Source organism: Nicotiana sylvestris, chromosome 2, assembly GCF_000393655.2.
Source record: "Nicotiana sylvestris chromosome 2, ASM39365v2, whole genome shotgun sequence".
Classification (NCBI taxonomy): domain Eukaryota; kingdom Viridiplantae; phylum Streptophyta; class Magnoliopsida; order Solanales; family Solanaceae; genus Nicotiana; species Nicotiana sylvestris.
The window spans coordinates 210,156,694-210,228,782 of NC_091058.1; the positions used below are offsets into that span (position 1 = coordinate 210,156,694).

The 72,089-nt window shown below is 37.0% G+C and overlaps 2 protein-coding genes across 2 annotated transcripts; one reads left to right on the forward strand and one right to left on the reverse strand.

Annotated features, from left to right (window-relative positions):
• The first annotated feature begins 16,126 nt into the window (after nt 1-16,126).
• LOC104243538 (sterol 3-beta-glucosyltransferase UGT80A2-like) lies at nt 16,127-35,777 on the forward strand. Its single transcript, XM_009798736.2, has 14 exons — nt 16,127-16,513; nt 19,237-19,424; nt 23,498-23,737; nt 25,020-25,131; nt 25,874-26,044; nt 27,368-27,431; nt 27,566-27,623; nt 27,777-27,954; nt 28,197-28,327; nt 29,988-30,090; nt 30,231-30,307; nt 34,415-34,462; nt 34,542-34,691; nt 35,271-35,777. The coding sequence occupies exons 1-14, from the start codon at nt 16,318-16,320 to the stop codon at nt 35,436-35,438; spliced, it is 1,884 nt and encodes a 627-aa protein (XP_009797038.1). The 5' UTR covers nt 16,127-16,317; the 3' UTR covers nt 35,439-35,777.
• A 646-nt stretch (nt 35,778-36,423) lies between these two features.
• LOC104243537 (uncharacterized) lies at nt 36,424-39,694 on the reverse strand. Its single transcript, XM_009798735.2, has 4 exons — nt 39,254-39,694; nt 37,550-37,611; nt 37,338-37,442; nt 36,424-36,812 (listed from the first exon to the last, which is right to left on the reverse strand). Exons 1-4 carry the CDS (start codon nt 39,495-39,497, stop codon nt 36,675-36,677), a joined length of 549 nt encoding a protein of 182 aa, XP_009797037.1. The 5' UTR covers nt 39,498-39,694; the 3' UTR covers nt 36,424-36,674.
• Nucleotides 39,695-72,089: the final 32,395 nt, after the last annotated feature.

Below are 72,089 nucleotides of genomic sequence, written 5' to 3' on the forward strand. Positions count from 1 at the left end.
TTTTTGTGTGTGATTATCTATTATGGGTTGTGTTGATTATTCTGGAAACTTGATGTATCTTTTTAATATTGGTGATGTTGAGTTAGAATAATCTGAAAATTGAATTTTATCATGTAAAACGGAAAAACACGTTCTGCTGAATTAGGGCAGAAAATCGGAGGTCAAAAAGTTGACAGACTCCGATTGACCTGAAACTTGGCAGGTCCATGCGAAACGGCCCAGTGAGCAATACACATGAATGACTGAAGTCGTTTTTTGGGCGTTCGGGGTCGTTTAGATGGTGTTTTTGCTGTTTTTCTAAAATTCTGAAATTTTTTTTAGTTGTTTTTAATTCCAAAAATTGTGGGGATCAATTCCCTTGGTCCTCGGGCTTAAAAAATCAGTGATATAATGTTTTTACACGTTGACGTAGGTCTTCTTCCATATCGGATAAAAATATTATGAATAATCACTATGTTATACTAGTCATTGATTATTTGTATTTACTCTCCATCTGAGTATGCATGTTGGTTCAATGGGACTAATATATGTTGAATGTTGATATTCACTTGGCTTAAATTAACAGTTTACTCTCCATCTGAGTATGACATGTTTAAGTTTATGGAGTGAAAATCTGTCATTATATATGTATATTGCAAGAATAGCTTCTTTCCCATCGAAATTTGTTGTTCAAGGTGCATAGATTGTATATATATAATGTGTTTTGAATTTTAATGTTCATAATACAAACTGATTTGATCTATTTAAATATTTAATGTCTCCCAGATTAACAATGACTGCTTTTAATCCCCTTACTGCCATTCTTACCCAAAACAAACTTGAGGGTCCAAATTATGTTGATTGGAAACGAAATTTGGATATTGTTCTAATTGCTGAAGAGTACAAATTTGTGCTCGATGAGGTGTGTCCAGAAAAACCTGGAGATGATGCCACAGATGATGAACAGAAGGCTTACCAGAAATGGATTAAGGCTGATGAGATGGCGCGGTGTTACATTTTGGCATCCATGTCGAATGTTCTGCAACATCAGCATCAGTCGATGGAGTCTGCTTATGACATTCTGGAAAATCTCAAAGAAATGTTCGGAGATCAGAATCGTGCGGCTAAGCAGACTGCCATGAAAGCCCTTCTGAATACCAAAATGGTTGAAGGTTCATCGGTCAGGGACCATGTTCTGAAGATGATGAGTCTTCTGAATGAACTGGAGGTCCTTGGAGCTAACATTGATAAGGACACGCAGGTTGAAATGATCCTGCAGACTTTGCCTGACAGTTTTCAGCAATTTCGCCTGAATTATAACATGAACAAAATGGATTTGTCCCTTGCGAAATTGTTGAATGAGCTGCAGTCGGCAGAGACTATTATCAAGTCCCAAGCTCCTCCCGTGGCATTGAATTTTGAGGCAGGTTCTTCTTCTAAGCCGAGAGGCGGGCAGAAAAAGAAAAAGGCTCAAAAACCCTCTGTTGGTGGCGCGACTGCTGGTGTGAAAAAGGCTAAGGGCAAGTGTTATCACTGCAAGCAGCCCGGGCATCATAAGAAGCAGTGTCCAACTTATCTGGCCAAGCTGAAAAATAAACCAGGTGATTTACATCTACTTGTCGTTGAAACATTTTTAGCGGCTGTTTCTACCATGTCATGGTGTGTAGATTCGGGAGCCACTAATCATATCTGCACTTATTTGCAGGGGTTTCAGGTAACGCGGCGGCTAAGTAAAGGAGAAATCAATGTTTATCAAGCAGACGGTTCAGCAGCCCCAGCTTTAGCATTAGGAAATATTAGTATTTCGTTTGGTAGTGGTAGAGTTTTAGCTTTAAAAGACACATTATATGTACCTTCCGTTAGAAGGAATTTAATTTCGGTTTCTAGCGCTATGAGAGATGGTTATGATTTTAATTGTCATGACGTTGATAAATGTGTTATTACTCATAATAAGCGTTATCTCTCTTCGGCTACATTGATTAATGGTCTTTTTGTTGTTGACTCTATTCCTAAACCGTTACCACCTAAAGAACTGAATAATGTTGATTTACCAAGCAAGAGAAAACGTTCTTCTGAATTGAGTGAAACATATTTATGGCACTTGCGTTTGGGTCATATAAATCTGAACAGAATTTCCAGGTTGGTCAAGGATGGACCTTTAAGTTCATTGAAAGTGGAGGCACTACCAACTTGTGAATCTTGTTTAGAAGGGAAAATGACAAAACGAAATTTCCCCTCAAAAGGAAATCGGGCAAGTGATAAATTAGAATTAATTCATTCTGATTTGTGTGGTCCAATGAATGTCCAAGCAAGAGGTGGTTTTGAGTATTTTGTGACTTTCACAGATGATTACTCAAAATATGGATATATTTATTTGTTGCGTCGAAAGTCTGAATGTTTTGAAAAGTTCAAAGAATTCAAGACTGAGACTGAAAAGCGACATAATAAACATATCAAGACACTACGATCTGATCGTGGTGGGGAGTACCTCTCTACAGACTTTATTGGTTATTTATCAGAATGTGGAATTACATCTCAATTATCTGCACCTGGAACTCCACAACAAAATGGTGTAGCTGAAAGAAGAAATAGGACTCTTATGGAAATGGTTAGATCAATGATGAGTTATTCCGATTTGCCTTCGTCTTTTTGGGGACATGCCTTAGAAACGGCGAATTATGTTCTGAACTTAGTTCCTTCAAAGTCAGTACCCTTGACCCCTACAGAATTGTGGACTGGGCGCAAGCCTAGTCTGCGGCATATTCGAGTTTGGGGTTGTCCGGCACATGTGCTAAAGGGGAAAACGGATAAATTGGAGGCAAGAACGGATGTATGCGTGTTTATAGGTTATCCAAAAGGGACGAAAGGTGGTTTATTCTATTGTCCTAAAGAGAAAAAGGTAATTGTTAGCACAAATGCCAAGTTTCTAGAAGAGGACTATTTGATGAACCATGTTCCTAGAAGTAAACTCGTTTTACAGGAACTCAACAAAGGAATGGAAACTCAGTCATCTGAAAATCAAAACGACCATATCCAAACCCCGGAAGTCGATTTTGACATACCATTGCACTTTAGTAGTGGGAGAAATGTCAATAGACTTAATGTACCACAAGAACAAGTGCCCGCAGTCATACTACCACAAAGTAGTGGGAGTCATGTTGAGCAGACTGCACAACAGGAAGAAGTCGTTGATATCCCTGTGGATAGCATGGAGACTCAGGTTCCTGATGATGTTGTGGTTCAACCACAAAATCAACGTGATGTAGTTGCAACTGATGTAGTGCGTAGTCGTAGTGGGAGAGAAATAAGACAGCCAGTTCGTTACACGCTCTTGGGAGAATCATATGATAGGATCCCTGAGGAGCCTACCTCCGAACCTGTCAATTACGACCAAGCACTACATGATAAGGATGCCGATAAGTGGGTTGCTGCTATGAAATCAGAGATGGAGTCTATGTACTCTAATCAGGTTTGGGATCTTGTAGAACCAACTGATGGGGTTAAACCCATTGGATGCAAATGGATCTATAAGAAAAAGAGAGGTGTAGACGGAAAAGTACAAACTTTTAAAGCAAGGCTTGTAGCGAAAGGGTTTACTCAGAAAGAAGGGATTGACTATGAGGAAACCTTCTCGCCGGTAGCCATGCTTAAGTCTATAAGGATTCTCTTATCCATTGCTGCTCATTATGATTATGAGATTTGGCAAATGGATGTCAAGACAGCTTTCCTTAATGGAAGTCTTGATGAGTGCATCTATATGATGCAACCAGACGGTTTTATGGAAAGTGGCAAAGAGCACATGTTGTGTAAGCTTAAAAGGTCCATTTATGGACTAAAACAGGCATCTAGGGCATGGAACACTTGTTTTGATAAGGCGATTAAAACTTTTGGTTTTGATCAGTGTCTTAACGAATCTTGTGTATACAAAAAGTGGGATGGGGACAAAGTGGCATTTTTGATCTTATATGTAGATGACATACTGCTCATAGGAAATAATGTGGGCATGTTGAATTCAGTTAAGCAGTGGTTGTCCACACATTTTGATATGAAAGATTTGGGAGAAGCGGCTCATATCCTTGGGATCAAACTCTTGCGAGATCGCAAGAAAAGGATATTAGGCTTGTCCCAAGGTCTTTATATTGATACAATACTCTCCAGGTTTAGCATGCATGATTCCAAGAAAGGATTCCTTCCTTTCAGACATGGAATTTCTCTATCTAAAGATCAGTCTCCTAAGACTGATGAAGAGATAGAAAAGATGAAGGCGGTCCCTTATGCATCAGCTGTGGGGAGCCTCATGTATGCTATGTTATGCACTAGGCCTGATATCTGCTTTGCCGTTGGCGTTGTTAGCAGATTTCAGTCTAATCCTGGGAAAGAGCATTGGACGGCGGTTAAACATATAATCAAGTACCTGAAAAGGACTAGGGATTACATGTTGATCTACCAATCGGATGACCTGGTACCTATTGGGTATACTGATTCGGATTTCCAATCAGACAGAGATTCTAGAAAGTCTACCTCAGGTAATGTGTTTACTCTTGGAGGTGGAGCCATAAGTTGGAGGAGTATCAAGCAAACTTGTGTTGCTGATTCCACCATGGAAGCCGAATATGTGGCAGCCTCTGAGGCAGCCAAAGAGGCAGTTTGGCTCGGTAACTTCCTGAGAGAGTTGGGTGTGGTTCCTTCGATTCAAGCACCAATTACGCTTTACTGTGATAATAGTGGTGCGGTTGCAAATTCAAAGGAGCCACGAAGCCATAAGAGGGCAAAGCACATTGAGCGTAAATATCATTTAATTCGTGATATAGTGCAGAGAGGGGATGTAGTGGTCACCAAGATTGCGTCAGAGAACAACTTGGCAGATCCGTTTACTAAGAGCTTACCACAGAAGACTTTTGATAAGCATGTAGAAGGAATGGGTGTCAAAATTGTAGACGCATGGTTATTAGTCTAAGTGGGAGATTGTTAGAATATACTATAAGCCATGCGTATTGTTATAGTATTCTTTATGAACAATTATTTATTTACTTGTTTAAATTCAATAAAGTTTCATTTTAAATAGATCATGTGTTGGTTTGTGCGTCCATTGCTTACATAGTAGATGATTTAGTGTATAGAGTTTAGCTTATACACGGAAGATTAAATCATCGGTTCTTGTAAGACATAAAAGTTAATGTTCACAATCTAATGATGGAATTGGACAAATCATCGGAATGATTGTAGCACAAGATTAAGTATAATTTATCTTGATTATGGGAATGGTTTAATTCCAACTTCTTGTGCTAGTACATTTTGTATGTATTGAACGGATCAAGTAGAGATGAGTATTTTATACTGACTTTATAAAATAATTTCTCTAGTCCATTTAATGTACTTATACTCTTAATCCTGATATAATTATTATTAGCTGTGTATGTCACTTGTTGTTTTGATTTATTAAAAGGCGAGATTCTTTCGCGAGTCAATAAGCCTGGTAAATTGGATGACAATGATATACATTGGCGAAGTAATAATTAGTTGATGGAATCCATGTCTCAATTTTGAGATTGATGATACTCCTTTATGAAAGCTTATAAGTTTTCATGTGTAAACCCGGCCGGTGGATTTTGTATCCGACACATGAAATAAGTTAAGTGTAAGTCTAAAGGAAGTAATCAATAAATTAAATAGTCAGTAATTTAATTTGATTGATTAGTATCTGAATCTTAACATGGGGAGTTAAATAAGGTTTTATGGAAGAATTTCGAAATTGAACTAAGGAGTGCAATTACGAATTTTTAGTGGAATAATTCGTAATTTATTATGATGGAAATTAGTTTCAGAATTTCGAAATTAATATCATAATAGGAAGCCTTGTTAATTAAATTCTGTGGTCCCTACTGTGCCTAAATAATAGAAAATAGTGGAAACTGTTACTTAGTGGGAAAGAAAATGTGGAAACCGTCCCTTAGTGGGAGAAGGAAACCTAACAGGTTTTGAAAACGGTTTTGACCTAAAAAACGCAGCTATATATATGGATATAAGGGCTGGACGTTTATGACATGATTCTGACTGCGGTTTCTACTAGAATTTTGCCCACCCAAAATTCTTTTTTTTGGTTATTGTTTGGGTAACACAGTAGAAGACTGTGGAAATCTGCTAGTGTGTTTTCAACTGAGGAACTGGAGAACGACCTAGATTTGTTGTGTTTACGCTTCAAGAGGTAATCCTAAAATCTCCATACATGCTAGTTGTTTAGATTACACGTGAATAAGATTCTGTTATTGCTTCCGCTGTGGTATATATTCCATCAACTTCTAGGGTGTGAATGTTTTTCATGAAAAATATTTTTAATTTTTTAATTTATTTTTTGGTTTTTGTAAGTAAGTAGAAAATATTATTTCAACATCATTTATGTATAATTTAGACAAACAATATGAAGCCTTGAGCCGAGAGTCTATCGGAAACAGGCTCATCTACCTTCACAGGATAGAGGTAAGGTCTGCATACATAATACTCACCTCAAACCCCACTTATAATATTATACTAAATTTTTTATTGTTATTGTTGTTGTTGTTAGACGAACAATATAAAGGTGGGATAGGAGCGGGGTGGGTGGGGGTTGGATGAGTGGAGGTCAGGTGGAGCTGGGGCGTGTTTGGGGTGAATAGAAAATTATCAACATGAAATATCACTAATAAAACTTACTTTTTCTTTTTTATTTCCACTAGAGAAGTTATTTTTCTTATTTTTAAGTAACTTATTTAATTAAATTTGGCCAACTAAACATGATAAAATTTCTCCCTGCTCAAGATTTGTTTCAAAATCATTATTAATTTAAGTAAATAGATGTATTAACTTTAGATCCAGACATTTCTTTTTGATGAAGGGCGTATTCTCTTTTCGTGAAAATTGAACTTTGGACAGTACCAAACAACCAAAAGGGAATATAAAACAAGGTAGGAAATGAAGAAAAATAAAAAGAAAATTTACACATGTAAAGCTGATTTTTAGAATATTTTTTTCTTCATTTTCTTGTGCATTTGGCACATGTGTTAAGACAAAGATCTAGTAGCAATCTCGAATGTCGTGGTAGAAATTTTCAACTTTTAATTTACCAAAAGTGGTACTTCTAGTCCTTTTCTATTATTTTCTCCGTCTCAAATTATTTGTCCTAATTTCTAAAAATAATTATTTTAACTTATTTATTATTTTAAAAGTTCAAAAGTAAATTAATTATTTTTTTCTATTCTACCCTTAATATTAATTATTCTTGAAAACTACAAATATCTTAATTATGAGTAATTATTAAATGAAGAGAGATTAAATTTTAAGGCATAAATAAGGGTAAAATAGTCAAAAATCTTTCACATCTAATATTTTCTTAAGGAGCGTAAAGAGAAACATGACAGATAATTTGAGACGGATGGAGTAGATATATATTACATAAAATACAAATAAAAAAGGAAAAAATCCTTTAAAAAGTTTCCAACGATGTTTTCCGCTTTACGTTTCAAGTATAAAAATTTCATTAACATAAATCAAGAATGTAATAAAAAGGCCATTACTCTTGGAGTTTAACTAATATAATTTTCATTAATCTCAAATTGAAATAAAAATTCTCGTTTAATCCTAAAACTATCCGTTTGATTATTGTTTAATTGGTCCTTTTGGATTGTCCAATTAGAAAACGAGCAAGAAAATGTCACCTAAGAGAAATTCAAGGTCAATTATGCAAACATGTAAATCAAGATTGGCTAAATTTAAAAGTTTGCCTGGACCATGAATGCAAAAGCTTTTATTTAATTACTTTATCTTTAATTAAAAAGGAGACAACGAGAACAAGAATAAATACCACCAGAATAAAAAGGAAAAAGTCTGAAAAATTAAAGAACAAAAAGGGAAAAAGACCACACGAATATTGCAAAGTCGTTTTTATAATACAAAGGAAAAGAAAAAGGAGTGTTCAAGAATCAACACAACTTGAAAAGTAATAGTACTATCAAAATTTAAAATGAATTTTATAATCATTTTTCTTCAATTAATATGGTTTGTAAGAAAGTTTGATAGTTCATACACGTTTAACAGTAACAGAAAAAAATTAATTAATTTATTTTAATTTATATGACACTTTTTTTAATTTTAAAATATCATAAATTTTTAGCGCCATTTTCTATACACGCTTTCACAAATTTTGATTATTCAAATCATTAGCCATTTACTTTAACTCTGGTATAAACTTTTTTCCATATTAAACTGTTTTTTGATATTTCATTCTACTATGATAGATAATTTTGAACTTAAATTTAACATTTTGAACTCTATGTATAGTACAACATCGTATAATAAAATATAATAGAAGGATTAATAAGCGATGAATTCATAGTACTGGTATTTTTTCCCCCCAGATCATTATAAAATATTTGAAATGATTTAATTTCACATTTCCCTTTTGTCAAGTGACAATTACAAGAATTTAATGAATTACCAATTATTTGATGGAATTAAAAAATTAAATAAAATCATAAAAAGTAAAACCAAATAAAATTTGTTGTATGTTTTGTTCGATTTTGATTAATATATTTAAAATACCAAGTTAAACGATTTAATTTCTTTTAAACAAACGAGTGAAAGTAAATGGAATTACAAATGCCAAAAAAAAAAACTAGCTTAAATGTGATTACTGTGTCAAATCTATATTACACAATTTAGCTCGACACAAAGTTCGTAGAGAAATAAATACTTTTGAAATTTATGATTTTAAATATGTCATAATGTTTTTATAGTCAAAAAATTCTTATTAAGGACAAAATAGTAAATGTAAGTTAAACTATTTTTAAACGAACTAATAAGAAAATTGTATTACATATTGAAACATGAAGAGTAATTAGCAATAATTAAAAGTTATAAACCATAAATACAACTATCCTTTTATTTTATTTTTTCCATACCCGATACGTGATACCCGTTTTGAGCTCCAATTAATTTGAGGTCTAGGATTTAATTTCACTTAACCATAATTTTTTTAACAATATAGGCTCCCTCAGACCGGGAAGCAATTATTTGTCGAGTAATGTCATTTCTTTACTTTCTATATTTTCCCATTATATATATATATTAACATTTCATTGAATTAATATGCCTACATTTCCTTTACTATCTAAATATTAATATATGCATTTTTTTGGTGGTCAAAACATGTAATTTTTATGTACGGGTTAGTTGTTCATTATAATGGGTTGATGTGGTACATCGCCCGTATCCACAAACAAGGAGTAGTCTAATGCTACATTAATAATATTACAGACTTTGGTCTTTCTTTCAAAAATAATTCCTAGGGTGTTTGCCCATAGCATTTCATTGGCAAACACCGAAGAAACTACCAAAAAATTAATATTTGCTTCCCACTACTTCCTTTGCCAGTTTGTCCGCCACCCTATTTGCCTCTTTGTAGATATGGCTTATTGGTGGATGCCCAGTGCTGCTAGGAGTAACCTGCATTCACAGACCTTAATATCACAAATCAAATGACCTTTATTTATGCATTGAATTACCTCTGTTGAGTCGAAATTAGCCTTCAAGTGTAAGAAATTGTTTGATGCTGCCATCTTTAGGCCCTACATGAAAGTTGTTAGCTCAGAATGGAGTGTATTATTGCAATGTGTCTTTCACATGAACCTCATTACCCAATCGTCATTGTTGTTTCTAATTACTCCTCCTATACCTCCTATTCTTTCTTTTGGTAGATTGCACCATCAGTGTTTAACTTGTAAGACCCCCTCCTTGGCGGCTACCATTTCACTATTATTACAGGACTTGGTTCTTTTCCTTGGCTTCCCACAGCCAAATACATGAACTCTACTGCTCTAATTATAGCATTTTTTTATTGGAGACGGATTCTCTCTTATTGTTGAAAAAATTGTTATTCCCGGTGAGCCAAATTTACCATAGACAGAAGGGAAGCAAATATCCCCATTGCAGGAGGTTTAAAACTTTGGTGTTTCACTATGCTAAGAGAAGAATTCCACTGATTTTGACCAATCAAAAGAGTAGTGATGCTAAAGGTGGTTTGGCTCTGTTGTGAGAGCTCATCCCAACATTGTTTAGCATTATCACTGTTGATGAGGATGAGCTATATAATTTTCTCCTCTTTATTGCAAAATAAGCACACGGGACTTAAATTTATCCCCCTGGAGTGAAGGTACTAGCTAGTAGAGAGCCTACCATAAGTCATAAGCCATAGAAAGTATATAATTTTATTGGGAAGCTTTTGTAACAATACTCAACTGAAGTTGTCCCCTGGGTTGTGCCACTGCTACTGATTTTGGCCTACAATTAAGGTATAGGCAGATTTGATTGAGAACAACCCATTTCCAGTTTGGTTCCAGACCACATTGTCCAATCTCCCAGAATTTGTCATAGATTATGGCAGAGTTAATGATGGTCACTACACTTTCAGGGAGGCTGAATTAAAGATTATTGATGTTCCATTGGCCATTAGAGTAGTAGGAGGATACTCTGACTCTCATCACCCCTATTCAGGGGTCCACTAATTATGGTTCTGGGGGGTTTTATGTTAGGGATCCATCTATCCCGATAGAGCTTAACTCTAATCCCTTTATGAACTATTCACCTAGTAGCTTTACTACACACAAATCACCCATTCCTAACACTCTACCAATTCCTAGAGGCTATATACCTAGTGGAGTTCCTACTACTGCAGTGTTTATGAAACAACACTCTAGCCCACAGTGCATTAGGGTTGTTATAAATTCTCCATGCAAGGCTTGCACGAGTGGCAGTATTCCTAAGCTCAGTTGTGTGCATACCCGGGCCTCCTTCCTCTCTAGGTTTAGTTATAGTTCTTCACCCCACTAGGTGCATTTTTCTCTTAACAATAGTGGTACCCCAGATGGAATTTCTCTGGATCCCATCAATTTGGTTGCACACCTGGGCCAGTAGTTTTATGTATTGCATGACATGGCTGGGTATGCACCCTAGTGAGGACTTAGCTAGAGTGGTTCTCTATGCCATGTTTAGGAAATGAGTTTTCCAGCCTGTTAGCTTTGCCTGCATACTATCAATGATGAACTGGAAGTCTCTATTGGTAGGCCTTTTGTGAAATATAGGGAAGCATATGTACTTACCAAATGATTTGATAGCTTTGATGGACATGCTCCTGGCCAGTCTATCTACTTTTCCCAGGTGACAGTTTGAGGAGAAGACAACTTTGGACATGAGGGTGTTGACCATTTGGCCAAATTTACAACTAAAATCATGAAGAGTTTCCATTATGGTGATACAGTTATTAGAATTTGCTCTAGCAAAGAGGGTGAGATCATCAACAAAGAAAATATATGAGATTTTGGGTCTCGTGTGACTAATTTTAATGGGAAAGCAGCTACCAGTCTGCACTTGGGATTCAATGCTTCTAGAGAGGCTCTCCATACACATGATGAAGATGTAGGGAGACATAGGGTCTCCCTATCTAATACCTCTACTAGGGTAGAAGAAATCATCCTGCCCCCATTAACCAAGACAGAAATAGAGCTAGAGGTTATGCAGGAGAGGATCAATTTGATAATGTTATCAGGGAAACCAAAGGACACCAATGTGTCCCTGATGAAAGATCACTCCAATCTATCAAAAGCTTTTTTTCAGATCAATTTTGAGGATCATGTTGGCATTTTTTCCTTTTATTTTATTAAAATGGTTAATGTATTCCTGCACAATAATGGCATTATCACTGGAGCTTCTGTCGGATAGGAAGCTAGCTTGGCTAGGACCTATAATAGAAGGAAGAACGTGCTTGATTTTGTTGACAATGATTTTGGTAATCAACTTGTACATTGTATTACAGAGGCCTATTGGACTGAAGTTCTTTAGGATTGTAGCCTTTGCACATTTAGGTATCAGGCATATGCAGGTTGTGCTGATAGTAAGCTTTATTTCAAGAGTATGAAAGACCTAGTTACAAAAGTTGATTACCTTACCCTATAGGACATTCCAGTATTTTTAGTAGAAAAATGGATGTAAGCCACCAAGGCCAGGAGCTTTGGTAGGTTTGAAGAAAAATATGGCATTCTTTATCTCACTATTCCTTAGGGGGGATTTTCAGATTATTCTGCTCCCTAGGAGAAAGAGTGTGTGTATGTTTTAGGGTGTGCTCTGCCAGCTTATGGGTGATGAATGATGGTCACTGGTGTAGAGGGATGAATAGAACTGGTATCTGGCATCATTAATTTCCTTTTGATCCTCGATCCAATTCTCTGTCTCACTCTGAAGGGCTAGGATCCTATTACCTCTTTCCCTATTGAAAGTGGAGATATAAAAGAATCTAGTATTTGCATCATCTTCCATAAGCCAATTAATCCTGGATTTGGTCTTCCAAAATTCCTCTTCGCTTCTCAGAATGGATGAGTATTCTTCTGAGAGTTGGGCCTCTAGGTTTTGGAGAAAGGAGCTAAAGAGGTAGGCTCTATATGTTTGGATGCCTCCTAGCCTAGCCAGAATGTGTATTTTTTTTATGGAAGATGTTGCCAAAAACTACTCTGTTCTAAGTAGTGACTTGAGATTGGAATTTGGAGGTTCCCTCTTGGAGGCCACAACTACCTTCATAAGTCTGTTGAACAATATTAGTGAGAGCGGGGTGGCTGCACCACATGGGCTCAAACCTAAAGAGTTTTCTTAAGGTATTGTTTGGGTTGTGCCAAAGGTTTACCAACATGGGATAATGATCAGAATGAGTTCTAGGGAGGTAACTAATTATACTAGAGGGGTATTTTTGGATCCAATTATCATTAGCAAGACATCTATCTTGTATATCTAGGATAAATTTACTTTATTTCGATAAGTCATGTTAGTCCAAGTATACTTGTTGCCTTTGAAACCCATATCAATTAATATATGATTAATACACTGCTAGAATAGGTTAGCTCTTGGAGAAGAGATGCAATTTCCCCATTTCTTATCTCTAGATCTCAAGACTTCATTGAAGTCCTCATCTACTAGCCAGCTCCTATTATAGTTCTAAGGTATAGCTCTAAGTTGCTGCCAAAGGTTTCTTCTATTTGCATAGGTATTACTAGCATAAATAGTAGTAAAAAGCCAAAAGTTAGAAGATGGTGTTACCTTGACCATAAGATTGATGCCCCGAGGGGTGGTAGAGACCTCATTAGTTTTCAGGATGTCATCCTTCTACATTATGACAGTGCCTCATGACAAACCCACAGCTGGGTTTTGGATTTGGCCTGAGAAGCCCATTTCCTAAATGAGGTGTTTGTGCTTAGTCATCCTAGTTTCCAGAAGGAAAAGGACAAGCATTGCAGGTTTATGTAGCTTGACCATCTCAGCACAGTGCCTTCTAAACTCTCCACTATTCCCCCTAATATTCCAGATGATAAAATTTATTAACAGTTTGGTATGAGTGGGTAACTTACTCTTCAGGCATTTGGCCTTCTCTTTCAATAGTGGACCTTCCTGGTTCTCCTGCACATGGTTGTCCTGATTGATTGCCTGGGCCATTGCTGAGCTTTGCTTTATAGCTGAGTCCCTTGAGCCTTTTGTTAAGGCTGGCCTTTGACTTACACCGCACATTACCATGCTCCTTGGGCATAATGCGATAAGAATTTCTCCCCCAGGCCCTCTGAACTCCATTAGTTCCTCCGGTTGCAGGAGCATTGCCTTTGTTTTGGGGACCCCCAACTTTACTATCAGTTCCCCCAGCTCTGTATTGGAAGCTTGTAGGTAATCATGGACTTTTTTTGACCCTGCCATATGTGTTGCCATTGATGGTGGGGTCATAGTCCATGCTGATGTCCATTGGGAGAAAGGTGGGCTGGGAATCTTCTCCCCTAGTAAGACTAGTGGGAAGAAGGGGATATGGCTTATCTGGTCCATGAGTACACCGAGTTGATTGGTCGACATTGTTTGTTGGCTCAGTGCTAGTTGGGCTTCTATCAGGGTTGCTAGCCATAATTGGTGCTCGAAGTTCATCATTGCATGGTTGAGGCATGCCGTGACAACTTTGGCCAAGTTGTGGAGGTTCTGGATGACCACTGTGATAGGAATTGACCCTATTGTGAAGGTTAGTTGAAAGGATATTCCCTGAATAACCATTTCCAGCCATGAGGTTGGGAAATGATCTGGTGGTAGAGGTGCAAACATCACAAGGAGAGGCAATGGTTCCCCTTCTTGGTTCGGCATTTAGGCATTGACATGCAGGTTATTTGGGTTGTTTACCATTTTTGGTGATAGGTCGGAAAGGTGGTTAGCTCTAGTAGACAAGCCATAAATACCTTTTAAGTCCTCCTTTTCTTCAGTTGGTTTTTGTGCACTAAAATCTGCCATCATTTGAGATATTTGGGAGGCGACGACGACTGTCAAGTCATCAGAGAGATGATGATTATGAGGGGGAGATGAGGGCGTAGAAGTTTGAATGAGAAACAACTCACTCAGAGAGGTTAATTCTCTCTCTCCTTTGTCGATATTGGTAGTATCCCTTGAGGATTTTGCCTCAGTCATGGACCCCACCAATTGACTTTTAATGGGGATGGTTGGTACCATTTTTGGAATACAATCGGGTATGTTATACTTACCCGTTGTAGGTGGGGTTATTTTCCCTTGGGAGGCATATTGGGCAGAGGGTGCGTGTGTGTTCAAAGGGCATGCGTGAATGTGAGTTGCTTATTAGTGGCCCATTTTAATGGTTATTGTGTCGGATTAGCCTTTGCTGACAAGTCCAATGTGTGCTAAACTAGGGTGGCCTATCAGAATTGTATTGGCCTCGTTGGGCTAGTCAAATTTGCAGCCATACGTTCCCCTTCCCCATAGTTCCCCATGACGGCAAACTTACCTGAATCCGGTGTGAAAGATCTGCTTTACGTTCAACTGCCCGTTGCTCCTATTTGCCTCTACTTTTGTGGTTCTGTTGCCTTTCCCATTCGCCTTGTCCTCCTTGGGAATTCCATCATTTTCTAGTCTTTGCCTTCCTGTGTAGGGACTCGCCGTTGACATTTTCGGTTTTTCCTCAATCCCTAATGATGCATGTAGTGGGCATTTCTTGGATATGTGACCGATTCCCTCACACCCCTTGCACAATATTCCCTCACCTTCATACTCGATTGGTTGTCTATGGTCTCTAATTACCACAGATATTTGCAATGGTACCTCAATAGGCATTTGGATGCAGATTTGTGCATATCTGCCTTTAAGGGTAGCAGATGTGCACGTATCTATCTTCAACAATTTACCTATCTTCATCCCCACATGTTCTAAGATTTCCTTGTCGTAGAACTTAGTAGGTAGTTGTGGTAGCCTAATCTATATAGTTGTTGCTTGGATTTTTGAGTTTGCCGAAACAAAATTTGGCTCCCAGTTCTGAACGGACAGGAAGTGACCCATAATGAACCATGGTCCTCCGTGTAATACTTTTATCATGTTCTCCTCCTTCACGAACCTGTCGATGAAAAAAATTCCATCCTAGGTCTATGAGGGTTAGCCGCTCTCTTGGGATCCAAAGTTGTTGTAATTTGTTCTTTAGGATGTGGTATGAGGTTTATTAACCAAATACTTTAATGATCACTCAGAACCTCCATAGATGGTAGATTTTTAACTTTTGGTCCTAACTTAGGATAATTGGGAAAGTAGAATAATTATACGGAGATGCCAGAGTCTCTCTCACAAAGTTTTTAAGATATGCATCTTAATTTCCCTCAACATGTATTCAACATGTATCCGTTACCAAAGATTACTTTATTTTTTTGGTTTTCTTAGACTCGCCTTGGGGTTTGCTCAGGGCGGGACACTATTAAGATGCCCTGAGGTTTAGTTCTAAGAGACTTACGCCTCAAGTGTCGAAACACATCTAACCCTTAGCGTTAGGAGCTCATCTAACGGTTACTAATGCAAATTATGCATCAAGTTCTCTAAATAAGTACAATATTTCGCCTCACGCCCCTATCTTTTAAAATATTACTTGTGACTCAACTTGAAAACTCTGGGTTAAATATTTTTTTTATCACTCTACAACTGTAAATAGCATACATTTATTATTATTTCAAATTATTTCAATCCATGACACGTTTTTCAGTCTGTTGAGCTTCGTTGTCCTCCAGCACAATTTCTTTGTCCTTTTTTCTTTTAATTTTTGTTGTTGCTAAATTCCAGCACAATCAATTTCAGACCCTTTCTCCACTCATCTGAACGTGGTACCCTTTCTCTCTCCTCTTCTTCTCATTCTCTCTCTCTAAAACCCTCTCATTTCAGCAAATTCATCACTTCCTCTATATACTCTCTGTGTTTCAACAGACTTATACAAAAATTCTACAGCTTTTGAGAAGTTTCGAGAATCTACCAATGGCGGAATCGTCGTCGAAATTTGATCGGCCGAGCTCTCCTTCTTCTTCGTCTTCTTCTAGTTCCGGCGAAGTTTCCGTCGCCGTTGAGAAGGACGTTAGTGATGAAAATGGCAGTAACACTGGTGGTGGTGAAGGTGCTGACGTGGACAATAGAGAGTCGGTTGGTGGTTCAGTTGGCATTACTGACTCTGCAGGTTTGTAATTTGTATCTATAACGCAATTCTGCTATTTCTCAGGGATTCTGTCAATAGTAGAATTAACATACATAATTGGAAATTTATACTACTCCCTTCATTTCTTTTTACTCATCCATTATACTACAAATTAAATCTCTTTTAATTATAGCGTATCAAGAGAAAATTAATTAATTTTTCCACTTGTACCCTTAATTATAACCTTAATAAAGGTAATTTAGTAAAATAAACACTTAATTAATACTTTAGTAGCCGAATCAGTATACAAACAAACAACTATATGAATGAAATCTTACTAACCAATTCTGCTATTCGCCAGGGATTCTGTCAATAGTAGAATTAATATAATTGGAAATAAGAGTAAAATCTACTTTACCCCTTTTGGATATTTTTTTTGGTGAGAGTTTCTTTTTTAAAATAAAGATTTTTTCTCTCTCTGTCCTTTCAAAGGTGAAGTATAATATTTTTCATCCAAACTAATACTTGAAGTTCGTCTTTCTTGCTGGTAAAATTTAAGATATTTTTCTATTATATTGAGGCCATTGTTAAAAAATTTACAATAAAGAAAAAAAATTTGCATACAAAATTCAAGAAATACATTAAATGCACATTCATCATGGATGATTTAGCATTTCATGAATTGAAAAAAATACACTGAAAGTCAATTCTCTGACATATATTAGATGAAAGAATTATTGCTATGAGTATTAATTTATTTATGTATTTTCATTGTATTTTAAAATTATTATACTAAAGCAATTATTAAACTTTACTTATTTTGAAAATATCTTTGTTGAACAAAAATTATAGTTGCTAATGTCATATTTGAAAATTTATTATGAAGGCGATTTTATATTACATCATATCTTAAATTATGTAGGAAGAATGCTAACGGGGAACTCCATAAACTATATAGATCCTAATTGTTTGTCGTATGTTGAGATTTTGACTATAATTAAAGAACTTGGTTATTCTAAAAATTATCTATTCAAAAAAGAAAAGATTTTTATTAAAAAAATTATTTCACCAGAAAGCTATTGCACAAGGGGGTTTCCTTTCCCATTCAAAATGTGAGGGGTATTGTTTCCCAACCTTTAAAGGTTAAAGGGGTAAAGTGGATTTGACTCGGAAATTAATACTACTTCCTCCGTTCCTTTTTATTCCTTCATTATACTAAGAATTTTTTTTTAACTTGTCCACATTAGCAAATCAGGAGAGAATTTATTATTTTTTCCACTCTTATTTCCTTAATTAATTACCATTAATTAGGGTAATTTAGTAAAATAAACACTTAATTAATACTTTCAGGAAGTGTGCAAAATGCATACTGCACGAGAAAAATGAATGAGGGGAGTAGTATATATTACGACTTGTCATTGTGGAAGCTATTTTGTTGCATTTTAGTAGCCGAATATGTAAACAGACAAACAACATACGAAATGCTTTCTCTTTCCTTTCCCGTTCTTATGTATGTGTTTGAGTAGACACGAAGTTTGAGAAACAAACAAATAATTTCTTTTGATACCTAAGCTAATAATATGCAAAGTACCGAAATTGCCCATAATACGAACACAACAATTTAATTAGAGATTGTAAGAGTTCCACATGCTCCTTTATCTTTCTATATCTAATAAAATGAAATCAGCTTTTATATCAAGCATGTTCCAATAGGTCATGTTAGTAATGGTAAAATGGGGATATTAAGATAAAGTAATTACTTCTCCTATCCCAATTTATGTGACACACTTTTCTTTTAAGCTTGTCCCCCCAAAAAAGTCACCTTCCTCAATTTAGAAATAATTTAACTTTAAAATTCTCATTTTCCCTTAATGAGATGATTTATAACCAAGCACCCAAGGGTATAGCCTAGTGGTCAATGAAGTGGTATGAGGTCTCAGGAGAGCCAAAAAAAGCTGCAAAAAAGTTATCATATTAAGTTCGCATCCATTTTCTCAGAATAATAAAGACTATAGTGATAATTACAAACACTGATTTAAATACTTGATTTGTCTTTGCAAAGATATCTCCTTCATATTACAAGGAGATGAAGCAAGGGGTAAAATGATGATATCAGACATTTTTTTTGTTTTGTTGATGATCGTGGTGTCCTGTCGGCTCTAATTTAGCTTTGTGTTTTAAAGCAAGCAAGCTGGACGCTAATTCAGATTTTTATCCTTATAGTCATGTATGAGCTTCCATATCGTTTTTATGCTTAGCTCTTTAACTTCTTTTTTTTTCCGGCTCAATTCAAAGGTGTGTGTTGCCTATATCTGTCGAAAGTTTTTTCTTTCTTCTCATGGACAAAATAGATGAACATTTATAGGAATAGGCTTTCTCTTGCCTATTGTTATTAAGGTCCAAGAGTCGATGTTTATCCTTCGATTTTTTACTTTTAAAAAAATGACATGCCTTTTTTTTTTTTTTTAAATTTGAAAAAAGAAACATGTCCTTGCCTGAAAAAAGATGATATTTCCCTCGTATAGGTCTGACCAATTATTGCTATACCAAATTCTAGTTCTATAGTAAAGAAATATAAAAACATGATTGTCGACAACTTTCAAGATAAAAGAGGAATGAACAGGGCTTATCTATCTAGCATTACAATTAGAAAATGACTGTTTATGAGTTGTGCAACTGGAAATGCAGTTGATTATTGTGGCTTCCGAAGCTTTTTGAAATGGACCATCTGAAGCTGACCGCAAGCCTGCAATTTAATATGCTAGGGACCCCTGCGATGGAACTTACAAGAGTAAATACGTTGCCTCCAGAGATTTTGACTTCTGAGAAGCCACAATCACCTTCACATCATCTTAAGTTGGAGAGATCAAAAACTGAGACACCAACACATAGTAGCGGATTTGCTCAAGCGGCAGCAAAAATATTTGATAATAAAATTTCTGAACAACAGAAGGTATAGTGCAAGATTATCTCATCATGTCACATCAAGTTTAATTTTTTTCTTCCATGATTAATATATCATGTCATAATTCATTTGCCCTCTTGTATTCATCCTTCTCTGCTATCCTTTCTGTTGAACGTAACCTGCATTCTTTTCCACTTACTTTTAGCCTTTTATTAAACGATATGATTGCCAAGACATGTCTGTAGTCCAGAATCTGGGATGTAGCTTTTTGCAAAACATTCAACTGTAGCATAGTGGTTTACTCCTGAAATGTTGGCAGGAAACATGTCAATCTCCATCCTATTCAGTTGCTTGCTACAGAGCTGGCATTACTTAACTGCAAAATGGGGGAATCATTTGTCAGGAGACAGACTTTACCCAATGACGAAGTTCAAAAATCTATCTTTCCTCCTAGAAAAACATGCCAATGCCATTTGAGTAGTGTGAGAAGAATTAGATATACTTTAAGAGATTCCATTATTTGAGTATACATACTTTACACTTTTGTCCAACCCCCGAAATACATTACTACAACAACAACAAATAAAAACTTAGTTTATTCACACAAGTGGGGTCTGGGGAGGGTAGTGTGTACATAAACCTTACTCCACCCCTACCTAGTGAAGGTAAAGAGGTTGTTTCCAATAGACCCTCGACTCAGAAAAGGTGAGAAGAAGAGGAGTAAGAAGAAGAAGAGAAAGAAGAAAATGAGGGGAATAGAAGGAAAAGGAAGAGAGAGGGGGGGGGGGGGAATAAGTAGTGCTAGATAATAGCAGTTGTGAATACGGTAGCTGAAGCGAACTATACCACATGCCGTAATATAGTTCTAAGAATATGAAGGAGCATGAGTGATACTAAAACTACCGGTAAGAAAAGGGAAAAGTTTCAACTACCTACTGATCTTCTACCCTAATCCCCGACCTCCACAACCTCCTATCAAAGGTCACGTCTTCAGTAAGCTGAAGTCGCGCCATATCCTTCCTAATCACCTCTTCCCAGTACTTTTTTGGCCTACCTCGACCTCTTCTCAAACCCGCCATGGCCAACCTCTCACACTCCTAACAAGAGCGTCAATGCTTCTCCTCTTTACGTGCCCGAACCATCTCAGCCTCGTATCTTGTCCTCTACGGAGGCCACTCCCAATTTGTCTTGAATGGCTTCATTCCTACTATTATCTCTCCTGGTACACCCGCTCATCCATCTCAACATCACCATTACTATTTCCTAAAATAGAAAAAATTATAGTATTCATAATCCAGATTAAAAAAATAAGATTAGTACATCAAAGAACACAACCAATCCCAAGTTAGCTGGTATTTCATTAGATATACAATAAAGCTGAATTTGAAATTTACATTGCTCCGTGATATGTGTCCATTGGACCCTTTGCCCGCTTAGTAAAGGGTTTGAACCATTGACACACATGTCAATTATGTATTTTTTTCTAGCCACTGGAATAAGATTGGTTAATAAGTGCAAAGGAAAGAAAAAAGAGGAGAAGTATCCCCAGAGTTTGGTTTACTTGGGGAGTTTAGAAAAATTAGTGTAACTTATGGAAAGGCAACCGGTGAACCAAGGGGCAGAGGCTTGGACGGAGAGACCTTCTTTACTTTCTCTTACTTAGCCTCTATTTTGTGCTATGGCCTATATCTAATTATCGATAAAGCTTTTCTCTTGACAAGAATGATCCAACTTAATCTTTGGAAGCGATAGCAAAAGAACTCTTGAGACAGCTTAAAGTGAGCCCCTACATCCTTTATTTTTTTATGACGGAGAAATCCGTTGGGCCAACGACAACCTTTGAAACTCGGGCATGATGGGCCCCCCTCTATCCTTATCCACTTAAATACAAGAGTTAGTTCGCTTGGCCCAAGTCTCGAACCTATTACCTAAGACGACAAGTCCCTCATCCTTAGCCAACTGAGCTAACCTTTTGGGGCTAAGCAACTACATCCCTATGGAATATAAGGCCAAAGTCACAGGAAAAAGCAGGAGTGTCGCAAATTCTCAGTCATATATATATATTTATATATATATATATATATATATCAAGTTATTTCTTCCCATCCATTTTAGCCTTAATGGACAGAGTTATCCGGTACCTGTGCTGGTAGGAGGTAGAAGGTGACCAATGGAATTAGTCGAGGTGCGCACAAGCTGGTTCGGACACAACCATTTTTAAAAAAAGAAAATATCACAGGCCAAAGGCTGGAAAAAGTTTAAAAGAGATAAGGAGACCTTGTGGTTGCCAATTTGGGTAGGTGATGACTTCAGAAATTTGGTTTAGAAGTGTGTATTTGCAAATGTGAAGATACAATTAAATAATGTTATTGTATTCCAGCAAACTGATTAATCATACTAATAATATGAAGCACTGACTATGAAAGGAAAGATGAGGTCTATAGAGTGAGGTCCAGTTCATGGAATGTGCTGCTACGGAAAAGAACTGCATTTTCTTTCAACTTACCGAAATATGTGAAGTGCAGAACTAGCATCTAATTGCTTGTGAGGCCCTTTATATAATTTACAAAATGAAAACTTGAGAAATAGTAGGCATGCATCGATGAGCAAATGATTGGCATTGATTTCTTAAGGCAAACTATCACAAAAACTTTATTGCAAACTGAGTTGATGATTTGCTTTGAGCGTGTTGTCGTAGGTAGAGCTTTTGCCTATATGAATTGAGAAAGAAGATCATATAAACTAATAAGTAGGAAGACTAGAGGGCCACTGAATTAAAGTAGTTATCCCTAAGATTCTGTAGCGTTAAAAGTGACACATATATACTGGCTAGCCACATATAAACTTCACTTGCATTCAGGTTTTGCTAAGCCTTATATACTGGCTAGCCATGATTCTCATTCGTGTGGATGGGGCTATTCTCCTAAATAGAACTTTAGGGGTGAGCTTCTGTCAATAATGTCAAAACAGATCACAAAATCAGTCTTGCCATACAAAGAACGTCTTACCCAATTGCAAAACAAGCAAGGCTCAATCTCCGCCCTTTGACTCATAGTTTGCATTGGGTTTCTTTCCTTTGACTCATAGTTTGCATTGGGTATTGATGCAGGGCTTTACCTTCTAGTTGTACTATACCAGCCATCTATTTCGTATTTCGTATTCTGTATTTCATATTTCATATCTCTTATATATTGTTGTTATTTTTATTACGCATTTTTATGGTACTAATATATCATCTCCTATTGCTTTTTTGAGCCGAGGGTCTCCTGGAAACAGCCTCTCTACCATTCGGGGTAGGGGTAAGGTCTGCGTACATATTACCCTCCCCAGACCCCACTTGTGGGATTATACTGGGTCGTCGTTGTTGTTGTTGTTGTTGTTTCCTTACTGTCTGCACTTGGCTCTTTGCAGGCTGTTATAAGTCAAATATGGAATGGAGGTCTTAGTGATGCCTACATTAATCTATATATAGTGGTGTGATTAGACTGGAAGCATGTTTTCTGAAGAGGTTACTAGAGGCCTAAAGAAAGGAAGAACAGTGAGTGAGTTTTACCGTAGAGAAATATGGGAATGGAGGTTTTAATGAAGCCTACATTAATAATTAGAGGCCTAAAGAGGGAAAGAAGAGTAGAACCGTACCCAATGTTCCTTGGCTGCAGGAGAACATTGGCTGCTTAAGCTCAGGACATATAGTTATAGCTTTCTTTTATGAATGAGTAGTTTGGATTCTCAAGTAAACACGCCATTTGCAAGTGATAATGTGAAGTGCATTACTTGATAAAGAATCTAGCAATTTTTTTTTTTTGCGAAGTAACTTTCCTAAATATCACGCTTTGGTCAACCAGGTCAAATAGTGTTCGTGAAAGCATGGCTGTTGCTTTCTTTTTGGTTGTGTGTATATGATAGTTTTTTCATTTATACATCTGACGATATCTTAAAGGTAATATGGAATGTCTTCATTATTATCTTATTTTTTTTAATTTATGGCAACATCATATAGTTTTGTTTGTCTAGATTCTGTCATTTGCTGTTTATTTTTACTGGATTTTATAATGTCCCTAAGGCTGGACATATATTCATTTACTGCATGAGATATGTGTTAACCACTTAAAGTGCTGCAGCTCAAATTGTTGAAGAGAATAGCGACTGTCAAAGATGATGGTACTGTAGAATTTGAAATTCCGGGTGATGTTGAACCCAGAGTGCTTGGAACTGGATCTGAAAGTGTGCATAGCGCAGTTGAGGATGAACCTCTTGATGCAACAGAACTTCAATATATTCCCCCTATACAGATTGTAATGCTTATTGTTGGAACACGTGGTGATGTGCAGCCTTTTATTGCAATTGGAAAGCGTCTGCAGGTACTTGGACATCATTTGGCAAACAGATTGTATATCTAAGAGTTAGGGATGTCACTAGATTGTAGATACATATGTATGTGCTCTTTGCATGTTAATTTGGCGAAACAGATTTCAGCTCTGCTAGGTGTGTATCTTTCTCTATGCACTGAATTCTACAATGGAAAGGGACATGCTACCTTTTCTCTTTCCGGTTTCCCACTTTTTTCCCTTTGGCTTCCATGCTAGCCCCCCCCCCCCCCCCACACACACACAGCAAATAAAAAAAGGTGCAAATCTAAGAAAATTGCAAAGTTTTTGTTCTTTTGGCTGCAGTGCTAGTTATCTCACATTTCTCAGTTTATAAAAGTCCAGCCTTCTGAGTGCTTGTTATTGACACTGAACATCCAAATACACTCTCACCCCATTCTAAATCCAAGAAAAGGTTATCTGAAGAGTTTCCCGAGGTTATCAAGGACCTGATTTTCATGGTTGGTAATTCTCAATTTTTGTTTAATTATTTTGCTTTCTGGGACGCTGTTTTTGTTGAAAATGGCTCTCTAAACTAGCCTGTAACTGCCTTTCCTTTCAAATACAGACCTAACTCCTTATTGCATGAGTTTGTACAGAAACTCGCCATGCCTCTAGTCCATTTCTCAATTAAATTAGGACATGGTCAAGCCTGGAGACGCCACTAAACAGGAATACATGTTAGTGGTTGCCCAATTTGAGGCCTAACCCTACCTCTTTCTCTTTGCTCATCTCCTTCACAAAATAGAATTTGAAATGATTCTTAAAGCCCAGACGCTATCCTTTGTTGTACCGCTTCAATTATGTATCATATAAGGTCTTCTGCATATTGACATTGCATCGTTTTTCTGCTGATAGAACATGTTGGCTCATAACTTCAGTTTGTAATTCTGGATCTAGCAGATTTTATTTAGTAATTGTAAATTGTTTCAGTTATAAGTTACAAGGGCTGCAACCATAGAAACTTGTAACTGCCGTTTGACTTTTTGAGCTGTCATTGGTTAGACAAAATTTTGTAAACTTTCTTTTATGGGAGAATCCTGTGTTTCTGAGATCTTAATCTAATTCAGTTTGACTTTTTAAATAGTTAATAGATTAGGAGAGTAATTGTTCCCTCACTGCTTCTTGCGTGACCCTAATTTGCTGTAGAAGTTGGACTTTATGTGGTACATTGTGAACTTCCGTCAAAAGAACTTTAATAATTTGTCATTCCTTGTCATAGTTGAAAAAGTATGCCATGGTCTATACTAGTTTGTTGACAGAACTGTCGATGCAGGATTTTGGCCATCGAGTGAGGTTGGCGACGCATGCAAATTTCAAAGAGTTTGTCTTGACTGCTGGATTGGAATTCTATCCCCTTGGGGGTGATCCAAAAATTTTGGCTGGATGTATGTTCCTAAATTTCCCGCTTGTTCTGAAACTGATTTGGCAGTCTATTGTGGTTCTCCTGTCTCGCTTGAACTTTGCGCAATTGCTGTTCATTTGTGATGGATGTTTACTACTTTTAAAATAATACATTGTGAGATCCAGTAGCCCATTCAACATACACTTATGTAACTCTGCTAAAGCTGGAACAAATGTTGGAGAACCAGCTTTTTCTTGGTTTACATGCTTGTCGAGAACCTTGATTTTAAACAGTCACATGGGAGACTTCAGGAATAAGCACAAAATAATAATAATAATAATAATAATAATAATAATAATAATAATTCAGTAATAAGCTTCTTGCACTGGTTAGATGCACTCAAGTTCTTATTTTCTCTAGTTGAAATAATTGTCTTGCATTGCATTACTTAGATGCACTTAAGCTTTTTCTTAAACCCACTACAACTATGCTCCGTGGGAATTGCACTTTATTTTCACTAAACTAAACAACTGCATCATATGCCATAGTTTGCCTTGTGTGCGAATTTTCTTTTCGTGAATTCTCTTGGGCATGAATTTGAGGATTAGTATTATATATGATGTGTATTTTCCTACGTCATTTGAAAGACAAAATTCATAGTTGCATCTGGCGTATCTGGTATATCTTGCAGTGTGTATCTGGTGGATGCATCCGGTCATACTTGCAAGTCATTAAATATGTAAGTCAACTAGACAATTACAATTTTCTTCCTCTTGCATATACAGACATGGTTAAAAACAAAGGATTTTTACCTTCCGGACCTTCAGAGATTCCTACTCAGAGAGCTCAGTTGAAGGATATTATATACTCTCTACTCTCACCCTGCAAAGAACCTGATAAGGATACAGGGGTTCCCTTCAAAGCAGACGCAATTATTGCTAACCCCCCAGCATACGGTAAGATTAGTAGTTTATGCATCTTCTATACTATTTTATTCATTTCCTTGTTTATGTATTGGCTTGCCCCTTCTTTCCTGTTTTCATTATAGTCAAACTCTCCTATTCCTATATGCTGATATTTTTATTGAGTGATATGCTTCAAGTTACTTTTAAAGGCTGAATTAGTAGTATTATAAATTGAAAAAAGAAGGATCTTACTCCAGCAGTTAGAATAAATATTTCAGGTACAATCCCAAAACATATACTAAGCTCCTTCTTTTATTGGCAAGGGCAAGTAAAGTGAGTAATGCTTGGACAGAGTAAATTATATTACCTTAGACATAGTAGGGAAAACTCTCCATGTGTGTCAAGCTTGAAGTGTGTCCTTTTCTTGCAGCACACGGGGAAAAATTCTATAATATTTCTCAAATTTTGCTTCTTCAGTTTAGTGGAGAACAATTCACATGTACTACATTTGGCAAGGGATCAAAGAGTCTGTAATCACCGAAAAGAAACTGTCTCAGAGAATTTATTGATTCTAACACTTATTAGCATATAATGAAAAAATTTATTGCTATCTTGGAGATTCTTTTCAAATTATCTTTTTTTTGGATAACCGTGGTGTTTTTTTTCGAATATTTATGTTGAATTAGTGCTCATGAAGTCGACATTTTAATGCATAAAAGTAGTAGTTACATGTTAATCCAACAATTGCGTTCAAGCATTAATGTTGATGACCCACGAGTGTATAGTCAATATGTATATTTCCATTTAAATTTGGAAGATGGGTCTTACATTTGTTATGCCATTATTTCAGATGTGTGAAAATATCTTCTCTATTAGGATTATCTTTTGTGGATGCAAGTAGTAGTTAAACTCTTGTTCATTGGGTTAGAAGTGCAGTTGTGGAGTGGATTGACCTGCAAACATTTTAGTTCTTGCTGTTATAAGGCATAGAATTTGATCGGATCGGTGGTTTTGTGTAGGTTACAGCTAATACAATTGAATCTTTAGTGGAGTTTGACATTTGAGGCAACGATATAACATGTTCCAACTCTCTATCTGGATGTACAAGATGTATTATGCATGCTTGGCTTTGTTTTATTGGTTCATAAAAGACCATTTCCACTTGTCGTAGATAATGCAGGTCCAAGTGAATCAAATATTCTATTGATGATTCACACAGTTTTCAAAAATTTGTTGTATGGCATGGCTTATGGACCTCCTTTCAACTCTGTTGGGGCCATGTCAAAGCTGTTGTGCTAGTCAAACATTTTGGATGTATACATATGCTAGTGTTATTAGAGTAGTATGTCCTACTAACATTGAATCCCATTTCAGGGCATACACATGTTGCAGAAGCATTGAAAATCCCAATTCATATATTTTTCACAATGCCATGGACGTAAGTCTGCTTGGGTAATGGAGGCTTAGGAAGCTACTTAGTTTTCCGTTCTATTCATTTCCATTTAGATATCTTGTTGACAAGTTAGATCTGGGCCTTAACTTATCATCAAATGTATTTTATCTTTTGCACAGGCCAACTAGTGAATTTCCTCATCCTTTGTCCCGTGTAAAGCAACCAGCTGGATATAGGGTAAGTTGGATTTCGGCATCTACCGTTCGTATCTTGTCTTTCCGTGTTTGTTTAATGTTGCAATGATGTACTGTACTTTTTTTCTATCTCCCTTCCCACAAAAAATAAAATGGTTGGTTTCTGTTCACATTTTTTCTTTTACGAACTGTGCAGCTATCATATCAGATTGTTGACTCCTTGATTTGGCTAGGAATACGCGACATGATAAATGATGTTAGGAAGAAAAAACTGAAACTTCGACCAGTCACATACTTAAGTGGTTCACAAGCCTCTGAGTCGAATATCCCACACGGATATATTTGGAGTCCTCACCTTGTTCCTAAACCAAAAGGTTCATCCTTCAAATTTCTTTTTACCTGATATAAGAACTCCTTTATCTTTCTCAGCTTTAACTTGTTTATCTGATATAGTGCAAACTTTGTATAAAATCCCTTTTATATTCCATTACTCCTATGAGAGCCTAATAGTTCGTAGTGCATCATGTTGTTAATCTTTTTCATATTCTGATCCTATGAGATTCCATTACTGTTTATTAAGTTGTCACTCTAGCTTTATACTGTCTGACTTTTGCAGATTGGGGACCTAAGATTGATGTGGTGGGATTTTGCTTCCTTGATCTTGCATCGGGTTATGAACCTCCAGAAGTACTTGTAAACTGGCTTAAAGCTGGTCCAAAGCCCATATACATTGGGTTTGGTAGTCTTGTGAGTTTCTTGGACGTTTACTTTCTTTATAATTTTTCTCTCTATCTATTCCCTTCTTCTCTCCCTTCGATCCAACAAAAAAAAAATACAGAATATCCCCCCCTCCCCAAACCCCTCCCCCACCCCCACCCCCATCCCCATCCCCCTGAACTTGGCATTTCGATAGCCTCGACCCCTTAACCAATCTCACCTGATGTGGATGAGACAAATGCGCTGCCACATGGATTTTTTTTTTCATGTGGCATTTTTTAAAAATAAAATATATTTTATTACTTTTTAAAATTTGTTAACGTTTTGGATCATCTTTTTCAAGCCAAATTTGTTAAGAAACTTGGCTGAAACTCCATTATTTAGGTTAATCTTTTTTACCTAAGAGTAATGGAGTTTCAGCCAATGTTGTAATAGATTTGACCTTAAAAAATTACGCAGTTGAAACAAATTGTTGTTGCATTTAAAGAAAGAAATAAAATAAAATACACCAATATAATTCAATTATATTGGATAGAACTTTTTTATTTGACCAAAAATAATTGAGCTCTAGCAAAATCTTTTTACAGATTTGGCCCCTAAAAATTTAAAAAATACACAGAATGTATAGTCATTGCATCCAAAGAAGAAATACACAATTGAAGCTCCACTATTTTGGATAAAAAAAAAATGGCTAAAAATACTGAGTTCCTATTTGGCCCAAAAAGAAGAAATACACAGTTGGAAAAAAATAGTCATTACATCTATAGAAGAATAAAAAGAAATGCACAGTTGGAACTCCATTATTTTGGCCAAAACCTCTTTTATTTGGCTAAAAACAATAGAGTTCCAGCCAAGCTTTTACATATTTGGCAAAAAGAAGAAATACACAGTTACAACAAGTAGTTACTGTATATAAAGAAGAAATAAAAAGAAATACAAAGTTGGGGTGAAAATATGCCATTGTATATGAAGAAGAAGCAAGATGAAATGCAAAACTGGAACAAATAAATCATTGTATATGCCTACGTGGCAATAACGGTTGGAAAATACTCCACTTAGAAGCTGATTTGTTGATTTTTCTTCATTTCCACACGCCTAAAATAGAGTGTATTCTAGCTATTTGCCATGTCAGCAGTCTAGGGGTCGAAGCTGTAAAACTGCCAAGTTCAGGGGGTAATCAGGACTAAAAATAGTTCAGTTGTGCACTGAATAAACGGTTGCCAAGTTTAGGGGGGTTCAGATGTATTATGCCAAAAGAAAAAGGAAAAGCAAGAAAGCAAAAATCTCTCCGTATGTAACCATCTGTCCCTTCTTTGGTTCTGCTGAGGAAGCTTTGAAAAAAGAGCTGTGATGATTTCTTGTTGTTGTACCTTTGCAGTTGGATTCCGGTGGTTAGTGGCTATCTATATATATTATGAAATGTGTTCGACAAACTATTATTCCTTTCAGACTCTTCTCTCCACATTAAGTGCATATTAAGAGACGCATAAAATGCAGGCTCACTAGGAAAGTATCTGCTATACAAACTAGGTTCTAGGCGTTTTAAAGTACAATTCAAATAATGCTAAATATCCTTCACGCTAAACTCTTGCTACAGATCAAATTATTGTTTAATACCCTGACTTCAGCTTTATTTTTTTTCTTGAAAATAGTATCTATCTTCTAATTTAACTTATTTCTCCTATCTCAGCCTGTTCAAGAGCCAGAGAAGATGACCGAAACAATTGTTAAAGCACTCGAAATCACTGGACAAAGGGGAATCATTAATAAAGGCTGGGGTGGCCTCGGAAACGGTAAGAAGTTTTCTTCTGCATTTACTTTATTCTGCTTTCGAGAATAACCCGTTATTTTTACTATAGTACTTGTGTATTTGTAGATTATCTCTTAGAGGGTATTCATTAGCTTATTTACCTGCTTTTCTTTGTGGCTCCAGTGGCAGAACCAAAAGATTTTGTGTATTTGCTCGATAACTGTCCCCATGATTGGCTTTTCTTGCAGTGTGCTGCAGTGGTGAGTCTCTACTAGCCTTGCTTTTTTGTTTCTTCATTCTTTAAGATATCCATTACATTTTATCTTTCTTCTTTAAGCTATACCATCTATCTATATTATATTTATATAAATATAAAGCTGGGCAATAGGCTAGCTTATGTGGTGCTCTCTTATGCCAGCTTTTCTATTTATCTTTTTTCTTAGAATTTTGCCCTTTTCTTTTTATGCAACTTTTGAAAAACGTGGCTCTATTAGAAAATTCAACAGTTACATCTTTTAGAAATGTTGCTACATTAACTATTACAGTGAATTTAATGTTAATTAATCCCAAGAATTGTTGTTACTTCTCAAACCTTTCATATTCCTTAACTTGAGGAGGAATCTTAAAATCTCCAGCAATCACCTGACTTTTGCATATATATATATATATATATATATATATATATATATATGTGTGTGTGTGTGTGTGTGTGTGTGTGTGTGTGTGTGGCACCAATAGAGATATGCAATAATCCATGCAAGATGTGAAGTAATCAAATCAAATATTCTATACTTATACAGTCGAAAACATAGCTGCGGCCGATTGCTTTCATATATATATATATATATATGTGTGTGTGTGTGCGTGTGGCACCAATAGAGATATGCAACAATCCATGCAAGATGTGAAGTAATCAAATCAAATATTCTATACTTATACAGTCGAAAACATAGCTGCGGCCGATTGCTTTCATATATATATATATATATATATATATGTGTGTGTGTGTGTGTGTGTGTGGCACCAATAGAGATATGCAACAATCCATGCAAGATGTGAAGTAATCAAATCAAATATTCTATACTTATACAGTCGAAAACATAGCTGCGGCCGATGGCTTTTCTGACCATGTTTCTTCCCTCACCCGCTAGCCCTCTTCTGTTCAAGGTACTTTCTCCGGGTTAGAGTTTGGTTTCAACGGATCCTCCCTAAATGGAGAAACAAGATAACTTTGTTTGCCCCAGAAGAAAGAGAAAATTTATCGAAAAGGTAGGTAACTGAAAGAAAAAAAAATTGGGCATTTTTTCTTATACTCTTTCGGGTCCTATCCTAGATTTCCATATTGGCTTTGTTGTAGTTGTTGCAGCAAAATCTGAACTAACCAATGAAATTTTTACTTTTTAGTCGGTTTGTTCTGCCCTTCCTGGTGCTATCTGTGATAAATTTAAAGGAGGAGTTTTAGGAGTACTAGAATGGTAAGAACAATAATTAAAAGAAAAAGGTAGAATTATTAGATTTTGCATAATATTTTGTAGCATAGAGAAGATTTTACTGATTTTAGATAGAAATTAGGATGAAGAATGAAGAGAAATATAAAAAGGGAAAAAAATAAGAGAAATAAGAAAAAATATAAATAAAATGGCTGGAGATGGCAACTATGCAGAAGTTATAGGGAAGGTGAGTAATGACCGGTGATCTGGAAGAGAAAGAAGAAAATGAAAATGCATAGAAGGAATTAAGGAAAAACAAAAATAAAGGAAGAGAATACGGGATTCTATCATTCACGGGTGGCCCGTGGCCCTTATTAGTATTGATGTGCATTCCATCAATTTATTATTTCTTTCCTATGTTTGAGCCTTCCGTTTTTTCTTTTTATTCTTTTATTCTAAATTATTAATTTTTTTTTTTGAAAAGACGAAAGTTGCCAAAAAGGAAGGTTGAGACGCCCGCGTGCGTACACTACATCCTAAAACTCCAACTGTAGAATACGGGTGACGTTAACTTCGTGTGCAATCAATTGCAAATTTCCTAGGAGATACTAAGAAAAGTTTTCCCAACCTTTTTCTTAAATTTTATTTTAAAAATGCAGTGAATAGTAGTCTCTTTATAAAAGTTCTAGAGATGTTGCCTTTCTTAAAAATTGAAGATGTTGCCTTTCTTCTTTAGTTGTCTCAAAGAAAGTCAATTACTTGAAAGGAAAAAACCCACCTCTGAGTATATCATTGAATATTTTGTAACAGAGAAATAAATAATATGTGGTTATAAGTTGTAACTCTATTATTTACTGTTTGTGACTATGAGACGATTACAATATTCACTGTGTTGGCAATAGCCAAGTGAAAATGAGGCTTGACGCAAATAAAATTGGACTCACTTTTATACCATCTAGAAGTTTGATTTAGTAAAAATAGGATATGTCTATTACACTAAAATGTTGATTATTGAGAAAAAAAAAAAGGACGGTAATGATATTTTTTGACAAGTTCTATAGGAGTAAGCTTAATGCCTATGTAAAGGAACTCAAGCCTGGCCCCAAAGCAGAAGTGTTTGTTACATAATGTCATTTACATTGCAACAAGAAGTAAGTTGCTCAGTAGGACTAGGATAGTTCTCTTTGACTATTGTATGTTATAACTCATGAACAATATTTACCTTTAAATATAGTCACTAATAAATATATTATTATTATAAGGCAGAATAGCCTAGTAGACACTTGTAATTGTCCCACTTGGTCATGCCGGTCCCAGTACTCTATAGTTTGCCAATTAAACACTGATACTTGTTCAAATTCTATATATTAAGCCCTTTTCTAAAGAGGTCAATGGTGCGTGCAACACAATCGTCTCCACATAAGAAATAATATGTTAAAAATTAAATAAAAAACCCCCAAACCCTATTTCCCTCATTTTACACGGATTGTTTCTCTTTCATTGTCTATTTCTCCTTCTACGCTTCATCTTCGTTTCTCCTTCTATGCTCCATCTCTCCTTCATCTTCATGCGTTTTTACTAAGCTTTGTAGGATTTTCAATGTAAATGTTTATAAGATGAAGATGATGAGATACATGATTGGTAGCAGCCATGGCTCATTAGTACCTTTGCCCCGAAACCACTACGCTATTAGGAGCTAATGACTGGCAGACTGAAACTGGACCAAGTTTTGGCAGAGTCAATAAATGACAAGCTTGTATTTCTTTTTCTTTTTTTTCCATCTTTATCTGTGTTCTCGTAGAATATTATAGTATGCGCAAATCCTAATATTATCATTGTTCATTAGGTTATGACTTGGTAATGGTAGGAATCCAAATTAGTCTTCTGATTTTTTAATTTTTTTGTAAGTATGTTGGGTTCCATTCTGGATTGTGGTCACCAAGTTATATCATAATATTATGGTATTTTTGGGGAAGATAGAGGAATCTTGCATGCCTTTCCAGATAAAAAATTAGGGGTTTTTGTTTGTTTCTTATGGAGTCCCTTAAAGGTGTACTTTTATCTGGGGAGATTCCAAACAAGGACGAAAAAGTTGGAAAAAATTAAGGGAAAGAAGAGGTGATTTTGCTAATGCCGAAAGAGAGCTCCAGGTAGGTTCAACAATGGAGAATGAATCGAGAATCAAGAAGAAGACCAATAAACAAGGGGAAATATTATTGTTAGGGCTTTCTAATAGGTCCCACGCCCCTAAAAGGCGTGTGAGTCACGCACTGAAGCCAAGTCAGCCATGTAGTCTTAGTCAACGGTCAAAAGGGCTTAATATATAGAATTTGAACAAGTATAAGTGTTCAATTGGCAAACTATAGAGTACCGGGACCGGCATGACCAAGTGGGACAAGTACAAGTGTCTACTAGGCTATTCTGCCTTATTATAATTAATAAGTATTATTTATGTACAACATTTAACACCATTCAAAGGCTTACGTTACTTTGATTTTTAAAACTACTAAAAGTTATGTGATGATTTTTATTTGGATTTAATTTTTTATTGTACTGCTATCTCTTTCTGTTTTAAAACATCACTTTCTAATATATTGATATATGTCCGCGCGAAGAGCGGACAATTTAACTAGTAATAAGATAAAGGTAGCTTAAGGAAACATTGGAAGAGAAGTTATTGATTGGCGGGCGGCAGAATGCAAGCTGGAGACTGACAACTGATTTGAATCAGGACTTTAGGGAGCTCTACTTTTAGAAAACCTTTAATTATTTTGTCCTGGAACGAAAGGGAACGAATTGAGTAGAGTGAATATATGTGATTCATTAGCCAACCCAAACTAGTTTGGGATTGAGCGCTAGCTGATTGATTGACTAAATTACTCCAAGCTTGGTATTCGTATAATAAGCAATATGAACAAATCTTATAATTCCTTTCAGGTGCACCACGGGGGTGCTGGAACAACTGCTGCTGGTCTTAAAGCCGCGGTAGCTTTTCTAACTTCCTTATTTCCCCGCTACTATCTATTCGGGCTACGTATAACGTATCATCTTTATTGGATTGCAGTGTCCAACAACTGTTGTCCCTTTTTTTGGTGACCAGCCATTTTGGGGGGAAAGGGTGCATGCCAGAGGTGTAGGGCCTCCACCCATACCGGTCGATGAATTTTCACTTGATAAGCTGGTTGATGCAATCAAATTCATGCTTGATCCGAAGGTAATTTTACTAAAAGGTTCAACACATATTCTTTACTGTAATTTGATAAAGTTATGTCTGCGCACACTCTACCCTTTCCAGACCTCACTTGTGGGGTGGTTGTTGTTGTTGATAAAGTTGTGCTAAGTATTCTCCGGATAGCAAGACACTTCAAACTTTTGTTTGTGGTTACCAATTCAGAGAGATATCACGTGTTCTCTCGGTTGAACTACTACTACTACTACTATTATTATTATTATTATTATTATTATTATTATTATTATTATTATTATTATTAATTGCTCTCCAGTTCAGCTTGTATGCACCTCGACTATTCCACTGGGTACCTGCCACCTTCCACCAGCACCGGTACCGAGTAACCCTACCCACTTAGATTTGGATAAATGGAAAAAAATCACTTACCATTTTTGTCTCTGTTGAGATTTCAACCATAGTCTTCCATGGTTTTCCTCCACATAAATGATGATAGGCCACACCTTTGGGGTGCAACAATATCCTCTTATTTCGTTTGTGAAATATTTCGGATATTTAAGGCATGTTTGAAATGTTTTTTATATGAACTGGTGAGATGGTGCACAGGTGAAGGAGCAAGCGATTGAACTGGCCAAAGCTATGGAGAACGAAGACGGAGTCACCGGGGCAGTAAAAGCCTTCTTTAAGCATCTACCGCGCAAAAAACTTGAGCCTGAGCAATTGCCTAAACGATCAAGTGTTTTTTCAATAAAAAGTTGCTTTGGTTTTTCCTAAATCTGAGTGGTAAAGATGTGCTCCAGTTTTTGTGCATTCTTCACTAGTAAATTATTGTATTCCATTCTTGTGTAATTATGTACTCCTATTATTTATACATATTGCCACTGGTGCTCTTCTGACAGAAGGACATTACAACCTGTTCCATGCCGGTTCCAACTGGTTTGGGATTTGCCGGTTCCAACTGGTTTGGGGTTGAGGCGTAATTGTTGTAATCATTACTTTGTTCTATGAATTTATGTGCACTTCGATTTCCCCAAATGATACCAATTGTAACATTTCATCAAAGAAGAATCTGGTTGTAACGACAGTTCCAAATTAACCTTGAATTCGCCCTCATTCATGTTTTTGTTGTCCTTGTACTACAAGATCTATTCCTCCTTTCATTCTTAACAAGTGAAGTGTAGAAATTTTGTTTTTATTACTTTAACTGGCAGTACATTTCATAAGATGAACGTGGTAGAAATGTGGATATTAATATGGACATCAGAAAATCGGACAAGACAGAAAATACTTCTAACCGCTTTCGATAATATGTACAAGCAGCATACAAAGGATAAAATGAGAGAATATATCTGAGCTTGTTTTATGATGTCTGTTTGTAGGTGTCATATAGTAATGGATAACTAAGGGCCGTTTGGCCATAAAAATCCTTTTTTTGGAAAATTTCTACTTTCTTATTGGAATCAGTGTTTGGCCATGAAAATTTACATTTCACTTCAAGTGAAATTGAATTTTGGAATTTCTCAAAATTTTGAAAAAATCAAAAAAAGGTTGTTTTTAAAAAATTTCACTTCAAATGAAAAATTCAAAAACAGCTCTAAATTGTATTCATGTCCAAACACAACTCTAATTTTCAAATATCATTTTCAATTGAAAAAAATTTACTTTTTTTTTTGAAAATTTCACAATTCTTATGTCCAAACGCCCACTAAAAGTGCTAAGAAGCGAAAAGTAGATCTAAAATCACAGGTTGGTCGCAGTATAAAACAAGGAAATTTTAGGAATAAAAAGAAAAACTGCAACCATTACAGCATAAATTTTCAGGACACTGCACTTAGATAATTAACATAGGTACAAGACACCCAGAAACTTACAACCAACCACATTACCCTTCAACAAATACATTCAAGAATAGGGGATTCCTTTACTATAAGATTTGAAAGCCTACTAGTAATATTGGAGCAAGTCAGAGACACTAATAATTACCGCGAACAAGATCCATTTCTGCATTTCTTACTTGTACTTTTCCATTATTCTCCTTGCTTCTTCTAGACTGTCGTCAACGGAAGTGGTGCCTGTGCCTCCACCACCTTTTGGACCATCATCTTTGTTCAAGGCTATAAATCCAAAGTAAATGACTCCCATCATCGCCTATACATTAACGAGGAATTTTTAGTCGTTAATGAACAAAAGTTAGTTTGAAGATCTACCATGAAAAGTTGAGGAGGAAAATAATGAATAAAGCTAAAAGCAGACATGGAGCATTGAGGAGCTTCTGAATATTCGATTAGTCAGATTGAGGTTTCTGGGATTTATAGTTTTATGTCCGAACTGTGTTGAGCAATTCCAGAAGTTTTTAGCTGCAACATTGACAATATCCACACAAAAAAGGTGATTTATGAAACCAAAGTAAGTTGTCAAAGGGGCAAGTTTTGCCCGTTACAACCAGGCCCGACCCAGGGCTTGTACCGGATCGGCCTGGGACCGTTAGGGGAAGGGGCTGGGCTTAAGAGAGAGGGGAGTTGGGCGTGGGATGGTGTCTGGTTGGGCCCACCAGACCGGCCCCTCAAGGACCAGACTGGACCGACACTTTGACCCTAATTCTTAACTATAAATGCCAAAGTAGTAGGAGCTAAGTTTCCCAATCCATGCAGTAATGAGGCACTGGAAACATACCAACACGAAGAAAGCTGTCGACAGGAATGACTTGAGTGCAAAAAGAGCAAGGCCCCCTGAAACTATGGTCACAGCAATCCTGGCTATTGGTCTTGGAATGGCATCCTAACATCAAACAAGAGAAGTATATGCAATTCGGTAAATGGATAAACATGATCTCCTAGTATCATCATTGATAACGTGACTGACAAATTGACACAAACTCGACTTACAGGTACCATGCTGGTTCCAGCTTCAATTCCATCCTTCCCAACTCTCCATGCAGTTTGAAGAACTATCAAAATTTCAGCACACATTGGATTATCATTAGAGTCTAGACTATATGTCAAGAAAATAAGGCAAAGGAAAACTTCCTGTTCTACACGAAGCTATCTGAAAAATACTCCTTTTCCTAACTAAAATTTTCCCAACTAACCTTTTATATTTTATTCTCCCAAAATAGGACATAAAGAATGCAAATAGCGGCTTGTTCTTTGAGTCCAAATGCGGAAAAAATGCCTTCTTTAGGGAGAACTAACTTCCAGTACAATTGCCCGCAAAGACCCTGTGCATTGACACTTCCAAAGGATATTTTTTAAAGTTCGAAAGAAATTCTTTTGCCATTGAAGTTTCTTGTCCTGATAAGCATAAGTACTTATCTCAATGCAAGAAGCAGCAAACAACATTAAAGTCAAACTGCTTCAGAATGCAGTCGTGATTCTTTACATGTAAGTACTAACAACTCATGCCCCATTAGAACATTGTCTATCTAGTTTTTGGATAGAGCACAAACAAGAATTCTCTTCGAAATATCTTTGCAACAATCAAGAGCTACTTCTCCTGAAATTTTGGTCATAGAACTTCATAATAACATCATTCAAAATGTCATAGCATCCAATAAACAAAGGGGAAAACTGGGAAGTACTCCACACCTCCCTAGTTGCTAATGGATTAAGCACGATTCCAGAACTGCTTCAATTTCTTCCTAGTTCCTAATAGTACTATCAAATAATCTTCAAGTTGAAAACTTGATTCCTCATTGTCTTTTAATCCAAACAAGCTGTTCTGCCTAAGTTTTGCATTTGGAACAACCCCTATAGTAGAACCAAGCTCCACTACTCTCTATACAATAAGACCCAAAAGACAGGCACTATCACCGTTTGACGAGTCAAAAAGCATTTTTTAAATGTTTAATTACAAAACAATTTTTTCGAGACAGAGGGCGTACATGATGAATGCAAATAAGACCCTGAAGTAATATTTTTAATCATCCATGAATATAGTACTAAAACAAGATGTAACCAGGAGCAGAGCTACAACCCCAATGAAGGGTGGTCTATTCAATAGCCTTCACCGAAAAATTATACTCCTATGCAGGGGCGGAGCTAGTGTTGACGTTACGAGTTCGGCTGACTCAGTAACTTTAGTCCAAACTCTGTATTTATCTTAAAAGAATCATGGAAAATATATAAAATATTAATTTAGAATCCAGTAACTTAAAAAGACTAGAATCCCGAACCCATAAGTTTCAAATCCCGGCTCCGCCTCTGCTCCTATAATAGGTCAATTATTGCTTTTATACGTACATGTTAAATCTTGAACACCCTTAGCGAAATTCTTGGCTTCGCCACTGGATGTACTAAAGTAGATACTACTACCAGAGCAAACAATCAGAGAATTCCAAGCTAAACAATGGGTCTACTCATTAATGGTCACAAAAAGCTAATATCAGTTCCACCTATGTACAAAGCATACTCAGTCTCTAAACCCAAAAACAGTCTAATGAATCCTCCTAATACTGAACATAAATTCAAGAAAATAGATACAGATGATTAATATAGCCATCCCCAACTGAGATTTTCAGTTAAACAACAAGAATTTAACTCAATACACTTTAGCTAATCCACAATGTTCTCTATAACAGTTAAAGATTGTACCTTTCAAAAAATTGAATTGAGCTGCAAATATTAAAGGTGTGGCCTGAAACTTGTTGTGGCTCCTCAGATTCTTGAATTGTTTGGTTGATAAAGCTGTTTGCTTTTTCAACTTAAGCAATGAATTTGTGGCAAAAAATGGTGATGGGTTGAGAGCAGAAAGTGTAATTTGATTTCTACTGTAAAAACATTTTGGGGATTGCACTGAAACAAAAAGTGTAGAATGAAAGGTAAGTGTTGAAGCCATAAATATTTCGTTCAATCAAATGTATGACTTTACAAAAGGAACCAAGAATTTTATTTTAATTAGTATGAGCAGAAAATCAGATATATAGTAACCATTATTCTTTGTGAGGCTACAAAAATTGAGTCTGAACTTAAAATTTTAGAATTAAGACCGAAAGAGATGGTGAAATTGGGTAAGAGTCGGAGAAGCCAGGAAATGAGATACAAATATTGGGCTTGTTTTTTAGACTGGGCCTGAGGGTACCTGTTGTAAAAATACAGGGCGTACTATTTGGTCGCCCCATTTAATTTATACCCATTTTTTTAAAAAAGTTTTAACTTGTACCCACTTTTTAAATAACTTCAGCACCCTTTCTCCTCCTCCTTTTCCTCCTTCGTTTTCTTCTTCTTCTGTTGCTACTGTTGCTGGTGCTGCTATAAAACTTCAGTTCATGGGATGATTGCCATACGTATATTTATCAGATTATTTAAAAATAAATTATAAATAATTACGTAAGTTGATAGACAATAATTTGTGAACATTTCCACGTAATTCTGTTTTTTTCACGTTTATTGTTTCCAAAATTTATGATAGATATTGTTGGTAATCTGATTATTTTATAGTAGTAATACACTATGAAAGAATAAGGTGATTATTTATCTAGTATGTTAGAAAGCTTTTTCAAAAACTTCAGCTTATATAGTGCTGAAGTTTTTACAAATGAACTAAATAACTTCAGCATCTTCTTTTGAAGTTTTTGAAAAAGCTTATCCAGGACAAAAAACTTGAGCTTATTTAGTGCTGAAGTTTTTACAAATGAACTAAATAACTTCAGTATCTTCTGCTGAAGTTTTTGAAAAATCTTTATGACAAATGAATCCAGGACAAAAAAAACTTCAACTATTTTAGTGCTAAAGTTTTTACAAATGAACTAAATAACTTCAGCATTTTATCCAGGACAAAAAAACTTCAGCATATTGCCTTTGCTACTTCAGGCCCGTTTACTAGAATGCTGAAGTTTTGCGTGATTGTCTTTGCTACTTCAGCCCCGTATGCTGAAGTTACGCGAAAAAGTGGGTACGCTTGCAATTTTTTTTACAAAGCGGGCACAAGTTAAAACGTGACCCAAAAAGCGGGTATAGATGCAAATCCCCTGGACCTGTTCTAGGGAAAAATCCACTTTAATGGGCTGCAGGCCCAATTTTATGAGAAGGCAATTTTAAAGAGAAATTTTCAGAAACCACTATGTTTTAGTGATTATTAGCTTGCTATAGCTCCATTTACTAAATTACTTCCTATAACTATGTTTTAACTTGTCATAGAATGTACTCGATGTATTTAAGCTAATGTATTCATGAATACAATAGGAAGAGTCGGCGGAAGAAAGGGATTTACCGCTAATGTATAGACTGTATTCATATGTATTCGCGAGCTGTATTCGTGAATACAGTAACGAAATTTGCAAAAAAAAGGTCTTCAGCTGTTTAAAAAACGGTAAGTGAATCAATTAACGCGATAGACTCCTAATATAACTCAACAAACTCAATTATAACACACAAAATTTGTATTTTCAGTTATAGAAAAGATTCTCAACCGAAAAACACCCAAAAAATAGAGCAATATTCAGAGATTCAATCCATCCTTTTTTTAGTGGTATCTTTACTAAAATATTTTTGAAGTTATATATCTTTACAAATAGATTTCCATATTGAAGTTATATAATTATATTGAATTCAGTTAAATACATAAAAATACATTAAATACATAAAGTATAGTATGTCATCTATAGTACAAAAACATATGAATACATAATGCAGATACATTTGAATACATATATACATCTGAATACATAAATTATATTAATTAAAAAAAATATATGAATACATTCTACAATACATTGAATACATACTGTTGAATATATACTGCTGGACAAAACAGTGAAACAAAGTGAAGCTTTAAAATTATATAATTACATTGAATACAATTAAATACAATGAATATATTGAAAAAGTAGAAAAAACTAAAGACAGTGAATACAATAAAATACATGGAATATTATAAGATACATTGAAATACAATGAAAAAAAGGTAACAGACTCTTCAAGTTCCTCAGCCCTAAACTTTGTCCCCAATACACCGATATCCAGGCCGCCTCTATGTGCTACTTCTCCGATGTCAAAGCCGGAATCTTCATCAGCGAGCAGGAAGTCGAAGAGACTCGTAACAAAGACAGATCCAGTAGTAGCTGCACCAGCTGATAGTGATTTTGAAGAGTCGGAACCTATTTTGTCAATGAAGAAGGAATTTACGAGACGAACAACTGAAAAAGAACCAGTAGATCTCAATAGAAGAAACGAACTGTCAAAAATTCAGGTTCTTTTGACAATGGAGATGAATCAGTGGAGAATCGTTGATAAAAAGAATGGGGAAGAGAATGTCGCTGTGATGGAGAAAAATTGGAGAGAGAGATTGTGGAGAGAGAAGTTTACTTCCTATACGGTAATTTTGTGAGAGAAAAAAAAATAATACACAACATATTTAATGGTTTAAAGGTAGGAAGTGGCCATAATAGATATTTTGCTACAAAAATTAAAAGGTAGCTATAGGAGATAATTTTTTAAAAGGGTATTTATTTATAATAAATAAGGTATCAACCTTTGCTATAGGAGGTAAAATTTCCTTTTTAAAAATCTTAAACAGAGATTTTGGAAGAAATTGTGTGGACTAGCTACTTTTTAGCCAGCTATTAGAGTTATCCAGCTTTATAAAGTAAGATTTTCATGTGGCATTCAGTTTTGTACCACCCATTAAATTTGTATTTACTTTTTAAAAAAAGTTTAACGGATACCCAATTTTTGGATAACTTCAGATATATTATCTTCTTCTTTACTGTTGCTTTCTTCTTCTTTGTGCTTAGAGTTTTTCTTCTTCTACTTAGTTGCAAAATATGTTTGCTAAATTTGTTATTGTTGATAATTTGATGATTGAGATTTGTTCTTTAAGATATTTGAAAGTTATATTTCAAATTTGAGCTCATTTGGAGTAAATTTGGGCATTGAATCGTGTATTGGATTGCTAAAATTTGAAGACCAAGTTTATTTTTCAAAACTTAAGATTCGAAATCTGAAGTTGCATTCAATAGATTGAACTACTTAAAATTCGAATTTCTGAAGTTGCATTTGAGAGATAGAATAACTTCAGATTTGATTTCTGAAGTTGCATTTGAAAGATAGAATAACTTCAAATTTGATTTCTGAAGTTGCATTTAAGAGATGGAAGTACTTCAGATCCGAGCGGGTACACTTTATAAATTTTTTTGCAATATGGATATAACTTCTATAGTGACCCCAAAAGTAGGTATATATAAAAATGCCCCCTTTATAAATGTATTAAAGTAGCCACTAATCCATTTAAATTAAGTTCAATTATTCGCAAGTTTTGCATGATGAACAAATCTTATAGTATGTGTGATTCAATTATTCACAAGTTCTATCGGATACCCATGACTTGTACTACTATCTTAACTTCATCAATCTAATTAAATTTTGCCAGATAATGAAATTGTTCATAAACCTATAGTAAATTTTCTGCAATGTTATTGGAAATAAACACAAGGTAGAAGATTGAATCCATTTCAAAATGGAATCTGAGGCACAGGTCCAAAAGGAAGCCCTAGAATTAGAAGATCGAAGATGAGGAGTCAATCGAGCAATTAGAAAAATGGCCGACGGACTTAAACATTAACAAAGTAGTAGGTTAAGTCATTCTACAACTAGAGTATTAGACTCTTATTACAACTAAAAAACTTAATTTTCTAGAAAATCAAATCTTAGAAAGATTGTATTTACTTTTGTAACTAGTCAGCTTTGAGGTATTATGAGATATTCTTCATGGAAGGTGGTTGAGGAATATGTACCCTTCTGTTTCAATTTATTTGAACCTTTTCGAAATACAATGGTCAAATTGACTAAGTTTAGTATGAATTAGGATATAAATTCTTTAAATTTTCTGAAACGATAATAACAACAAACCCAGTATTATATGGGTTAATATTACCATAATTATATATGGACCAAGTTGGCATTAAGTAAACCTTCGAAGGCTGCCATGTTTCGTCAATAGGATATACTGATTTGGCTTCAAAAGGTCGATGTCATGAGAAAACAACACTGTCACGATCCGGATTTCCCACCCTCGGGAGTCGTGATAGCACGTACTAGTGAGAGCTAGGCAAGCCAACTATTCTGATTAATTTACCCTTTTCATTTTTAACTTCTTAACAATTAAGAGCTAACATATTATAAACAGTGGAAATAATAGAGCGGAAGAACGAAATTTAATTAAGCTAATACCAATACGAATCCATAAACATAAACCACCCAGAACTGGTGTCACAATCTCACAGACTATCTAAGAATACTACAAATAAGGTCCAAACAAAATAAATACATGTCTGTCTCTAAAATAGTAAAGAACAGAAGAAAACTAGGTAGGAAGGGGACGCCAAGGCCTGCGGACGCCTGCAGGACTACCTCGGGTCTCCTGATAGATTGAAGGCAGCAACCCCTAGCTAAGGTCCGTATGCTCCAATACCGGGATCTGCACAAAAGAATGCAGAGTGTAGTATTAGTACAACCGACCCCATGTACTGAGTAAGTATCGAGCCTAACCTCGGCGAAGTAGTGACGAGGCTAGAACACAACAAACAATCATAACCTGCAGTGAAACAATATCTAGCAAAATGACATTAATAGAAGTGATTCAAAAGTAACGGAGGAGGGGTAACATGATATGGGGGAAAATACCAATGTAAAGAGTCACAATAATAATGGAATAAGACAATTAAGGTACTTGAATCGAAAACATCAAGAAATCATAACAACAGGCAATAAGTGCATGGCATCACCCTTCGTGCTTTTACTCTCAATCCTCACCAATACAATCAAGTATGAAAATGTGCACGGCATCACCCTTCGTGCTTTATCTATCTTCCTCACCATGTAAATATTAGAAATGTGCACGGCATTATCCTTCGTGCTTTATCTCTCTTCGTCACCATATGCATCGATATCAATAAAAATGTACATGGCATCACCCTTCGTGCTTTATCACTCTTTCCTCACCAAATGAATAAATATGAATGTGCACGGCATCACCTTGAAGACGAACAATCTCCCGGATATAGATCTCAGCTAACCTCTCGGAAGAATAGGAGACTGCCACAGGAATAAAATGCGCTGACTTGGTCAGCCTATCAACAATAACCCATACTGCATCGAACTTCCTCTGAGTCCGTGGGAGTCTAACAACAAAGTCCATAGTGATCCGCTCCCACTTCCACTCAGGAATCTCAATCTTCTGAAACAAATCACCAGGTATCTGATGCTCGTACTTTACCTGCTGACAATTCAAACATCGAGCTATATAGGCAACAATGTCCTTCTTCATCCTCCTCTACCAATAATGCTGCCACAAATCCTGATACATCTTAGCGACACCCGGATGAATAGAATACCGGAAACTATGGGCCTCCTCTAGAATCAAATCACGAAGTCTATCCACATTAGACACACAAATACGACCCTGCATCCTCAGAACTCCATCATCTCCAACTGTAACCTATTTGGCACCTCCGTGCCGCACTGTGTCTCTAAGGACAAACAAATGAGGGTCATCATACTGTCGATCTCAGATATGCTCAAATAATGAAGAACGAGTGATTGTGCAAGCTAGAACACGGCTGGGCTCAGAAACATCCAACCTCAAAAACTGATTGGCTAAAGCCTGAACATCCAAAGCAAGGGGCCTCTCACCGACCGGAATATACACAAGACTGCCATACTGGCTGACTTCCTATTCAAAGCATCAGCCACTACATTGGTCATCCCCGGATGATACAAGATGGTGATATCATAGTCTTTCAACAGTTCCAGCCACCTCCTCTGGCTCAAATTTAGCTCCTTCTATTTGAACAAGTATTGCAAACTCTTGTGATCCGTGAACACCTCACATGACACGCCATATAAATAATGCCTCCAAATCTTCAGCGCATGAACAATGACTGCTAACTCCAAATCATGAACTAGATAATTCTTCTTGTGGATCTTCAACTGTCACGAAACATATGCAATAACCTTGCCATTTTGCATCAACACCGCGCCAAGTCCAATACGCGATGCATCACAATACACTGTATATGAACCTGAACCTGTGGGCAAAACCAACACCGTTGTCGTAGTCAAAACTGTCTTGAACTTCTGAAAGCTCGCCTCACACTCGTTCGACCACCTGAACTGGGCACCCTTCTAGGTCAACCTGGTCATCGGGGTTGCAATAGATGAAACCCCTCCACAAACCGACGGTAATAGCCCGCCAAACCCAAGAAACTCCGGATCTCTGTAGCTGATATGGGCTTAGGCCAGTCCTTGACTGCCGCAATCTTCTTAGGATCCACATGAATACCCCCTGCCGATACAACATGACCCAAGAATGCAACAGAACTCAACGAAAACTCACACTTTGAAAACTTAGCATACAACTAACTATCCCCAGAGTCTGAAGAATGACTCGAAGATGCTGCTCGTGCTCCTCCCAGCTGCGGGAATAAATCAAAATATAATCAATGAAGATGATCACGAAGGAATCCAAATAAGGCTTGAACACTCGGTTCATCAAATCCATGAAAGTTGCTGGGGCATTTGTCAACCCGAATGACATCACTAAGAACTCATAATGCCTGTACCGAGTGCGAAAAGCTGTCTTAGGGACATCAGATGCCCTAATCCTCAACTGATAGTAGCTAGATCTCAGATCAATCTTCGAAAATACCTTGGCACCCTGAAGTTGATCAAACAAATCATCAATCCTCGGTAATGGATACTTGTACTTGATGGTGACTTTGTTCAACTACCGATAGTCTATACATATCCTCATCGACCCATACTTCTTCTTAACAAACAACACCGACGCACCCCAAGGCGATACACTCGGTCTAATAAAGCCTTTATCCAACAAGTCCTGCAACTGTTCTTTCAATTCTTTCAACTCTGGCGGAGCCATACGATATGGCGGAATAGAAATGGGCTGAGTGCCCGGAGCCAAATTAATGCAAAAGTCAATATCCCTGTCGGGTGGCATCCCTGGTAGGTCTGAAGGAAATACCTCTGGAAACTCACAAATAACGGGCACAAAATCCATAGAAGGAACCTCAACACTAGAATCAAGAACATACGCCAAATAGGACAAACATCCCTTATCAACCATACGTCAAGCCTTCATATATGAATAACCCTACTGGTAGAATGACCAGGAGTCCCTCTCCACTCCAAACAAGGCAACCCCGATAATACCAAGGTCACGGTCTTGGCATGATAATCTAATATAGTATGATATGGGGATAACCAATCCATCCCCAGAATGACATCGAAATCCACCATGTCGAGAAGTAGGAGATCTACATGGGTCTCAAGACCCCCAATAATGACCACGCAAGCACAATAAACACGATCTACCACAATAGAATCACCCACCACTGTAGACACATATACATGAGCACTAAAAATCACGAGGCACAACTAGATAAGGGGCAAAATAAGATGATACATAAGAATATGTGGACCCTGGATCAAATAGAACTGAGGCATCTCTACTGCACACTGAAACCGTACCTATGATAACTGCATCAGAGGCCTCAGCCTCAGGTCTGCCTGGCATAGCATAACATCGGGGCTGGGCCCCACCACTCTGAACTGCATCCCTAGGACGGCCTCCTGCTGGCTGGCCTCTACCTCTAGCTGCCTGGCCTCCACCTCTAGCAGCATGGCCTCCACCTCTAACACCTCTACCCCTACCTCTAGCTGGCTGAGCGGGCGGTGGAACACCCGGTGCTGGAACCATAGCACGAGAACCCTGGTGTTGAGAACTGCTCGAGGCTCGAGGGCAAAACCTAGCAATGTGACTCGTATTACCACAAATATAGCAAGACTTGGGCTGCTGAGACTGCTGACCCTGACGGCCTGGATAACCACACCAAAAACTCTGGAGCGGAGGTGCACTGATAGGAGCTGGTGATGCACTATAGGGCAACTGATCAGAATATTGCATATGAGAACCACGGCCACCTGGAGCAACGTGAAAATCCTGAAGTGCCGACTGAAATGGCTTAGGAGGGTGACCTTTACCAAAAGAATCCCAGCCTCCAGACTAGGAACCACTGAATCTGCCAGAATGATGAGGCCTCTTATCAGACCCCTGACCGCTCCTCTGAGCTAAAATCATCTCAACCCGCCTGGCCACATTGGCCGCATCCTGGAAAGAAATCTCGCTACTTGTCTCCTTAGCCATCTGCAGTCTAATAGGCTGAGAGAGTCCCTCAATAAACCTCCCCATCCTTTCTCTCTCGGTGGGGAGTATCAAAAGAACATGACGAGCCAAATCAATAAATCTCATCTCGTACTGGGTGACAGTCATAGAACCCTGCTGGAGACGCTCGAACCGCCTGCAGTACTACTCTTTGTGAGTGACGGGAAGAAATAGCTGCGAGAACTGGTCCCAAGTGAGAGCTGGTAATCTAACTGGTCTGGCCAAACAATAATCTCTCCACCATTTCTTGGCGGAACTTGATAGACGGAAATCAGCAAAGTCAACCCTATTGGTCTCCACTATCCCCATGTTCCAAAGAACCTCATGACAACTATCTAAGTAATTCTGGAGATCCTCTGAATATGTACCACCATAAGTAGTAGTGAACAGCTTGGTAAACTTGTCCAACCTCCACAAAGCATAGGGGTGGGCATTCGGTATTTCGGTATTCGGTTTATCAATTATGTATACCAAATACCGTACCAAAATATTTCGGTACGGTTTCGGTTTAAACCAAATCTTTACTATTTCCCCCACTCCATTAACTAATGTAATCCATGTTGATCATTGTGCTAACACATGTTGACCTCCATTAATTCTTGAAATCACTATGTTATGTCCAAATACGATTTAACATAGACCAAATGCGTACAAATTTACCCTCTGGCTAACCTCTATGTATATCTTCACCATTCTTCTCATATATTTTGGCATTTGCACGGCTTAAAGCTGAGCCTTTAACTTTCAATTGTAAAGGAAGCCAATTTGATTCTCTTGGAAAGGTAAATTAGGAATTGAGAAAAGTTTAATTCCTTCCTGAAATGTAGTATCTCTTTTATTTAGTCTAGGAATTTTGAGGAATGTAGTTTTACCATTTTTATCAACGTTAGGAATCTACTTTGTTTCGGTTAGTTAACAACTGTGTACCCTAGCTCGGCGAGTGGAGAGTAGAACTGTGATTCCTTCGTCCTGCAGCGGTTGGTTGGTGAAAGTTACAAAGACGATAGATTGAAAATTGCGGGTTATAAATCAAGTAGCCGACAAACTAATCAATGCTTTTAATACCGTATACCGAACCGAATTACCAAAATACCAAAATTTTTGTATCGAAATACCGAAAAAAATGAAACCAAAATACCAAATTAATTCGGTTCGGTTCGAAATTCGATTTTTCAGATTTTATGCCCACCCCTAACAAAGCATCGGCAGACATAGTTGCTCCATCACCGGTCTGAGCTACTGCAGCCGGCTGAACTGCTCCAACTGACTGAGTTGCTGGAGTCTGAAATTAGGGAGCCATTTGCTCCGGAGTGTGGGTAGCGGGAGTCTGTACTCCTCCCCCAGCCTGAGAGACGGCTGGTGATACATGAAGCAAGTCTGCCTGAGTGACACTCTCCATAAGGCCCACTAGACGGACCAAAGCATTCTGAGTACTGGGGTAGCAATGAACCCCTCTGGGACCTGAGCTGGGCCCACCGGAAATGTTTAGGCCAGAACCTCATCATCAAACTCTACTTGAGGCTCCGCCGCTGGTGCTGCTGCTCTAGGCTAAGCCTTGACCCTGCCTCGGCCCCTAGCACGGCCTCGCCCTCTGCCCCTCGTAGATGCTGCCGTTGGGGGCTTGAGCTGCTGATCAGCGGATGAAGAAGCGCGTGTTCTCGCCATCTGCGAAAGAACAGAGTAGAAGTTCAATTAACATTGAGAAACCAAATCGCATGACAGAGAAGAATAGAAGTGAAACTGTTCCTAACTTTGTAGCCTCTGGGGGATAAGCACAGACGTCTCCGTACCTATCCCTCAAACTCTACCAAGCTTGTCCCTGAATTGTGAGACCTAAGCAACCTAGAAATCTGATATCAACTTGTCACGATCCGAATTTTCCACCCTCGGGAGTCGTGATGGCACCTACTAGTGAGAGCTAAGCAAGCCAACTATTCTAATTAATTTACCCTTTTCATTTTTGACTTCTTAACAATTGAGTGCTAACATATTATAAACAACGGAAATAATAGAGCGAAAGAACGAAATTTAACGATTAAGCTAATACCAAGCTTGTACCAATAATTAACTTCACAAATTGAACCTCAACTGGAGCCAATGCTCAATAATAAACAAGTACCACGAAGATAATCATAAGTCTTGCCCAACACGGAGAATCAACAATTTAGGAATTTGTAGTACTTATTAAGAAACACAACGATTACAATTTAACACTCACGGGCATGCTTGACAACGACGTATAGATACTCGTCACCAAACCTATACGCCGTGCACTACACTAGCACATAGCAAATAAAGCATCATACCTATTCCATCAAGCTAAGGTTAGACCAAACACTTACCTCGAACTTCCACGGCCAACTCAAGCCTCAAACACACTTTTCCTTTAGAATTCGCCTCCAATTTACTTGTATCTAGCCCAAATTAATTTAACAACATCAATAAATACTAAAGAATTCATACCCAATGCTTGATTATAGATTTTCTATTATTTTCCCCAAAAAGTCAAAAATCGACCCTAGGCCCGCTTGGTCAAAACTCGAGGTTCGGACCAAAACCCGATCACACATTCACCCACGAGCCCGAATATGCAATTAGTTTCAAAATCCGATCCCAAAATAAGGCCTAAATATTGTTCTTCCATGGTAGAATTGGGGGTTTTGAGGTATTATGAGATATTCTTCCTGCAAGGTAGTTGAGGAATATGTACCCCTTCTGTTTCAATTTATTTGAACCTTTTCGGAATACGATAGTCAAATTGACTAAGTTTAGTATGAATTCGGATATAAATTCTTTAAATTTTCTAAAACGATAATAACAACAAATCCAATATTGTATGGCTTAAAATTACCATAATTATATATGGACCAAGTCGGCATTAAGGAAACCTTCGAAGGCTGCCACATGTCGTCAATAGGATATACTGATTTGGCTTCAAAAGGTCGATGTCATGAGAAAATAACACGTCGTTGACGAGGTCGAGGTGGCTTAATAGAGGACGAAGACGAGGACGAGCACTCCCTATATTAAAGTAGTTACGACTAGTTTTATGATTAATTATGGTTCCCCAGAGAATATTCCAGTGAATATTTCTCCCAATTGTACTATTTAGGGTTTTGTGGCACATGTACTCTCATAAATAGAAAGATATGTAGTTATATAGGGGGTTGGACACTCATTATAAACAATAATACATTGACATTCTCTAAAGATTCTTCCTTTACCATACACATACAAACTTTACCTTTTTTCTCAAACCTTATCTATCCTTTCTCCGACGATACAAGGAGGATACGAATATTCAAAGGCTTATCATTATCTATCCTTGCTAGAAAAATTATTGGGGAATCTCACATTTTTCGGGTGACCTCCATCATTTATTTACTTAAATGCCATTTATCGTTATTTATTGCTATCCTTCATATGCTTCAATCATTTATTATACTATTATTGTTGTCATTTATTGCTACTCAATAGCACACGTAGGATCTTGCTACAAAAATATTTGGTCTATTTTTTGGATATTAATATTGGCTAAGCTAAGATTGACCTTACTTTAATATAAAATTTGATCATATAAACCTAGGTCTAAATTTTGAGTCATACAGTTTGGCGCCATCTTTGAGGATTTTCTCAGCCAGTTTTTAGTTCCCATTATATCCATTACTCACGTGACTTGTTAATCTAACAAACCACAAAGTTTATCTTTTTTCTCTATGCGTACAAAAATCTCCATGGCAGATAACCAAGGAAACAGAACGAAGGTAACAGACAATATTCCCCTCAACCTCATGAGCGTCATCAACGAAGGATATGACACCCAAGATGAGGAGGAGACACCCACAACCTCTCCCAAACTAGAGAGGTCGCCTGCACTTTTTTGCAGCACAACAAACCAAATAGGAAAGGAGCCTCCACGTCCATGGGAGAGGGGCACCCCTTGCTATGAAAAAGCTCCTCGAAGCATAGCTAACAAATGCTCTAGTCAGCGTGCTCAATAAACAAGCCATATGCACGACCACAGAAACCACGAGAGTCCATGCATCACAACGCAGGAATGAACAAGACGACCAACCAAATCCTCCGACTTCAGGTAAAACTCACACTATTACTAACAATGCAGGTGACAACGTCCTCGCTACCGATACTGAAAAGTGTAACGATTCAGCCAGTCATTTTGAGTGTTATAGCCATGTTCCCCTATTTACTGCTTATTCTATGCTCAATTATTGTTATGTGACTTGTCGGGGTAGCTGGTTTAGTTCAGAGGAGGTTTCGGAACGAATTAGGACACTTAGTACCAAGGTTGGAAGCTTAAGTTGAAAGAGTTGATTGGATGTTGATTTATGCGTAAACAACTACGGAATGGAGTTTTGATGGTTTCAAAAGCCCCGTATAGTGATTTTGGACTTAAGAGTGTATCCAGATATTGATTTGGAGGTCCATAAGTGTTTTTGGCTTGAAATGGCAAAAGCTGAAAATTAGAAGTTTGGAAAGTTGAGAAGTTTGACTGAGAGTGGACTTTATGGTTACGGGCTCGGATTTTGGTTTCAAAATTTGAAATAGGTCCATGGTGTCAATTATGACTTGCGTGCAAAATTTGAGGCTAATTGGAGTTGATTTGATAGGTTTCGGCATTGATTGTACAAGTTGGAATTCATTAGTTTTCATTAGGCTTGAATTGGGTGCGATTCGTGTTTTTGATGTTGTTTGATGTGATTTGAGGTATCAGCTAAGTTTGTATCATATTTTAGGACTTGTTGATATATTTGGTTGAGGTCTAGGGGGCCTTGTGAATGACTCGGATAGGAATCAGATTGAATTTGTAGACTTAGAAGTCCTGAAGCTGGGGAACTGGTGGTGTGACCGCACCTGCAAGGGGTTGGTCGCAGGTGCGAGCTCGTAGAAGAAAGAAAGGGATTGCAAGTGCGACCTGGAAACATTTGGGGAGAGGTCGCAGGTGCGAGGTTATTTTTCGCACCTGTGAGATCGCAGATGCGAAGTATAGAGGTACATGTGCGGAGCTCAGTTAGGGGACCTGGGGAGCACATGGAGGAGGTGTGAAAGGCCCTGGGCAGATTATATTCAAAGGGTTTCCGGGATTTTTGTCATTTTGGACTTAGCAAGCTCGGATTAAGGCGATTTTTGAGAGGGGTTTTGAGTGATATCTTGAGGTAAGCTACTTTTATTTTTATTCAATAATATTGATTACCCATTGAATTTTACACCTAGTTTATGTGTTTTTAAGGTGGAATTTTGGGAGTTTTGGGCTAGGGATTGGAGAGTAAAATTTGGGGATTTGAGTGGCGATTTGGTATCGGAATTTGGTAAATTTGGTATGCCTGGACTCGTGGTTGAATGGGAGTTTAGATTTTGTCACTTTTGTCAGATTCCGAGATGTGGTCCCGGAGTTGACTTTTGAGTTGACTTTTTATTAAGAACTTAGCTTTTTTCATATAGAATTGATTTCAATAGCTTGTGTTGATTGTATCGAATTGTTTATGGCTAGATTCGAGGAGTTCGGAGGCCGATTCGCGAGGCAAGGTCTTGCTGGCAGAGTGATTCGATTTGCTTGAGGTAAGTATCTTATTTAAACTCGGTTGAGGCACTAGTTGCCTGAATTGTTATGATAGCTACATGCTATTGGGTGCGCACATGCGTGAGGATGAACCCATGTGCGAGCACCAGGGACATATATTCATGTTCGGTCTGTGCTCGGGCTCCTATAAGCCTAGAATTGACTGTTAAGCTTTAAGCTATGATATCTCTCATGTTGTAACCGTTTATGTGATCTATTTGAGCCATGTTTAGTCTACATAGAGGTTTAATCTCTGAACGAACTTGATAAATGCTTTTCAGAGATGAAATTGCCGATTTGAGCTACGATAACACACTTTGTACATGCCAACACTTTAACATATCATTTATACCAGTCCAGGAGCACGAGAATATTATTTCATTCATCATATAGATGAATACTTGTTTAACTACTCCTGTATGATATGTTTGGACTGGAGGCTCGTGATTAGGCCGGGCGGATTATGTTATTGGCACGTGACGTGCAGAACGTGAGTTGTCCGTGCGGATCCACATATTGATATTATTGGCACGTGAGTTGCCCGTTAAGCATGTGAGTTGTCCGTGCGGATCAATATATTGATATTATTAGCACGTGAGTTGTTCGTGCAGGTTCTATCATTAGCACGTGAGTTGTCCGTGCAGCACGTGAGTTGTCCATGCAGCGTGTGGAATTTGCATTTCCTTGATTATTTATCTGATTTGATTGTTCCTTGCGCTATATGCCATGATATGGTCTAAACAGGGTATTTGAGAAACTGTACACATGCACATGCGGATATTCTGCTTACAAAATGTGATGAGTTAGTTTTAAATATTGTTTCTGTACTGGTTTAAAACGCAGAACTACACCGAAATAGCTAGTATCATCAATAATTTAAGCTTCTCTTAGCTTACCTTGTTTAATTACGATACTTATTGAGTTGGTTGTACTCACATTACACTATGCACCGCGTGTGCAGATCCAGGTTTTTTCGGGCACGGTGATTACTGATCTTAGAGTTTTTACCCATTCAGAGATTATCGAGGTAGCTACTTTGGCGTCCGTAGATCTTGACTCTCCACCTCTATCTCTCAGTTTTACTTATACGGTTCTACCTTCCTAGATAGTGTTTCAGACTATGTTATTGTATAGATGTTCATGTACTTAGTGATACCCGATTTTGGAAAAGTTTGTATTCGAGTTGCAGTTGTTCATATCGGCTATTTATGAGAGTTATTGCTGTTAAACTTGCTTCATCTTATTTTTAACATAAAAATGGCTAGTTTTATTGTCGGCTTGCCTAGTTGTGTAATAGGCACCATCACGATTTATTGAGTTTTGGGTCTTGACAAAAAGAATGGAAGAACTGAAAAACGAGAACAAGACGATTAGGGACCAAATGAAAGAGCATCAGGAACGGGCAGACAAAATACAAAGTGCTCCCAAATTATTACCAAAAAGAGACGCCGACAAGTTTGTGGAACAACCGTACAAGAAATAAACGGCTCGACACGCCATACCAAATACCTTCAAGATGCCCCCGTATCTCAAAATATATGACGGGATGATCGATCCTGAAGATCAAGCAACCCACTACGCCACCGTTGTGAAAGGCAACGATCTTACCAAAGAGCAGGTGTCCTCCATCTTGTTGAAAATGTTTGGTGAGACTCTCACTGAGGGGCATTGATGTGGTATTCACAACTGCCAGCTTATTCCATAGAAACATTTGAAGAGACGGTCGATAAGTTTGTAACGGCACATGCCGGGGCCAAGAAAGCTGAAACAAGGGTGAATGATATCTTTACCATCAAACAATCCCTAGGAGAGGGATTGAGGGACTTCCTCGCCTGATTCAATAGGGTAAGGATGAACAAACGTCTCCGAAGGTATGGCCATGACAACCTTTCAGAGTAGGTTGAGCAGAGAGGGTTCGAGGGAGACCAGAATGAGTTAATCAGACTGAGTTGATTAATACTCACCGACCACTTGGGATGAAATCCATAATGCCTACTATGCTGAGGCCAGAGCAGATGATGAAGACCTCAATGGACCAACTCGACGACTAACCTCGGTACAATCTGAGCCCAGGAAAGAACGCGGAGATAACACAAAGGGAGACCATCTAGTATCGCGGCCAGGCAGAGAACGACACCAACCTTATGCTGACATCTGCTCCCTCGTTTCGTTATGAAGACGGCCCATCTAGGCCGAGATCAGGCATTCACATGAATGATCGAGGTATGACCCTTACTATATACTCACAACTTTTGCGTGTTACCTACAGAGATGGTGTGCGCTCTTGAGAAGCTCTAAACAAAAGTAAAATGGCTACCAAAGATGAGGTTCGACCCAAGCACCAGGAAATATGATGCCTTCTACGAGTACTACCAAGAATGTGGACACAAAATAGAAGATTGCATCGCTCTAAGAGTAGAGGTAGCAAACTTGTTGCACCAAGGGCATCTCAAGAGACTACTCAGCGACAAATGCATGAATACTTTAGCGAGGGGTCGAGAACGTCCATGCCCACTAAAACCGTCTTCGTCGGCTCGCACCACCAATATGATTATTGGTAGCAGTGACTATGCCTCTATCAACGACTTCATATTCACCGCCACCCACAAGCTCAAAATATCGATCACCCACTAACGGTATGACGGACTCGAGGTAAGTATCATCTTCGATGAGTCAGTTTTCGACTGTTTGACTTTCCCTCTCAATGATGCACTTTTCATTACTTTACGAATTTTAGATACTGATGTTAAGAGAATGATAGTAGATGATGGAAGTGGCGCGTGCATCATCCATCCCCGATTCCTCGCACAGATGAGACTCGAGGATAAGATAGTGTCGCACTGCATTACACTAACCAATTTTAATAATGCAGTTGACAGACTTTGGGAGAGATTACACTCCCCATCCTTGCCAGTGGGATGACTCTAGAGATAACATTCCATATCATGGACCAGGACACCGCATACAACGCCATAGTGGGACGACCATGGATACACCCTATGAGACTCGTCCCCTCCAGCTTATACCAAATGATTAAATTCTCAATACCTTGGGGAATATTCAGAAAATGAGGGGAACAACGTACGTCTTGGGAATGTTACCGAATCGCCATGGACATGCCGACAACTCAACAAAAGAAAGAAAAGGAAAAAGAAGCATAGCAATCAGCAGGGTCGAGGTCGCCACAAGTCAAAGCCAAACAAGACATTATGGACCATAAATGGTTGAAGCCTCAGGATCGACTATGGAAGACCTCGACCCCGTCCAGCTAGATCATAGCGACCTTAGCAAAAAGGCCTATATCGGCTGCAAACTCTGAGACCCAGGTAAATTTAGTCAATTCTTGGTAACTAACGCTGATTTATTTGCCTTTAGTCATGAGGATATGGTAAGAATCCTTAAGAAAATCACCATGCACAGGTTGAATGTCGACCCCTTCTACCCCCCAGTAAGACATGTCTGACGGAAGTTCAAACCCACAATCAATGCAGCCCTCCACAAAGAAGTAAAAAAGTTATTGGCAAACTACTCTATCAGGGAGTCGAAGTACCCCAAATAGATTGCCAATGTGGTGATGATTAAAAAGAAAAATGAAAAATGGAGGATGTGTGTGGACTTCACATACCTGAACAAAGCATGCCTAAAAGATTCATTCCAATTGTCACACATCGACCAACTCATCGACGTAACAACAGGACACGAACTATTAAGTTTTCTGGATGGCTACTCATGTTAAATAGGAATTTGGGGTACAAAAAATAAAAGGAGAGAAATAACAAATGAAAATGTGAAAAAGAAAAATATAAGGAAAAAAACGAAAAGCGCCATAATAGGACTCTTGAATCAGTTCCATGCATGCAGATGGCACGTTGAACTCGAAGAAGATTAAGTATTTGAAAATATTATAGCTCAAGAATAATCTTTGAATCTTCAAATATTAACAATGCCAACTTTTTCTAATTGAGTTTAAATTTTATGCACTAACAATGAATATGGCTTTTTTACCCTAATAGGTTAAGTTAAACATGCAATAACAAATAATATCCCGTAGTAAATTTGATATGGTAAGAGGGATAACATATCATGATCAATTAAAATTCCATTGATCGTATAAAAAAATTACATTAATTTTCAATATATATATATATATATATATATATATATACACTTTAAGATTATTTACTAGTACTAGTATTTAGAAGGAAGAAATGAATGCAAATTCACAACCACCGGCAAACTGACATATCACCAATTGATATCACATGGCTCCCTCAGTCCTTAAATTCATTGCTTGCCAAAAATCAGAGATACCAAAACTATCAACAAAATAAGGTGCAGATTCACTAGCTAACAATGTAAGAGAGATAATAGTCTCTTGAGGCCTTCTTAACAGTGACGGAGCCAAAAATTTAAATGGATTTAAGAAAAAAAAATATGATGTCACGCTTATAATTTGAGCAAATCAATTTTTAAATTTCTTTTATCACTACACAAAAAAAATTTCTTATGTCAAGGGATTCAATAATTTATACATCACAAAAGAATTATTTTTTTTCTTTACCGATAAGTATAATTTTTCGATGAAAGGAATTCAATTAAATACTCCTGCCTAGTTCCTCCCCTCTTTTTGAAATAGACAAGATATGTTCTTCCTCTCAAACTTGGATATATATTCTAATACATAACTTAGATGAGGATACATAAAAATATATTATTCAATACAAAAAGGATTTAAACGCATAAATTGATAATCTAAAACTTTTATTATTTTAACTTATTATTGCAGGTTAGTTATAATTTTTAATATGTTATTAACTAATACGTACCATTAATATTTACTATCATCTTATAAGATTTGAATACTGGGGTGACTCCAAAATTTAAATTCTATGGGCTAAATTATAGGTTATAATTACCTTGAATTACCTTACTAGTTTATTGTTTAACCAAAAATTTGAGTCTTTGGTCAAAGCTTAGAAATATAGAGAAATTCGGGTTACTGATAATCTGGAGACGAAAATAATAAAAGACTTTTGAGAATAATAAAGTAATAAGTAATTTTGTATTTCAGTGTAATCTCAATAATACTTCTTGTTATTACAGATGTTGAGTCCTTCTCCCTTTATAGTTGATTCTAGGAGAAGATGTAATGCCTTTGTCTTAATGAGACAATTATGAGCAATAAATGACATTAAAAGAAACGTTACACAATCATTTCTATTTAATTCAAATTCTCTAACGTATTTGATATTTAATATTGTAGTTAGACTCTTTTACGTCATCATATTCGTATCTTCAACTTCTTTCGATCTTCGGTCTTTAAATGACTCGAATAGGTACGAGACTCGTACCTATTTGAGTAACGGTCCACACCTATGTTGTTTTCTTCTCCTTATATCTGTTGTCTCCCGTGCCTCTTGGTTATTTATTGCGTTTTGACCAGTCCATGTGTCATGACACGTCATCTTTAATATTTAGATTCAGTTTTTTCCAATACAGATAGTCCCCCCACTTTCCATTTATTTATCAATTAAATATTTGGGAAGTGAATTTTCACGAAAAAGGAATTTTCGCCGTAATCAATGCTATGTCAGTACTGACGCTTTAGTTGTCTTTTCTATTTAATGCTCTGCACACGTGTCACCTTCTGATATGTATGTAATTCTACAGCCTTTTTCCAAGGCTTCTTCATCCCCTCTATTTACGAAGTGATAGTTGCCTTTATTATAGGCTTTCCATCATTACGCTTCTTTGTTTGACGGTTGCTATTATACACATAGTTACCTTTTTTCCTTTGTCTTCTTCTTCTTCATAAACCCTTAACAGATACTTTACTCTTTACTTTTGTTCCTTTCTCCTTTAGTTCATCCTTTCTCTGCAATGGCATCTCCGAATCCTAACCCTAAGAGAATCCCAATTCTTGATAGCTTCCCCAACGCCCATGTAAGACATAGAAGGGGTAGAGGTGGCAGACTTCGTAGCCTAGGATCCGTTCGTGGTGGTTCTTCTGGTTCCATCACTCCTTCTTCTAGTTTTAGCACTATTTCTAGAGGTTCTATCACTAAGAAATCATCTTCTAAAGGTAAAGAACTTTCTGAGCCTCTTCAAGAGCCTTTAGTTGAGGAAATAGTACCCAATGACTTGTCCTTTGAGAATGATAGGAAATCTCTTCGTGATCAAGTTGTTAATTTAGAGAAAGCTGACACTTTTCCTTCTCTAATCACTGAACCTTTGATTTCTATTGTTCGAAAAGATTGCAACTGGAGAAGTGATCTTCGTATAGTGATCCCTAATCCAAACCAAAGAATATCTTCTTTTAGGATTGGATTTTCTTTTATTTATACTTATCCCTTCACTTTGGGATTTATTCCTGCTATTGACCCACTTATACTTGATTTCTGTCACTTTTTCAAAATTTGTTTGGGATAAATTGGCCCCCTTGTATGGAGAGCAGTGGCTTGTTTGAGATATTTGTCTGTAAAAGCCAATGTTAGCTTTACCTTTCCTACCTTATTCATCTTTACCACCCCAAATTATTCCGCCGTGAGGTTTTTACTTTAACTGCAAGAAGTAAAAGGGTCTTGGTAAGCCCTAAAGATGACAAGGATCGTGGGTGGTACACTCGTTATGTTGTTGTTCGCACAGTTGATTTGGTGGGTGAAACAAATATCCCCTTCCCTAAGAAGTGGAACTTTGCACGTAAGTTTTTTTTTACTTACAGTTCCTATCTTTAAGAATTTCAATTTCTTTTCTAATTTCGTCTCTTTTTTCTTTTCTATAGCAACTATGGGAGATGTGGAACCCGTTCCTAATTTCCGTGGTTGGGTAGATTCAATCTTGAAAGTCGTGCCTACGGAGGCAAGAACTTGGAAATCCATTTCCAATTTACATGGTTGGAAAGTGAAAACTCACGGTATGCATCTCTTTATGCTTTTTTGTATGTTAAGTCCCTTCTTGTTTCTAACTTTTCTCATCCTTCTTTTTGTCAGGATTTGCTATTCGAGGAATGACAACTGAAGTAGCTATTGCCCTTCAAGCCTCTTCTGGTACTTCACTCTCTTTGGAGAGAACTCAAGCTACGCTATCAAAGAGGAAAGTTGTAGAAGAGGATTCTGAGAATGATGAAGATGAAGACACCTCTTTAATAGCTAGACCAAGAGTTAGGAGAGGCATCGTTTCCGAGGATGAAGCTGAAGTTACCCCTGTCCGTGCCTCTCTTACCGAACCTGTTCGCATTCCTTCTGATGATGAAACCACTCCGAGAGACACCAATGAGTCTATTCAACGCCTCTTTGTTGGTGGTTTTGAAAGTGGAGAACTAGGTCCAGTTTTAGATGAAGTTCCTTTTTCTTCCTCTGTTCCCATTCCTTCTATTCCTCCGTTGGTTTCAAGTGCTTCCTTGCCCATTCTATCTATTCCTGCTCCCTTATCTATTTCTGCTCCCTTACCTGTCTCTGCTTCCTTACCTGCTTCGAGTCCTTTGACTCCTGTTATTTTCACTTCTTCTACCGCTCCTCCTTCTATAGCTCCCCCTCCCTCTGTTCAACATGCAGAGGAGGGTTCCAGTAGCAGAAGCTTGGCTATGAGGAGCATTACACTTGAAGTTCCTGCTAATAACATTCTTTTAAGGAAGTCTGGTGGAGCAGATGCCTGGCTTAGGCCTTTGATTGGAGATATTGAGAAGAAGAAGATGAGCAGTCACAGTTGCTTAACTCTGATGAATGACATAGTTCATTCTACTTTGAAGGTATTTTTTTTCTCTACTTACTAACAAGCTTTTTTTTTTATCTCTAAATTCTTATTTCTATGAGTTGTCACTATAGGCTAACCTCATTGGTACAGAATTGATGGGAAGAATTTTCCTTCTGGAAAAGAAAACTCGTGATTCTGAAAAGTCTATCCACGAGGCTGAGGAAATAGCCAAGAGAGCCCAGCTAGAAGCAGATAATTGGAAAGAGCAGTTTGAGAATGCTCAGAGAACCATAGAAGAATTGCAAGAGAGTAGAAATCACCTGGAGCAGCAAAAGCGAAGTCTGACTTCTGAGCTAGCAGTTGCCAAAGTTTCTTCAAGTCAATTTGAAAAAGACAAGGAGCGCCTCGAATGTTGCTTTTCAGAACAATTATCAAATTCAAGTGAAGAAATCAGAGAACTTAAGGCACTCTTGGACAAGAAAGAAGAATATGCAGGAGAATTAGTGCAGAACTTGACTCAAGTTCAAGCTGATTTAAAGATCTCCTCTGACAAAGTACATGCCTTAGAAAGTTCCCATGCCTCCCTTGAAGCTTCCCTTGATTCTCATTTAGCTGAACATCAAGTGTTAAAGAATGATCTTGATATGTGGGAAATGGAGTATGGACTTCTTGAGGAGAAGTTTGATTTAGAGGTGAGTTGGGCTTTCTTAAACTCTCGTCGTGATGCTTTAATGGAGGTCAGTCAAGAAAACTTTGACTTAGACTCAGAGTTGGCCAAAGTTTTAGAAACCATTGAAAGAACCCAACAATTATTTGAATTTCCTTCTCCGGCAATTGAAGCTCCCGTGGCTAAGGAACCTGTAAATGACGAAGTCGTTGCTGTGGCAGTTGAAGTTGAAGATGTTGCAATTCCAGCTTCCGAGGGTGAAATTTCTATGACTCAGTCTATGAAAGCTGAAACTTCCGTGACTCTTTCTCCCCTCGTTGAACCTAACACTTCAAGCCCAGCTGAAATCGCTCCTGTTGCTGCTTCTTCAGAAGTTGTCACCGTGCCTGTGGTTGTTTCTGAAAATGAAATTAATATTGCAATTTTTGATGTGTCAACCCCTTCAGTGACTAGTTAAATTTTCAGACTTTGTTTTTACTTTCTTTGTTGGATGATGTCCCTTAGTTATTTTTAAGGGATTTTTTGGTGAAAGTCCCCAGTTATCATAATGGGGCACTTGTATAAACTTTTTGTTGACTAAGTTCTTACTTAGTCTTTTTAATTATATCAAGAAGTTTGTTAGTACTTCAATGTGCTCTATTCTTGCCTTTTCCTTATCTACTTGGGACTTATAGAATAGTTTAGCATTTTTATCCTTTGAAAATGCTTTATGATTCTCTTCATGACTTATTAACATGAGGTTTATAAAAGAGGGCCCCTTTATATATCGACACTTAATGAAGAAGACGTCTCAACTTTATAATGGTGTTATAATACGATGAAAGAAATAGGAACACACATGTTTTGTTTGAAACTACTTTGACAAGTTTTTATTCATGAACTTGGACAAGCTTTTGAATATTACATGTATTGAGATACATCTATAACTTTCTCGTAACTGTTTTTCTTGCAACAGATTTTTATAAAGTAAATACTATTCAACAAGGTTTTTCCTTACAACCTGTTTCAATACATAGTCATGACCCTATCTTAATGTATTAGGAAGGGTTTGCGAGGTGATTCCGTTGTTCTCATGGGAAAGAACACTACGATGAATGTTTTGCATCTTCCTTTGTTTTGATAGGAAAGAACACAATGATGAATGCTGAGGTTCCGTAACTTCTGCTCGATACTTGTTTCAATTTACGTATCCGTCTTACCGCACGTATTTGTGTACAATATGCAGTCCCCAAGTGTTTGAGCGCTGAAGTATGAAGCCTCGAGCACTTGTTTGTTTCTCACAATTTGGTCCTTTTTTCCTGAAAACAGAAAAACATACGGGACTCGGAGGTGCGATTAAAGATGAAGACTGCCTAATCCGTGTGTATTTCCATCAGATTAATTTGTAATCCTGGGCTGGGAATTTTAGAATATTCCATTTTACCGTGCAGGCCGTGACTCATCATTTGGCACGAGTTAGGGTTTTTGCCTAGCATCTAAAATTGTTAGTAAAATTTTAACAATTCAAAAAAAAAATTCTAATACAGCGATACCTGATCGTAGGTACTTTCTCAGAAATAATATTGCTTTAGGTGGACATCATTCCAATGTGAGGGTAGAACCTTGCCATCCATTGTCTCCAACTCGTATGCTCCTTTTCCCGCAATGTCATGAACTTTGTAGGATCCTTCCCATGTTGGACTTAACTTTCCTGAATTAGCAGCTTTTGTAGATTGGAACACCTTTTTAAGCACGAAGTCCCTAATTTTAAAGAATCTGAGGCGTGCTTTCCTGTTATAATACCGTTTAATTACTTGCTTTTGTGCTGCCATCCTTATTAATGCAGTTTCTCTTCTTCCTTCGAGCAAATCAAGATTCACCCGCATCTCTTCATCATTTGATTCCTCCGTTGCTTGAACGTACCGTGTGCTCGGTTCTCCTATTTCAACAGGAATTAAAGCCTCCACACCATAAACCATTGAAAAGGGTGTTTCTCCGGTGCTTGTTTTTGTCCTTGTACGATAAGCCCATAATACTCTAGGTAATACATTAGGCCAATTACATTTTGAATTCTGTAACCTTTTCTTCAAGTTGTTGATAATGACCTTGTTTGTGGATTTCGCTTGTCCATTACCCACTGGATGGTATGGTGTAGATGTTATCCTTTTAATTTGCCAACTTTGAAAAAATTCAGTGATTTGAGCTCCTATGAATTGCGGACCGTTGTCACACACGATTTCCTTTGGTGCTCCAAAATGGCATATTATATTTCTCCAAATGAAGTCTTTAACTTCCTTCTCTCGTACCTGTTTAAATGCTCTTGCTTCTATCTATTTAGTAAAATAATCTGTAAGTACAAGTAGAAATTTCACCTGACCTTTTGGTTGTGACAATGGACCTACGATATCCATTCCCCATTTCATAAAGGGCCACGGGGCTATAACAGGGTGAAATAGCTCAGCTGGTCTATGCATATTATTGCCGTATCTTTGACATTTTATCACACTTGGACACGAAACCGTTTGCTTCTTCTTCCATTTTAGGCCAATAATACCCTGCTCGAATCAGCGTTTTTACCAGCGATCTTCCTCCTGCGTGATTTTCACAATGTCCTTCATGTACTTCTCTCATCACATATTCTATTTGGGAAGGTCCGAGGGCCACCGAACATCTTTCGATAAAGATTTCCTTAATGTAAATAGTAGCGAGCAGCTTTTTTGCGAAGTGCATAAGCTTTTCTTTTGTCAGCAGGCACGGTTCCGCACTGTAAAAAAACAATAATTTCGTTTCTCCAATCCTATGTTAAATGATTAAATTTACCTCGATCTTATCAGGTTCGATAACGGAATGAAATAAATGTACGACTGAAGCATTTGCGTCGTTTGCTACGTCTGCTGCAGATGCGAGATTAGCTAAAGCATCTGCCTCCACATTCTCATCTCTTGGGATATGCATTACTTTCCAAGTTTGGAATTGCTTTATTAGTTCCCGTACCTTTTCGAGATATTCTTGCATTCGTGTCTCCCTGGCTGTATAAGTCCCCAGCATTTAATTGACCACGAGTTGAGAATCACTGTTGATTATAATCTGTGTTATGCTGAGTTCTTATGTCAATTCTAGACCTGCAATTACAGCCTCATACTCTGCTTTATTGTTAGTTATAGAATGACATTTTATAGCCTGTCTAATAGTCTCACCCGTAGGTGGTATGAGAACTATCCCTAGGCCTGCTCCTTTTACATTAGACGAACCATCAGTGAATAAAATCCAAGTCCCCGGGTTTGCACCATTAAAAACTTGTAATTCTTTTTCTGCTTTTAAATGCATCCCTTGGCTAAAATCAGCTACGAAATCGGCTAATACTTGAGATTTTATAGCAGTCCTAGGTTGATAAATGATTTCGTATTCACTTAATTCTATAGCCCATTTTGCTAACCTCCCTGACAATTCATGTTTATGCAAAATGTTTCGTAATGGAAAAGCAGTAACTACAACAATGGGATGACATTGAAAATAAGGTCTTAATTTTCTAGATGTCATGATCAAAGCTAATGCTAATTTTTCTAGTTGTGGATATCGTGTTTCAGCATCTAATAAAGACTTGCTTACATAATAGATAGGAGATTGTTTACCTTGGTCCTCACGGACTAAAACAGCACTTACTGCAACTTCTGACACGGCCAAATAGATGAGTAGCTTTTCTCCTTCTTTTGGTTTTTCCAATAGTGGTGGATTTGACAAGTAAGCTTTTAAATTTCTAAGGGCTTGTTGGCAATCTTCGTTCCATTCAAAATGATCTTGCTTTTTGAGTGCGGAGAAAAATTTAAAGCATTTTTCTGAAGATTTGGGAATAAATCTCCCCAAGGCTGCAATTCTTCCCGTTAGCCTTTGGACTTCTTTTTTACTCGTAAGGATATCAGGGATCTCCTCTATTGCTTTGATCTGAGAAGGATTTACCTCAATACCACGGTTAGAAACGAGAAACCCCAAAAATTTGCCTGAGGCAACCCCAAATGCACATTTTTCTGGATTGAGTTTCATATTAAATTTTCGTAAAATTTCAAATGTAACAGATAAATGAGAAATATGATCATGAGAATGTTTGGTTTTGACGAGCATATCGTCTATATATACCTCTATGATTTTTTCTAAATATTCTTGGAATATTTTGGTGACCAACCTTTGATAGGTTGCTCCAGCATTTTTGAGACCAAAGGGCATTACTTTATAACTGTAAGTCCCCCTGTCTGTGATGAAAGAAGTTTTTTCTTCGTCACTGGGGTCCATTTTAATTTGGTTGTACCCCGAATATGCATCTAAAAAACTCAAAAGTTCATGTCCTGCAGTTGCATCAATTAACTGATCTATATGCGGTAAAGGGAAAGAATCTTTTGGGCAGGCTTTGTTAAGATCTGTATAATCCACGCAAACCCGCCACTTACCATTTTTCTTAGGTACAACAACTGTGTTTGCTAACCAATTAGGATACTTTACCTCGCGTATTGACCCAATTTTTAATAGCTTTTGGACCTCATCTTGAATCACCTGATTTTTGAAAGCTCCTTGCTTTCTTTTCTTTTGCTTTACTGGTGTGAAGGATGGGTCTTCATTTAGTTTGTGAGTCATCACATCCGGTGGTATCCCTGTCATATTAGCATGAGACCAAGCAAAACAGTCCACGTTAGCTTTTAAAAATTCAATCAACATACCTCGCATGTCTGAGCTTAAATTGGCTCCAACATAAACCTTGTTCAGGCCATTGCTCAAATAATATCACAGCCTCGAGCTCTTCAATTGTTGTTTTGATATCTTCATTCTCTTCAGGTTCCTGAATTGTATCAGGTCTCGAGTCTAAATCTGTCTTTTCTTGTTCGGTTGAGGTTTGATCCTTGATACCTTCAACTATTTCCTGTAATTGCTATTTTTCTTTATTTACGGTGCTCGCATCTGTTACAACGTTGATACTTCTGGCTGTCTGCTGATCTCCACGAATTTGGCAAATTCCCCACGGTGATGGGAATTTAATAACTTGATGTAGAATTGATGGGACAACATCCATATCATGGATCCAAGGTCTCCCCATGATCATATTGTAAGCCATTTCCATATCTACTACCTAAAATTTAGTTTTTTAACAACACCTGCAGCAAAAGTTGTTAGAATTACCTCTTCTTTTGTTACCATACTTGAATTGTCGAACCCGGATAGGGTATGCGCCTTAGTTATCATTTTGTCTTCAACTTGCATTTCACGTAATACCCTTAATAGTATAATATTCACGGAACTTCCTGGATCAATCAAAACTCATTTTACATTAGTATCATATACAAGTAAAGATATTACAAGTGCGTCGTTATGTGGGGTCATTACTCCTTCGGTATCTGCATCATCGAAAGAAATACTTTCGTTTTCTAAAACTTGTCGTACCCGTTTCCCGTGTGTTATCGTTACTTTAGAAACCTTGTTGGAAGCCGTATATGTTACACCGTGAATATCTTTACCCCCACTTATAACATTCACGGTTCTCTTGGGTGAAGGGGGCTTTGGTGGCTCCTGCCTATTTTTCATATAGGCTTGCTTACCTTTCTAACTAAATAACTCAGTGAGATACCCTTGTTTCAATAGATGATCCACTTCACTTCGTAAGAATCTACATTATGAAGTTTTGTGCCCGTGATCATTATGGAATTCACACCAATGGTCTGGATTGCGTCTATTTGGATTTGACCACATCTCTTTTGGCCATCGTACCTTATCTCCCATGCTCCTCAAAACAGCTACGAGCTCGGAGGTAGTGACATTAAAGTTATATCCGCCGAACCTTGCCTTTAAACTACTGTTATTATCTCGTGACTCTTGTCTGTTTCGATCATTTCTGAACCTTGATAAAGAACCAGATTCCCTGTTCCTCGATTTTTGATCATATCGTTGACTATCCTGCTTTGACCGTAAGTCTTTCCCTACAGGTCCCATATATGGATCGTACCTGTTTTTACCTGATCTTTTTCGGTTTCTGATCTCCTGGAATTGCTCCTCTCTTCATGACGAAACTGAGGTACGGTATCTTCCTCAATTCGCAACTTCGTACTATACCTATTATAAACATCATTCCACGTGGTTGCAGGAAACTCTCGAAGGCTTTCTTTAAGTCTTCTCGTGGCTTCTCAGCTTTTGTTATTTAAGTTGCTTGCAAAAGCTATTGCAACCTAGTTATCGGGTACACGAGGTAAAGTCATTCTTTCACGTTGGAATCTATCAACAAAATCCCTGAGCAACTCTGAGTCCCCTTGCTTGATTTTGAAAATATCCTCCATTCTTTTCTCAACATTTTGAGCTCCCGAGTGTGCTTTAATAAAAGAATCTGCAAGCTCAGCAAAAGAATTAATAGAATTTTAGGGTAAAAGAGAATACCAGGTTAATGCGCCCTTGGTGAGTGTTTCTCCAAATTTCTTGACCAGTACTGATTCAATTTCTTGTTTGGTCAAGTCATTGCCTTTCACGCATGTTGTAAATGTAGTTACGTGATCACGTGGGTCTGTTGTGCCATCATATTTCGAGATGTTAGACATTTTGAACTTTTAGGGATTGGAAGGGGAGCAACACTTGGTTTCCAAAGTTGTTGTGAGTATTTATCCACATCCACTCCTTTAATTACAGGGGGAACTCCAGGGATTTGCTCGATGCGCTCATTTTGTTCCTTAAGCTGTTTCTGCAAAGTTAATACTAAATTTTGCAAATGAGAATTATTTGAATTACCTGGTTCTCCTTCCTGTGGTTCACTGGGGGTTCCTCCATTTCCAGAATTAACAAGGCCAGAACGAGGATTCTCCAATGTATTATTATTAGGTGTAGGTGTGGGTGGTGCAACAGGTAATCGACTAACTAGAGCCTGAAGAGCTTTGTTAACCCGTGCATCAATTACTTTTTGTAAAGCTTCATCTACCCCTTCAAAATGTTCAGATTGCTCTTGTTGATCAGCACGAGATTCAGGAGCAGGAGTGCCTTCACGAGATTGACGTGGTGAATTTTGAGGGGAGAGAACCACGTCAATGTTCTGTAAATCTCCTTGATTTTGATGGATTTGATTTTCATGGTTTCCCAAGGTGTTTTCACTGTTATTGTTGTTTGACATGATGATAACAATGGCTGGAAATATAGAGAAGATTATCAGATTCCCGGTAACGAAACCAATTTGTTTAGCCAAAAATCTGAGTTTTTGGTCAAAGCTTATAAATATAGAGAAATTCGGGTTACTAATAATCTGGAGACGAAAATAATAAAAGACTTTTGAGAATAATAAAGTAATAAGTAATTTTGTATTTCAGTGTAATCTCAATAATATTTCTTGTTCTTACAGATGTTGAGTCCTTCTCCTTTTATAGTTGATTCTAGGAGAAGATGTAATGCCTTTGTCTTAATGAGGCAATTATGAGCAATAAATGACATTAAAAGAAACGTTACACAATCATTTCTATTTAATTCAAATTCTCTAACGTATTTGATATTTAATGCTGTATTTAGACTCTTTTTACGTCATCAGATTCGTATCTTCAACTTCTTCCGATCTTCGGTCTTTAAATGACTCGAATAGGTACGAGACTCGTACCTATTTGAGTAACGGTCCACACTTATGTTGTTTTCTTCTCCTCATATCTGTTGTCTCCCGTGCCTCTTGGCTATTTATTGCGTTTTGACCAGTCCATGTGTCATGACACATCATCTTTAATATTTAGATTCAGTTTTTTTCCAATACATTTATCTTACATGGACCCATTATATTTTTAAAGTTATAGATCTATATCTATTATTTGTTATAATTTGAAAATTTTACACACAAATATATGCTTCGCTTCGAAAATAATAGGTTCAGATAAACCCGATACCATAATGTTGAATTTGTTTTGTATATTCTAAAATAATTGGAACACAATTCGGCATGATTAATAGGTTAGTTTTACTAATTAAGACGCAGCAAATGCAGGTAAATGTTTTATTTCTTCTGCTCTAAATGCAATTAATTTTACTTGGCATTATAGGATGGCAGGCATTTCAGCCGGAGCTTTTAGGTACCAGGTTTATCTAAATTCAATTTTTTTTTAACATTAGCATAAATTTATTAAAATTGCAGTAAATAGTAAATATAAACTCGTAACTTTAAAATATAATGAATTTAATACTATAATAATTTTAACAATTAAATTTATAGAGCTTAAATTCTAAATACGTCCCCCGTTGCAAGTAGAATAACTATCTCATGATAATTTTCGTGATCATATAATAAGTGCGCATTAATGACAAGCAATATATATGCTGTGAGGTACAAGTGTAGCCTCCATATGATTAATTCGTGGCAACCAGATGGAGACTTCAATATTATTGCATTGCATATTTACCAAGAAGATATCTTAAACAAATAGGAAAATTTATGTGAGTCATGTATATGTCCTAGGTTTTCGAAAAGGAATTAACTGATACACTTTTACAATGTAAATAATTTTTATATTATTCGTATATTTTAAATGGTCATAGCAGGATGTTTATTATATACTATTAAGGGTTGTGATGAGATATAATTATACCACTTAATTAGAAGTTTTAGTTCGAGTCCTGAGAATAATAAAAAAATCCTGATAGGAAACGCTTCTTTCTTTAATGGGCCTTATAGGGTCTGAATCCAAATTAATCGGGACTCTAATACGAATATTGAACTTCGAATGAAAAACGTAAAGGGGTCGTTTGATATGAGAGATAAGTAAGAATAGTGATAGGATAAAAATTTAATACCACCTTAATACTTTGTTTGGCTACCAAACTTGGGATAAGTTATCTCGCGATTACAATTAGTATCGGGATAACGTATACCTTGTAGGGGGTGGCATAATTAGTGCTGGGATAGAAATTATGCAATGCATGTCATTTTTAATACAACGTACCAAACAGTGGATAAAATACAATTCTAGCATAACTATTCCCAACCAAACGACCCCAAAGAGGTTATTTCTATATTTATAGGTTAGCGAATTAGAATTATTATAGACAATTACTTATTATAATAGATTATTTTAACCTGATAGTATAAAAATATTATACAGTATTAATATGGTGAAGTTAAAAACTTCAGAAGAATTTGGCTATAACTGTACTGTTTGCCAAGCCTGCTATAATTTTGAACATGTACTACTTGGCTCTTCAATAATTATTGCTGGCACTATCAATGCACATACATGCAATATTAATGTTTTAACATGTACATATATTCAATTATTATATTATATAAAAGATAGTAGTAATGAGTAATGACCAGGATGTGTAAATCAATGCATTGTTTTGGCCCATACATCCCAGCTAGCTTGTAAAGCAAATGAATGAAAGTTAGTTTAGACTCAAAAAAAGAGAAAAAGCAAATACATGGTGTAAATATGGTATAACAGAAGTCATTTTTAGAAAATGTTTATGAGAAATGGCTTATTATTTGAAAAATATTATTTCGATTTTTTTGGGATTTATTTGGGGAGTAAATTTTTTTTATTATTAAAGATTGATAATAATATTAGTAAAATTTTCATGTGGTACCCAGTTTACATTTGATCCACCCATTGAATTTGTATCCAATTTTTTAAAAGAAAAGTTTAACTGATACCCAATTTTTGAATATATATATTTCTTTTCTTCTTTACTATTGTTTTCTTCTTCTTTATGTTTAGAGCTTGTTGTTCTTCTTCTTAGTTGCAAAATGAGTTTGTTTAATTTTGTGGTTTTGATAATTTGATCATTGAAACTTGTTCTTTATGATATTTGAAAGTTACGTTTCAAATTTGCTCATTTGGAGTAGATTTGGGCATTGAATTGTGTATTGGATTGTTGAAATTCAAAGAACAAGTTTATGTTTCAAAACTTAAGATTCGAAATCTGAAATTGTATTCAATAGATTGAACTACTTAAGATTCGAATTTTTGAAGTTGCATTTGAAAGATAAAGAACTTCAAATTTGATTTCTAAAGTTGCATTGAAGAGACTGAACTACTTCAGATTCAAATTCCTGAAGTTGCATTTTAAAGATAAAAGAACTTCAGATCTGATTTCTAAAGTTGCATTGAAGAGATTGAACTCCTTCAGATCCGAGCAGGTACACTTTGCAAAATTTTATACAATACAAGTATAACTTAAATCATTTTTCCTATTTTGTTGAAAAATATTTTACCTTAAAATATTTCCGACAACCAAAGATAAAATGACTTATTTTTCAAAAAATATTTTCGACGATGACTTCTTTTGTTTAAAGAACCAATTTAAATAGAAGTCATGATATAAACAATAACAATAAATTCAGTATAAT

Excerpts from the sequence above, each read along its gene's own strand:
- LOC104243538 (XM_009798736.2), top strand. The coding sequence starts at position 16,318 with ATGGCGGAATCGTCGTCGAAATTTGATCGGCCGAGCTCTCCTTCTTCT. Across the intron at positions 27,624-27,776 it reads AGCAACCAGCTGGATATAGG|CTATCATATCAGATTGTTGA; the intron begins GTAAGTTGGATT and ends CGAACTGTGCAG. Across the intron at positions 34,463-34,541 it reads CTGCTGGTCTTAAAGCCGCG|TGTCCAACAACTGTTGTCCC; the intron begins GTAGCTTTTCTA and ends ATTGGATTGCAG.
- LOC104243537 (XM_009798735.2), bottom strand. The coding sequence starts at position 39,497 with ATGGCTTCAACACTTACCTTTCATTCTACACTTTTTGTTTCAGTGCAA. Across the intron at positions 37,612-39,253 it reads TCAATTCAATTTTTTGAAAG|TTCTTCAAACTGCATGGAGA; the intron begins GTACAATCTTTA and ends AAATTTTGATAG. Across the intron at positions 37,443-37,549 it reads CTGGAACCAGCATGGTACCT|GATGCCATTCCAAGACCAAT; the intron begins GTAAGTCGAGTT and ends GTTTGATGTTAG.